Source organism: Narcine bancroftii, chromosome 6, assembly GCF_036971445.1.
Source record: "Narcine bancroftii isolate sNarBan1 chromosome 6, sNarBan1.hap1, whole genome shotgun sequence".
Taxonomy (NCBI): Eukaryota; Metazoa; Chordata; class Chondrichthyes; order Torpediniformes; family Narcinidae; genus Narcine; species Narcine bancroftii.
This window is the reverse complement of record NC_091474.1, coordinates 201923837-201995925: the sequence shown is the minus strand read 5'-3', so window position 1 is coordinate 201995925 and position 72089 is coordinate 201923837. Positions and strand designations below refer to the sequence as shown.

General features: G+C 40.4%; 1 protein-coding gene across 6 annotated transcripts; it reads right to left on the bottom strand.

Moving 5' to 3' along the window:
* Positions 1 to 14315: 14315 nt before the first annotated feature.
* On the bottom strand, positions 14316 to 69493 carry LOC138736953 (interferon gamma receptor 1-like). Of its 6 annotated transcripts, none has more exons than XM_069887213.1 (7): positions 69130 to 69433; positions 33951 to 34080; positions 33666 to 33847; positions 29455 to 29618; positions 22754 to 22910; positions 21449 to 21555; positions 14316 to 16013 (listed from the first exon to the last, which is right to left on the bottom strand). In XM_069887213.1, the coding sequence occupies exons 1-7, from the start codon at positions 69221 to 69223 to the stop codon at positions 15783 to 15785; spliced, it is 1065 nt and encodes a 354-aa protein (XP_069743314.1). In that variant the 5' UTR covers positions 69224 to 69433; the 3' UTR covers positions 14316 to 15782. The 6 variants fall into 6 exon arrangements, with proteins under 6 accessions (XP_069743314.1, XP_069743316.1, XP_069743317.1 ...); XM_069887215.1 differs by having other exon boundaries at positions 69229 to 69433; XM_069887216.1 differs by lacking the exon at positions 69130 to 69433 and adding an exon at positions 50141 to 50617.
* Between the last annotated feature and the right edge of the window lie 2596 nt (positions 69494 to 72089).

The following is a 72089-nucleotide window of genomic DNA, read 5'->3' as shown; positions in this document are numbered from 1 at the left end:
CCATTCTTTCACTGATTCCATATATTCTTTAAAAAAAGATATATCCATTGTCTTGCCTTTCTCTTCTTCCATTTCTTTCTGTTCTTCTTCTTCCTCTGGGTTAACCATCTGTTGTTTCCTTGTTTTCTTTTTACCCTCTTCTTTCTTGTTGTTGTTATTTTCCATGCTCTGCACCTGTTGCTGTGTTGCAGGTGTCTCTCTCAGCTGTGGAGATCGACTCCGCAGCTGTTCCCCCCTCCCGTCAATGTGTTTTTTTTCATGCGCGGTTTCGCACTTTTACTCGGCTCTGCGAGCCATTTTTGTAGTACCGAGCCCAGGACTTCCACTGACCTGAGGGAGCGGGCTTCTCTCTCCGCGGCGGGCCTCCTCGGACAGGTAAGGCCTTCACCTTCTTCTTCCGACGTTCTTTCATCTTCTCTTCTTCCCATTGTTTTCGACTTTTCTCTCTTCGCTGCCATTTTCTTCTCACCTTTATTTTTACTTTGTTTTAATTTTTACTCTTGTACCTTTATGTTTTATGCATTTTTTTTCAACTTTTCCGGAGAGGGCTGGAATTCCCTGACCGGCCACTACTCCATCACGTGACTCCCTCCCAGAGGGTATTATTGATGTTGAATGGCAAAGGTTAGTCCTTTGAGTGAATTTTTTCCAATGTATTTGACTGCTAATCTTTCTGAAAACAAATAAAACAAGAGGTGTTATTTTTCAAGCAGATAACCAACAAGATTGGTCATGATTGAGCCACATAAAACAATTGGCAAGCACCCGTGAAAGCACATGAATTGGTCACTTATACCAATTCTTTTGCTTGAAGACCAGAGATTATTTGATGAATACCCACTAAAAAAGGTGAAGGAAAAGAATGAAAGGACTGAAGTATCTGAAGAAGTTTAACTGAGGAGACAAAAATGAAAATTGCTATGATCTTTGAAAACTAAGTATTCAAGTAATCCCATTTACTGAATGGTTTATTTTTAGAACCTAGAACTTGCATCATAGGAACAGTCCTTGTGGCCCACATGTCTGTGCCAAACACGAAGCCCAAGTTAAAATAAAACTCTGCAGCTTACATATGCAGCACTGTTTGTGTAGCAGTTAGTGTAATGCTATTGGCCGCACCAATGACCTGGGTTTGAATCTGGCACTATCTAAGGAGAAGTTTGTATGTACTTTCCATCACCTGTGTGGGTTTTCCCTGAGTCTTCTGTTTTCCACCCACCCTCAAAACCTACAGGGTTTGTAGGATAATTGAGTGTAATTTGGGAGGCACGGGTTTCATTGGTGAGAATCTGCTTCTATAGTGTGGTAAGTTGATTTAATTTTGTCCCTCTGTTCCCTGCACATTCAAGTATCTGTTATCTGCTTCCACAAATACTCCTGGCAGCCTTTTCCATGTATCTACCAATTTTTTTTAAAAATAAAATGCCACACTTCTCCCTTAAAATCTTTATTTCCCAACCCCAACCACACCTTCACCTTAAATGCATGTCCAATAAAATGTGATTTATTTTTAAACACTAGGAAGGATCCTGATTGTCTATCCTATCAACGCTTCTAATTTTCTAAACCTCTATCAGGATATTCCTCAGCTGCTGACACTCCAGAGAAAGCAATCCAAAATTTTTCAGTACTCAATTGGTGGAGAAACTTAAAAGGTGCAGTCCAAATTTATCCAACATTTCCTTAAAACCACCTCTAATCCAGATAACCTCTTGTAAATTTCTTCTGTGTGCTTTCCAAAGCTTTCGCATCCTCCCTACAATTGGGTGATTAGAATTGCATACAGTGTTCTGAGTGGCCTAATGAAATAGCCATTTCACACTGCCAATCCTCCTAGGAAGTGGGTAAACTTAACAAGTATGCTGCACCCGGGGAGCCTTTCCCACTGCATCATTGGGAACCCGGGATTTTTGGCGGGGGACCTCTAGCAGTGACGTCATGAGTGACGTATTGTGTAAAGTGCTCTGACAGCCCAGGTGACTACACGGTTATATTTTACAAATGGCCAGCCATAGTCTGACAGACCTGTCAATTGACGGCCGTGCTGTGAAATATAACTGTGCAGTCGGCAGGGTTGTCAGAGTGCGGCTGGTTGCGCTGTGAATATAATTGCCAGACTGATGCAAGCACACAGGCACTAATGTTGTTAATGGTACCCAGTAAGTTGAGTAGACCATTCACAATGCCACGGAGTGATTAACAAGTCAACTCAACTGGGCTCTGACACTTGCTCCCAGTTTAATTTTACTTTCCCTGCCCAGTTGGGACTTTTCACACTGCCAGATTACCTACTATGAACCCACTAAATAAGACAGTTCAACCCACATGTCCTTGGTGATGTGAAGATGCTAAAGTTTAAGAGTTACAATGTGACTTCATTACTCCTATGCTCGATGCCCTGGCCAATAAAGTCAGGTATACCATACACCTTTACCACCCTATCTACTTGCATAGCCAATATCAAGGAGTGATGAACTCCCAAATCCCTCTACACATCAATGTTTTTAAGATTCCTGCCATTGATTGCATACGTTGGACATCCTAAAGTACAATTCTGTGAAACGGAAATTTAAGAGGTTGTTTGGAGGACTAATAATTTGAGGTTCATAATGAAAACATGAATGGTTATCAAGGATGCTTAAAAAAAAAGTGGTTGAATAGCTTTGTTATAATGTTCCTTCTGGACAGGAGTTTGGTGGCGATTTAGTAGCCACTCCTGCTTTCTCTTGTCTTCAATTAAGAGGTGTACTCTCTCCTTTGCTTCTCTTTTGGTGAGACGTGCGGGGTTTTTTCTCCTCCCTTAAATTGAAGGATGTTGCCCTACCCACTCATGGTCAATGGCTGAGGGGCATCATGTCCTGTCTGAATATGGAAAATATATGATATTCAATTAATAATTCAGGTAAAAAAAATTCAGATACTTTCCCACTTTATAATTTTTCAACACAATTTGACTGACCTATATCTTTAATTCCTTTTTTCTCCTTTTGCTTTTTTATCTTCTTTTATCTTTGGCTTGGCTTCGCGGACGAAGATTTATGGAGGGGGTAAAAAAGTCCACGTCAGCTGCAGGCTCGTTTGTGGCTGACCAGTCCGATGCGGGACAGGCAGACACGATTGCAGCGGTTGCAAGGGAAAATTGGTTGGTTGGGGTTGGGTGTTGGGTTTTTCCTCCTTTGCCTTTTGTCAGTGAGGTGGGCTCTGCGGTCTTCTTCAAAGGAGGCTGCTGCCCGCCAAACTGTGAGGCGCCAAGATGCACGGTTTGAGGCGTTATCAGCCCACTGGCGGTGGTCAATGTGGCAGGCACCAAGAGATTTCTTTAGGCAGTCCTTGTACCTTTTCTTTGGTGCACCTCTGTCACGGTGGCCAGTGGAGAGCTCGCCATATAATACGATCTTGGGAAGGCGATGGTCCTCCATTCTGGAGACGTGACCCATCCAGCGCAGCTGGATCTTCAGCAGCGTGGACTCGATGCTGTCGACCTCTGCCATCTCGAGTACCTCGACGTTAGGGGTGTGAGCGCTCCAATGGATGTTGAGGATGGAGCGGAGACAACGCTGGTGGAAGCGTTCTAGGAGCCGTAGGTGGTGCCGGTAGAGGACCCATGATTCGGAGCCGAACAGGAGTGTGGGTATGACAACTGCTCTGTATACGCTTATCTTTGTGAGGTTTTTCAGTTGGTTGTTTTTCCAGACTCTATTGTGTAGTCTTCCAAAGGCGCTATTTGCCTTGGCGAGTCTGTTGTCTATCTCATTGTCGATCCTTGCATCTGATGAAATGGTGCAGCCGAGATAGGTAAACTGGTTGACCGTTTTGAGTTACACAAGAGAAACTTGTCCGTGAACTACTCTTTGCAGATGATGCCGCTTTAGTTGCCCATTCAGAGCCAGCTCTTCAGCGCTTGACGTCCTGCTTTGCGGAAACTGCCAAAATGTTTGGCCTGGAAGTCAGCCTGAAGAAAACTGAGGTCCTCCATCAGCCAGCTCCCCACCATGACTACCAGCCCCCCCACATCTCCTTTTGCTTTTATTTCAATACTAAATTATATGTTCTATAACATCATACAATGATGGTAAGGGTTGTGATTTGTTTTTCTCTTTCCCTTTTTTTTTTTGTTTGAATATAATGAACTACCTGGACTATGATTTATGGATGTTTTTCAATTTATATACTTGATGTACTGATTGTTTAATAGCCATGTATTAAACACTTGATGGATTTTTTTGAAAAGTTTATTTAAAATTTTACAACATATAAGCATAAAATACACAAAAGAAAACCCTTCTAAATTACTCCCCATAACCCCCACCCACCAACCCCCAATTCCACCCCTTACTATCCCTCCCTACCCCCGCCCCCCTGCGGAGCTTAATATACACACACAAAAAAAAATTGAAACAAACAAATAAAGTAGGTTATATTGCAGTACATCATTTCAACAGTTCAAACAAAAATATTAAAAGAAAAATTTACACATCCAAATTCATACATTTCAAATATGGATCCACATTTTTTCAAAAAAGAAATAATTATTTCTCAAATTGTATGTAATTTTCTCTTAAGCATAAGCATGATTGAATTTCATTTATGCCACCTCTGTATACTCAACTCTACATCATTTTTACAAGTTACCGCTATATACTTCCAAGCTACTGCCAAACTCAATTGAATAAATGCAATCCCAGAATTATCCAAACCTACTGTTAATAGATTCATATATCCTAAATAAACACAAACACAGATCCACATATATATCTATTTGAAATAAATCTCGCAAAAATTTAATCTTTTTCCAAAATGGTTTAACCTTTGGACAATTCCACACAATGTAGAAAAGTACCTATCTGATCTCCACACCTAAAACACAAGTCAGAATCTCTCAAACCATACCTCTTTAATTTTTCAGGGGTTAAATATAACTGATGTAAAAAATTATAATTAACTAAACTATAATGCACTTTAACTAATTTTGTAACTTTGCAAGCATAATTCAGACCATACTAACATAGCAAATTCCTGTTCCCATTTATCTCTTATTCGCAACACACCTACCTTCTTCATTTTTGATTGTAACATCGAATACATTCCGGAAACAAACCCTTTCTTTCCCTTATCCATAAGCAATATTTCGAACTTTGATTGTGTTGGTAGTATCATTTCTCGACCTAATTTATTCATTAAAAAATCACGTACTTGATAATATGCAAACAATGTATTTTGTAATATCCCAAACTTCTCCCTAAGCCTATCAAATGAAAGAAATAAACCTGCCTCAAAACAATCTTCAATTAATCCCCACCCTTGAAGTCCCATTCTTTCAAATGAGAATTATGCATTGAAAAAGGAATCAAGCAATTTTGATATCACGGAATTTTAATTGAACATACTTCTTTCGAACCTATAAGTTGGTTCCATTTATTCCATACTTTAAATAAATGAGTTAAAACATACAAATTCTTAAATTCCTTATCAATAATTGCACCTAAATACTTAATCTTCTCTGACCATTTAAATTTAGTAATTTGCAGACAATCTGAATTATCCTCATCAGATATAGGTAATATCTCACTTTTATCCCAGTATACTTTATACCCTGACATTGACCCATAATATTTTAACAATTCTTGTAAAGGTTATAATGAGTTCTTGGGTTTAGATAAATGTATCAACACATCTGCAAATAGATTAATTTTATACTCTCGTTGCCCAATCATAATGCCTTTGATTGGGGTAAAGCTAGATTTGAGGAGATGCGAAAGGACTTGCAGGGTGTGCATTGGGACAATTTGTTTTATGGGCAGGATGTAGTAGAGAGATGGAAGTCTTTTAAAGATCAGATTTTGAGAGTGCAAAAGCTTTATGTTCCTGTTAGGTTAAAAGGAGGGGCAAAAGGTTTGAGAGAGCCGTGGTTTTCAAGGAATATTGGAAACTTGGTTCGAAGAAAAAGGGAGGCGTACATTAGATATAAGAAGCATGGAGTTAAGGAGATGTTTGAAAGATACATTGAATGTAAGAGGAATCTTAAGAGAGGAATTAGGAAAGCTAAAAGAAGGTACGAGGAAACTATGGTAAGCAGGGTGAAAACTAATCCAAAAGAGTTCTACAAATATGTTAATGGTAAGAGGAAAGCTAGAGACAAAATTGGTCCCTTAGAAAATCAGAGCGGAAAACTGTGTGGAGCCTAGAGAAATGGGGGAGATATTGAACAGTTTCTTTTCTTCGGTATTCACTAAGGAGAAGGATATTGGGAGATGTGAGATAAAAAAAATTTCCAAATGTCATTAGATATGGGGATAGTGCCGGAGGATTGGCGCATTGGGCATGTGGTTCCATTATTTAAAAAGGGTTCAAGGAGGAAGCCTGGCAACTATTGGCCTGTAAGTTTGACGTCTGTAGTACTTATAAACATCTGGATAGACAGGGTCTGATCAGGAGCACTCAACATGGATTTGTGGGAGGAAGGTCATGTTTGACCAATCTGATTGAATTTTTTGAAGAGGTGACTAGGAATGTGGATGAGGGTAGCGCAGTGGATGTTGTCTATATGGACTTCAGTAAGGCCTTCGATAAGGTACCACATGGAAGGTTAGTTAGGAAGGTGCAGTCTTTAGGTATAAATTTTGAGATAGTCAAATGGATTGAACATTGGCTGAAAGGGAGAGGCCAGAGAGTGGTAGTGGATAATTGTCTGTCAGGTTGGAGGCCGGTGACCAGTAGTGTGCCTCAAGGATCTGTATTGGGCCCATTGTTGTTCCTATATACATTAATGATCTAGATGATGGGGTGGTGAATTGGATTAGTAAATATGCAGACGATACTAAGATAGGTGGAATAGTGGATAATGAAGAAGGTTTTCAAGGATTGCAGAGGGATTTGGGCTGCTTAGAAAAGTGGGCTGAAAAATGGCAGATGGAATTTAATGCTGATAAGTGTGAGGTGCTTCATTTTGGTAAGAAGAATCAGGACAGGACATACGTAGTAAATGGGAGAGCATTGATGAATACAAAAGACAGAAGGATTTAGGAGTAACGGTACATCGTTCCCTGAAGGTAGAAACTCATGTGAATAGGGTGGTGAAGAAGGTTTTTAGTATGCTGGCCTTTATCAATCATTGCATGGAATATAGGAGTTGGGAGGTGATGTTGAGATTGTATAAGACGTTGGTGCGGCCTAATTTGGAGTTCTGTGTGCAGTTCTGGTCGCCTAATTATAGGAAGGATATAAACAGAGTAGAGAGAGTGCAGAGAAGGTTTACCAGAATGTTACCTGGGTTTAAGCATCTAGAGTATGGGGAGAGATTGGACAGATTAGGTCTTTATTCTTTGGAGCGTAGAAGGTTGAGAGGGGATTTGATAGAAGTATTTAAGATTATGAAAGGGATAGACAGAGTGGATGTGGATAGACTATTGCGTTAAGAGGAGGAAAGATTAAAACAAGAGGACATGAGTTAAGAATTAAGGGGCAGAGGTTTAGAGGTAACATGAGGGGGAACTTCTTTACTCAGAGAGTGGTAGCCGTGTGGAATGAGCTTCCGGGAGAAATAGTGGCGGCGGAGTCAATTGTATTATTTAAGAAAAGGTTGGACAGGTATATGGATGAGAAGAAGATGGAGGGTTATGGGCATTGTGCAGGGAGGTGGGACTAGAAAGGGGTGTTTGGTTCGGTGCGGACTAGAAGGGCCTAATGGCCTGTTTCCGTGCTGTAATTGTTATGTTATGTTATGTTCTGAATATATATATATATATATATATATATATATATATATATGCCAGTGGAGACCCAACCCCCCTTATTCTGGCCAAGGCTTGCAGAGTCAAGACCTCAAGACCTAGCTGTATAGTCTATTAAAATGAGTGTTATACCTGCACTCTGCTTTGTGTCATTTGATGCTAGTCACCATCACCCTGCACCAATGCTGTGTATGTGTGTGTGTGGGGGGGGGGGGGGGGGAGGTGGGTGGTGACCTCATGATAAATACTGCTAAACGATACTACAGTGCTGCTCTAAGTGTAGTGCAGACCTTACCAATGATTCCTCCAGTGATGTCCACAGTCCACAACGTAGCGCAGTCAGGACCAAGGAGCAGAGCAGGGTTGGCATCAGAACAAATCTAATTGAGGGGCATTAGGGTAACCTCAGTAGGGGGAGCATAAATTGACATTTGCATTCTCAAAGTTTGGCGCCAAAGGCTTGGCCTGTGGGTGGGTTGGTGCATATGCCCCTCCTCCATGATGCCGACCCTGGAGCAGAGAGAGAGAGAGAGAGAAATGTGGCATGTATTGATATTTATACTGTTGCTGAGCTGGGTGTCTGCCCAATTAAGACGCTGAATCACTTAAATGAGCCAACAGTACAAAGTGCATTAATTAGTGGCTGAATGGCAGGTGAAGCGACTTCTGAATGGGTTTCAGACAGCGAGGTCACAAGTTTCTCTTTCATCAACATTTAACATTCCACCCCTCAGAGGTTACATCATTCACCAATTGCTACAAGCATAATGGGTTTCTAAAATGCAAAATCTAAGAAAAATGTTATAACTGTAAAAAAGTGTCTAAAATGACACAAATCAAGAAGATCGATATATACTTCCATATAATGAGCAAGGCGCATTATCAAACTCAATGACAATGCCTCACCAGCACCCCTCCACCTAACAGGGTTGTTGTGTTCCCAATGGAGCAGGATGCTGTGAGAACTGCTCCCCACTGTAAGAGGGGAGGGAAGAGTCTGTTCTCTGACTCACATGCCTTTGTTTCTCCATCTTAGCTGGCATATTTTACTTCAAGACCCCTTAGATCAGCTAACTTGGCTGTTCCATGCTCAAATCGTAAACTAAGAGCAGATTGCGTCTTCACTATTGCAGCCCCCAGACTGTGGAACACATTCCTCCTATCAAATCGATCCCTTCCATTAACTCTTTTATATCCAGATTGAAGATGCACTTTTATTAAATAGCATTTTGAGTCCTCCTCATGCACCTGATTGTTACCTTGTGTTCTAACCTCTCATATTTGTTTTATTCTGTATTTCAAATAGTTGCCCAGTTGTGATGTGTTTTTGATCTGTACAGCACTTTGGTCAACATTTGTTTTAAAAGTACTATATAAATAAATAAACCAAATGAACTAAACTATTTATGGGTGCACCTTTACGACCATTGCAGACTGTGCAATATCATCCATAAGGTGCCAAAGCCCTCTCTTGGCTAGCGCATGCCGCACCTTGGCTTCACATTTTGCTCTCCCTCAGCACAGATCCCAGATGCCCGTCACAATGCTATCCTGTGGTTAGGCAAGTGACAATCCGGTAGGCATACATCCAGGGCATACCCTTAATCATGTGGGAGCACCCCATTTTTTTGGGCTGTCATCTGACACCAGGATGCTAATCTTGTGTTCCCTTTAAATGGGTGCTACATATGCCTTTGTTAGTTCTGTGTTAACAATAGCCAGGAGGAGTCAGGACTGAATTGGCCAAATTAGTGGGTTTTGAATAAAGGCTCCTGAAGCACCCACCCCATGGGTAGGATTGGAGCTACACTGTCATTACCAACTGGTTACAAAATACATATACAAGCATTTCAGGCTAGTGGATCATCTGCAACATTGTAATTAAAAATTGATGCTAAGGAAAACAAGCAGTGAGGTCATGGAACCTATACTGATTAAAGAAAAGGAAGTGCTTGCTGTCTTACATCAAATAAAGATGGATAAATCCCCAGGGCCTGGCGGCTACACTGCTAACTGAAGGATTGCACAACCAGATGGGTTGAGTTCAATGAGCAAAAACTGATTTATTGCAGGCTGCCTGGCTGGTCTTATATTCCCAGCCCAGACCTGGCTGAGAACCGCGCTGGGGGGGCCCCTACGTCACCAGGGCGTCACGTGGGTCTCCAAGCGCGGGCTTCTGAGCCTGATGCCGAGGTTGGGAGGAAACCCCCGACGACGCCATTTTGGCCAGCTGCCCCACCGCGTGCATGACAAGCAGGGCCGATTCGACTGCCTCATGGCGTACCGCCACAATACAAGCATTTCAGGCTAGTGGATGATCTGCAACATTGTAATTAAAAACTGATGCTAAGGAAAACAAGCAGTGAGGTCATGGAACCTATACTGATTAAAGAAAAGGAAGTGCTTGCTGTCTTACATCAAATAAAGATGGATAAATACCCAGGGCCTGACAAGATATTCCCTTGGACCTTGAGGGAGTCTAATGTAGAAATTGCAGGGGTCCTGGCAGAAATACTTAAAATGTTCTTAGTAATGGGTGTGATGCCAGAGGATTGAGGGTAGCTCATGTTTTTTTTTCTGTTCTTTAAAAAAAAATCTCAAAAAGTAACCCTGGAAATTATAGGCTGGTGAGGCTGACTTTGGAAGATTTTCTAAGAGATCAGATATACCATTATTTGGATAGCATTAGACTGCTTAGAGATAGATGACATGGCTTTGTTTGTGGTAGGTTGTGTTTAATTAATCTTACAGTTTTTCGAGGAGGTTACCAGGAAGGTTGATGAAGGAAAGGTTGTGAATGTTGTCTACATGGACTTTAGTAAGGCCCTTGACAAGGTCCTGCATGTAAGGTTAATCAGGAAGGTTTAGACACTAGGTTATTCATGGTGAAATAGTGGTTCAATGCAGCAGAAATGGAATCATAAATTCAAGCAGAGCAGCAGGGGAATTTACAATTAGATTTCTCAATGGGATTCAACAATATGTGCTGGGTTCAGATATCAAAATAAATCATATTTTCAGGTGTTCAGATCACTCATGTTCAGTTCTCATATGGGTTATGGATCAATTTTTTTTAAAAATTACTCGTATGTATTCTTTTTGACTCATGTCCGGAAGGGAAGGAAATCTGTCATACTTTGCTGTGGTTTTACATTATATCCAGGTCAATTTTCAAACACTCAGAAATGTTCCAGAAGCCAAAAGAAATTAACTAATACCTAACGTAAGGATAGGGATAGTCCTTTTAAATGTTCCTTGAGGTACATCCTTGCTATTGAACATCTGTTCAAATATATGCAGTTTAAAAAAGGAGAGTAAATGAAGCATTGTGTGCCTACAGAAATAATGTCAAATCAGCATCGCCTGCAGACTGACATTATAATCTGAATGCACTGTTTACTTTTTGTCAATGTGCATCGCACATACACCCGTGCCCTTAAATATATGGGTTCCAATATAATTCACCCCAAAATGTTGCAAGTCAACATTCTCAAATTTTATAATTTTACTGCATATTTTCTGGGGTTTTTTTTTCTCTGAAGAAACATTTTTTAAATAAATCAGAATATTTTGGAAGTTATATTTAAAGCCATACCTGTGTGAGAGAGAAAAAAACATTTTAAATATTTCAGATCTATGGCCTTGCAGAAGAAATGGAGGAAGTTACACAATATCTGTAGCACAGAAACACACATACACTCAGCTGGTCAATATTATGTAAAAACAAGCACAAAAGCAGAACAGAAGACCGTTTTCATCTCGATGCGGGTGGGGGGGGGGGGGGGGGGCGGGAATCCTTAGTGCTGTTGAGGGTCAGATATTAGCCAATTCTGAGGAGGTGTCAATTGACAGAAATCTAAACACTACATTGTTACTCTGAGGTGGGGGTGGGTAAATTGAATTAGGTCACAGATCAGCATTTTTCATTCAATGTAGGATAGACTTGTAGTACAGTAGGGGCAGCTTGGCCAAGACGAAGATGCTGATATTGGGTTGCTTAATCATTCTAGCACAGGGGTGTCAAACTCAAATTCACAGAGGGCCAAAATTAAAAACTTGGACTAAGTCATGGGCCAAACTAAATATTTATTGAAAATTTTCAACAACATCTGCATGTTTTCTCTTCTTTCAACATATGTAATGTTAAACTTTTTCTTATTAAAAATTGGATTGTAACATGAGTTTAACCTGCCATTTTGGCAGGTAATCTATCAATGTACAGGCCAATTGGTGGATAAAATTTTTTTTAAAACTTCATGGGTAGGCAAACCACCTCGGAAGTGGGTTTTCTACCCATGTACACGCACCGTGCAGCTGCTGCTGGTAAATTTGGAAGTGATTGATGGCTGCTTGGGTAAAGAATGACATCAGCAGTTGCTTGTAATGGCTGTTTTCCTTACCCATAATCCCGCATGCCATTGAAACGCCAGAGCAGATTGAGCAATGTAGGGTATTATGGGTAGGAAGGGTGGCAATTGCTCCTGCCCCATCTCCACTCCCTGTCAGCCCACTCTACTTCTTCAATGGCCCACTCCATTCCCCTGACAGCCCACTCCACTCAGCCGCTGGCCCGACAGCATTCCATTACAGCCCTGACAGCATTCCGACTCCACACTCGCCCCAGCCCCAACAGCACCTTCTGCCCCCCCCCCCCACCCTGCTCTGGCCGCTTACCTTTTGGAGGCCAACACAGGGAACAGAGGATTCCCCATCCCCACTCCGCTTCTACTATAATCTCTTCATTCCCTGTCTCCTTTCGCAGACATGATATATTCTACCTAGTCCCTTGTCACATCCAAATTAAACCTTTTTTTTGGTCTGGATTCCTCCCCCACTAGTTGAATATTGAGACTTTCTGATCCTGCTTCTGCTTTTTCTTCTTTTTTTTTCTTGAAGAAGGATTCAGGCCCAAAACGTCAGAGATATATCCTTTTCTCTTATAGATGCTGGAAAGACTGGCTGAGTTCCTCCAGCATCTCGGTGTTTTTACTACAGCAATTTGCATGCTAATGGTCGGAAACTGTTGAAATTTAGAAGTGAAATGTTTCTGCAATTGCACAAGGGCTTGATAAGATTGTTGATAATTGTGCCCAATTTTGATCTCCATCTGAGGAAGGATGATCATTCTATAGCCAAAGTACCATGAAAGTTCACCTGTCTTCTCTCCTTATTCTTACAGATTGGCCAGGAAGGATTTGAAGTATCTAGTTGAACTGAAGAGAGCACTTATAATCTTCATGACATATTGTTAATGTCACTTGCTTTGAGAACATTTATTCCTCCCTCTATAACAGATTCTATGCTAATGAAGTATAACAAGCTTAATTCTTTGGATAGAAATTTGATGGCTTAAGTTTGAAACTATCTAAAATATAGCATTACAAAGGCTTTCATCAACAGGGTGGAACATGTAGTGAGGCAATTAGTGCCAGCAACTCAGTTTTGACTCCATTATGAACTGTAAGGAATTGTTCTCTTTGTCTGTGTGAGTTTTCTCATGTGCTCTAGTTTCATCCCACCCTCCAAAAACATGTCGCTTGCAGGTTAATTGGTGTATTTGGGAGCAAGTGCTTATGGGCCAGAATGGCCTATAGTAAAATTATAGGGAAGCTTTGCTTCTTTTGTTTGGTTCAATTGGAACTATTCTTGTGGCCCCAAATGGTGTGAAGGAGGAGGTGTGGGTGCAAGTGGAGTATCTCCTGTGTTCACAGGGGTAGGTGCTGAGGTGGTGATTGGTGGGAAGAAAGGATGGGCGAGGGAGTCATGGAGGGAGCAGTTCCTGTGGTGAGGGAAGGAGAGAGGAATGTGTCTGGTGGTGGGATCATGTAGTAGATGGCAGGAATGGCAGAGGATAATGTTGGATGTGGAGGCTGGTGGGGTGGTAGGTGAGGACAAGGGGAATCCTGTCCTTGTTGCATATGAGGGCGGAGAGGGCCAGGGCAGATGTGCGGGTAATGGATGTTATGCAGGTGAGGGCTGAGTTGATGGTGGTAGAGGGGAAGCCACGTTGTTTGAAGGAGGACATCTCTGATGATCTGGCATGGAAGACTTCATCCTAGGAGCAGATGCAATGAAGACAGAGGAATTGAAAGAAAGGAATGGTATCCTTACAGGGGAAGGTGTGAAGAGGTGTTGTCAAAGGTAGCGGGGGAGTTGGTGGGTTTGTAGATGTCAATCGAGAGTTTGTCTCCCAAGATAGACAAAGAGAGTTCAGAAAAAGGGAGAATTTTGCTAGATATAATATAGATCAAGTGAATTTGAGGTCAGAATGGAAGTTGGCAGCAAAATGGATAAAGTCAACGAGCTTATCATGGGTGCACGAGGCAACACCAAAGCAGTTGTCGATGTAGTGGAGGGAGAGTTGAGGGGCCTTGCCTATGTAGGCTTGTAGCATGGATTGCTCCACATACTGAACAAATAGATAGGCATAGCTGGGCACATGTGGGTACTCCATGGCTATCTCTTTGACTTGGATACAGTGGGATGAATCAAAGGAGGTAACGACAGGTTTTGCCAGCTGGAGGAGGGTGATGGTGGAGAGGGACTGGTAGAGTCTGTTGTTGAGAAAAGTGAGTTAACTCTGCGTTTCTTCTCCTCGGATAGAATTAGAATTTATTGTCATGAACATATTACAAAATTCATTGTTTTATAGTAGTATCACCATGTAAAGATTGATATAAACCACCTTGCAAAATAAATAAAAATAGTGCAAGAAAAAGTCAAGGTAAGGCAGTGTCTGTGGTTCATTTTCTATTCAGGAATCTGATGGCAGATGGAAAGAAGCTGTCCTTGTGCCACTAAGTCCTTGTCTTCAGGCTCCTGTACCTTTTTCCTGATGGTAGCAGCATGAAGAGGGTATGGCCTGGGTAGTGGGAGTCCTTGAAGCTAGAGGCTGGTTTCTTAAGATGCTGCTTCTTGTAGATGTCCTCGATGGTGTGAAGACTGATGATGGTGATGTCTCAGGTCGAGTTGACAACCTTCTGGAGTTTTATCTTGTCCTGATCTTTGGCACCTCCATACTAGACAGTGATGCAACCAGCCAGTATGCTATCCATGGTACACCTGTAGAAGTTTGAGAATCTTTGGTGACATACTGAATCTCCTCAAATCTTCACAGAGTATAGCCACTGGTGAGCCTTATTCATGAATGCATTGACATGGATGCTACAGGACAGATCCTCAGGGATGTTGACACAGAGGAAGTTGGTGGCTGACCCTCTTCAAAGCTGGGCCCTTGATGAGGAATGGTTCGTGTTCTCCTGACTTTCTCCTGAAGTTCATAATCATCTCCTTGGTTTTGCTAACACTGAGTGCAAGGTTGTTGGTGTAACACCATTCAACTAGATGATCTATCTCCCTCTTGTGCGCTTTCTCATTGCCGTTCGTGATTCCGCCAACATGGTTTCCAAGATTTTTTTTCTTTTTATTGCCTTCTGCTCAATTTTTGTTGAAGGCCTGTATAGCATTTGAATGGAAGGGCTTGTAATAGTATTCCAATGAGTCCTTACTATGAAAATAGATTCTGTGAGCATCAGCAAAGAATGGTGAAAATTGAAATCTGTATACGTGGATGCATGATACATTAGTTAATGTTTATCTTTCATCAAGGTTACCAAAATTGATTAATTGGTCATTCATATAATTTGTTGTCTGAAAACTTTTGACTATCTTCAAAACAACAGTGACCATTAAAGAATGGACTGCAAAATTACTTTGGACACAAATAAACATTTGTTTACTTAACTCTATTAAAATGTATATTTTGAACAAACATACTTCACACTCTTCCCTTAATGCCAGGAAGTTTCTTGCTTCCAACCTAATCCTAAAAAGCTAACATTGTTTGAATCCAAAACCTTATATACTACCTGGTTGATATCAGGTATTCCTTTTTAAGATGATTGAACTACTTAATTACAAAGGGCACACAAATTTATTTTGTGTTTTTATGTTCACTCAAATCAATGTTAGGGCATTGTAATAGTAATTCACAATATCTACCTGGGACAAGGGATTGCAATGAAAGCATATGGCATCTTTGGAAATAAAGAATTAATGAAGATTCTCCAAATTTTGCGGCCTATCATATTCATGAGCCTTCCCAGCGTACTTCAGGTCACTGGTATGTGATTCAGTGTTTTCTGGACATGTGCTGGGTTTTGCAACTTCCTCAAAAGTTAGATCATGATCAGAAGAAATCATTTTCTCATATTTAATCACAACGGATACAGCATCCTCTTCAATCTTCTCAACATGTGGGTTGATGGCCTTTACAATAAAAATCTGGTAAAAAGGATAAATATTAATTTAAAATCAGAGTACTGATATATTTAATGCTAATATACATGTTAAGTTTGATTAAATACTCTGCTGTGCATCATCTTTGGAGTTATTTAATGTCATATTTTCATTACATTTCTGTGGAAGTTCCAGTGCTTTGGAAGATGGCAGGTTAATCAGGCATGGGAGAGATTTCATAATATAGGAGAAACTCTGTTATCTCAAAATTCCATGCTTACAGCTCATTTGAAACCATATCAACTTGGAGCAGTCATGAATGCCAAACTCACCCAGCATAAGAAAATGCTTGGTGCATCATAAGCCTCCAAGTCAGTTCATGTGCAATGTCAAGGAGCACAAACTTTGCAAACAGATTGGTTTGGAGCATATCCTTTCTCATTCCTTTAGAACAGTGATTTTCAAACTGCCTCCCCCCCCCCCCACCCAAACTCACATTCCACCTTAAGCAATCCCTATGCCATAGGTTCTCTGTGATTAGTAAGGGATTGCTTAAAGTGGAATGTGAGTGGAATGGGAAGGTTAAGAATCACTGCTCTAGACCTAATTGTTACTGAAATATTTTGCTTGAGAAAAATTGTCAATGGCCCATTTCCTTTGGAGTTAATAAACCATGCACATAATGAGTCAATTAGGCAAGATTAAAAAAGAGCTTTTCAAACTTTTTCTTTCCACCCACATACCACCTTCAGCAATCCCTTACTAATCACATGGCACCTATGGCATAGGGATTGCTGAAGGTGGAATGTGAATTTAGGGGGCAGTTTGAAAACCACTACTTTAGAATGATTCTGGATCCAACTCTAATGCAGTATTTGATACATGATATCTCAGCATTATTGCATGGTAAGCAGAAATAAAGCAATATCTCTACACTGCAGTAAAAGGTCAAGATGCGTTCATCATGGCTCTGGATGTTAGTGTGCCAGAAGGTCATTCAGAATATTGGCTTGAATGATCCTTCACTGCACTCCACCAGTGCCATTGACGATGTTCTTGCTGTTGGCATTTAACTAAACAGATCCAACTGCTCTTTCTAATGATTGTTCATGACAGCATAGACAAGTTCAGCTCCAAATCAGTTTACAAATTTGCTGGGGAAACTACTGTTGCTTGCCAAATAACTGGAAATAAGTTAAAATACAGAATGGAGATTGAATACCTGGTTGGGTGGTGCCAGAACAGTCTTGTTCTCAATATCATCAAGACCATGTGGAGCCTATTGTTAATTTTAGGATGGAGAGGCCAAGGGACCTTGCACCTGTCCACTTTGATTGGACAGCGGTGGAGAGGATGAGAACATTCAGGTTCCTGGGAGTCCACATTTCAGAAGACATTTGCTGGAGCCAACTGTGAAGAAGGCACACCATTGTCTCTACATTCTAAGGTGTCTGAGGAGACTTGGCATGTTGTTGAATACTCTGTCAAACTTGTGCAGGTGCACTGTGTGATAGTACAGATTCTATCACCAATGTGTATATGTACAGATTGTAGTGTAGAATGACTGTGATTGGCTGAGAGCGTAGCCACACCTACTGGCAGGTCTTAAAGGATTGCTTCTAGCCAAACCAGGTCATTCTGGACTGGTTGACCTACTTGTGATATGCTCCAATTTTTTAGTTAATAAAAGCCTTGGTTTGGATCAACAAGTCTTTGGTTCTTTTGATGCGCTTTACACATTGTGGTAAGTATATTGACTAGTTGTATCACAGCCTGGTTTGGGAATTTGAATGCCTAAGTACGCAAAAGATTCTGGAAGGTAACAAACATAGCCAGATACATCACATCTCCCAACCATCGAATAAATTTATGTGAGGCACTGCTTCAAGAAGGCAGCCAATATCATAAAGGATCAGATCACCTTGGTCACAACATCTTCTCACTGCTACCTTTGGGTAGAAGATCAGCACCTCTAGGTTCAAGAACAATGTATTGTCACCAACTCTTAGCTCTTACACTAATCACTGCTCTCATAACATAAAAGCACTTTATTTACACTATAATAACTGAATATCCTTCTGCCAATAGCCGACAGGTTACTCTTGAGTAAAGTGTAGTACCTGCTTAGCCTCCCAATTAGGGTCAAATGAAGCCATGGATTGTAGATGGTGGATGGGTTTTACAAGTAGATTCTACAAAATGGAATTTATGGTTATAAAACTAAAAATGTTGGGCAGATAAACTGGCTGATCAATGGCCAATGTTATCCATCTAGTTTGGACACTGCAACTGAAGAATGCAAAGGGAAACCACTTCAGTATTTTTCCCTTGTATAATCATGAACTCAGCATCGACTATGGTCTCAGCTCAAAGAAGGAGCCTTCACTGAAGGAGAAGAGGAGAGGCAACAACTACAATTCAGAGGGTTAGAGAATGTGATGGATGGAGAGAGATGATTGCCCATGCTGAACGGCAAGGCACCTAACGATGATGAACTGAATATTAATTATCTATTTTTATGTACTTCCTTTTTTTTAAATTCAGTCAAGTATACCATTGTAGTTGTTTTTGTAGATTTTTTAAATAATGTACTTGTTTGGCTACAGAATAATTTTGATGCATATGTACAATATGTATGACAATAAACTCATTGTCATTATCAAGATGCTTTTGTCAGAATTTGGACCTGATAAACTCTGCACTCATTTTCTTTATCCAACAAAGTAGTTTTCATGGTAATTCATTGAAATTCAGACACCTTTCATCAGCTCATTAATAGATACAAGAGTGCATAAATCTGAATACTTGATAGTTCTATGCAATATTGCATCTGTTAATTTCTTAATTTAATTCAGCATGCTGAACATTCCAGGTTGCAATTGATTTTGGTGAGGATGTTATTTTTAAAGCACAGATGTCAAGCCTTTAAAAAATATTTATAAAAGGAATTGTTCTCTGTGAACGTCTCTTTATTTATGGTCCTTGTTAAATTGCTATTTGCTTATTCTTCCAGTGACAAATTTCCACCAAGGTGAACGCTTATCAATCCACTGATATTTGAGAGTCACTAGTGTGTGAAAATTCTTTAAGAAAGGTCAAAATCCACTTGCACAATCCCCAGCAGTCTTCTAAAATTTTAAACAAGAAGAAAAAGCTCCATCAACCTCAAATTGAATTGGTCCACCTCTAGTAACACTCTCCCTTTCCTCAATCTCTCTGTCTCCATCTCAGGAGACAAACTCTCAACAGACACCTTCTACAAGCCCACCAACTTCCTCAGCTGCCGCTTCAAACTCTGTCCGTGTAAGGACTCAATTCCCTTCTCTCAATGCTTCTGTCTTTGTCTTATCCTCTCCATGGATGAGGTCTTCCATGCTAGATCTTTAGAGATGTCCTCCTTCTTCAAACAATGTGGCTTTCCCTTTACCACCATCAACTTGGCCCTCACCCACATATCCTCCATTACCCACATATCTGCCATTATCTATAACTAGATATATATTCCCCTCTCCTCCCCCTCTCCACTTTCTGCAGGGATCACTCCCTTTGTGATTTCCTTGTCCACTCCTCTCTCCCCACCAATCATCCCCTTGGCACCTGTGACCACAGGAGATGCTCCACTTACGCCCAAATATTGTGTGCCCCAATCAGCCTTTCTAAGTGAAGCAACAATTCACTTGTCATTTACTGTATCTGGTGCTCCCATTGTGGACTTCTCTACATGAGATTGAATTGCTGAGCACCTTAGCTCTGTCCACTATAATAGTGTGGCTCTCCCAGTGGCTACCCATTTCAATTCCCCATCCATTGCCTTGCTGACAAGTCTGTCCATGGTCTTATCCATGCCAGACTGAGACCACCCACAAATTGGAGGAAGAACACCTCATCTTTCGTCTGGGCTCCCTCCAACTAGATGGCATTAACATCAACCTCTCTGGTTTCCGTTAAACCACTCACCCCCTTCTTCTTACCCTTGTTGCTTTTCTCCCACCTGTCTCTTTCCTTTCACAGAATCTCCTTGTATAATTTCCAATTAACACCTTTTGTTGGTCTAGACTCCTCCCCTGGCCAGCCTTCAGACTCTTTACTTTTATGCCTATCTGTTCTTTAGTTCAGTCCTGAAATGTTGGTAATTTATCTTTACCTCCCACGGATCCTATGAGTCCAGCTGAGTTCCTCCAGCATTTCTAAGCATTTTTACTACAATCACAGCGTCAGCAGACTTGTTTCACTTCAGAGTGAAACACATGTTGAAACAGGAATCAACAGAGATGAATCACTATTTAACCTCTAATCTGACATAGCTAGTTCTTTCCTGTGTGATGAAATATTTGGAGATGTTTTTGGGAGATAAAATGGTAAAATTAGAGTAGGTTACATACATACACACATTTAAAATAGATCTTATTTGAAATACTGAAGAATTCATATTCAGTGACTTTACACAATGTATGGAGAATGCTATGCACATTCCACAAGTAGGTGCAGGTGCTAATTGAAATTATGTGTTTGTTTACCTAAAACAACAGATGGGAGCAGAAGACTGACTCCCTCCTATTGTTTGCTGGAGAAGGAGGGGGTTTTGCAAGTGGGAGAGAGAAGGACATGTGGCTGGCAGTTTGAATCTGAGATGGAGAGAGAGAGACACTCAACTGTAACAGTGTCAGCCAGGAGAAGCTTGTTGGAACTGAAACAGAAGCTCCAGAGTGGCAGATGGCTGGAAGTGCTATCTGTCTGATGTTTTTCTTGGAATAAGGGAAACAGAAAGGAACTCTGTGCTAGCCTGAAAGAAAGAGGTTATCATCTGGAGAACCCTGATGGGGGAAGTTTCATCAGCAAGACATTGAGGTGACTAATGGTTATACCTCAGTTGTGGAAATCCTGGAACAACACATATATCTCTCTCTGCAAACCTACGAGAACCTTCCTGAGCGGTAAACATTTACCTTTCGAGCACTAAACCCTGGTGAAGTTTATACATGTTAAATTCTGTGCACAGTATAAGAAGTATCTACAACCAGAGAACTTGGAAGAAAGAGAAGTAAGATTGATCTGTGAGCCAAATAACTTTTCTTAAATTTACACACACGTTACATACATGTGCACTTAGAATTAGAAGGGGGTTAAGTTAGGTTAGTTAAGTTAATAGAGATAAGTTAAAGTTTGATTCTGTTTTCATATTTAAAGATAATTAAAAACAACTTTGTTTAAGTAATTACTTGTCGTGGTGAATATCTATTGCTGCTGGGTTTTGGGGTCCTTTGGCCTTGTAACACCTGCAACTCAACATTATAGAATCTCAACTGGTTGCACATGTTTTTCTCACTGCTCTTTGTCACATTATCACTGCTTTACACTGTTTTCAAAACTTGGATATAGAGTGGGAACAGGTCATGTTACAAAGATGCAACACCATTGTAAACAATGATTGTATTAACAAACTAAAAATTAAAGATTACAGGGACAGTTAAAGCACTTACCAAAGATTTTGGCAAGACTAATTCCTTCTGAAAGAGCTTCCAGAGAAGGTTAATAGTTGAAAATCCCAAGATAATTGTAATCACAGCGAAAAGGATAATTAATATATCTAGAGGGGGAAAAAACCCAGAATCACTCTTTTAAACTGCTGTAAGAAACTTTCTGAAAAAAAAAATTGGAATAGGATTATTGTCTAAGTAAAATGTGATGTAAAGTGCTGAATACAACTGTTACCTTGGGGAATTTGTAAGCATGGCATTAAATTAAAATGTTAAATTACATATATGTTGTATACCATGTTTAAATGAAAAGATAAATAAATTCTAACACTTTACAACAGTTTATCACCATAAATGCAAATACATGTGGAACAATATTTGGATGTCTCAGATTTTAGCTGGTAAATTTGTTGGTCAGTTGAGCTACTGTGTCAAACAGCTGAACTCAAATTTACGATGGATTTTGAGAACTTGATTGATTTCTTCGTATTTATACCTGCAAATGTATCCTAAGCCAGGTTTGCTAATCTAATAATTTCAGTTGAAATTTTACAGCTGAACCTGAATTAAAATATATAATAGGGTGAACGGCCAGCATCTTTTATTCAGGGTGACAGTAGAAAATATCAAAGGACATCTTATAAAGTGAGAGGAGGAAAATTTAAGGCAGAAGTCAAGGGTATTTTTTTCCATGTAGAGAATAGTGGATGCACAGAATGAATGGCCAGGGGTGGTGGTACAATAGGGATTTTAAAAAACTCTTAGACAGGCACATGGGTGTAAGAAAATAGAGGGTTATGAGCGTGAAGTAGCAAAGGTTTTGATTGTTGAGTAGGTTTATATCAGTTGGTACAACAGCAAGGACCGAAGGACTTGTACTGTGGTGTTCTATGTTCTAAAATTAACTGCATGATAATTAGCATAGTGAAATGCAACAGGTCAGATGTTGTTTAGAGACTAAAAGATAATGGATAAGTAACTGACATGTACTAACATCATAATAAAAAAAAATATTGAGAAACTAATGCAGTCTGTTTTCTTGTTTTATATTTGTCATGCTATCTGTACTTTGTTCAGGCTATAATTAATGTAAAGACATCATATGCAAAAGGTCAAAAAGATGAGGCCTTAGTAAGAATTATTTTGACTGTTTGAAACTATCTCTGATGAGAATGGCAGTAATTTATTGAACTGGATCTATAGGTAAAATGGACAGGGATTCCCATATTTCAATGGCTGTTGAATAGCACCAATTAGCAGTCAATAAAAAATTCAATTCAAACAATGTTGTATTCTTGGCCTCATTACCTTGTAGGTTTAAGAAATGAATTTTGAAGCATTTTTGCTTTGACCATTCTGCTTTCATTTTCCATTGTTCTGAATTCACTTGAGCAGACACACATAAAGTAACATTTGACCGTGTTACATTAAATTTCCATCTTGATCTTTTTATTGAACAATTTGCCTTAAATTTAAAATAAGAGAATAAGATTACAAGGTCATTCACTTTAATATTTAATCTAAATATTAATTTGTATGGTGTTTGTATGTTCCAGTTACTCTATTTATAAGAAAGAATTCAATTAAAAAATACATTAGTAGTTTTGGTAGAAAAACCAAAGATTGGAATGTGGAATATGGAAATTCAGGAAATTTGAAATTAAACTGAAAATGCTGGAAAGACTCAGTAGAGCAGTGGTTCTCAACCTTTTTCTTTCCACTCACATACCACTTTAAGTAATCCTGCGCCATTGGTGCTGTGATTAGTAAGGGATTGCTTAAGGTGGTATGTGAGTGGAAAGAAAAAAGTTGAGAATCACTGGAGTAGAGTCTGAGGAGAGGGAGAAAGAGGGGAGGGAGGAAGAGAGTGAGAGAATTAATAGGCACTTTCAAGCAGGGAAAACACCAGTTTGTAAAGGCGGAGGTTCTTCGCTCTTATGCCTAAAGATGTACCTTTCTGAATGCGCCGTGGGCCAGTTCTGCGGTGCCGAGTCTGACCCTTCTTGGGGAAGGACCTGAATTTACAGCCGCTGCAAGCAGATTGTTAGGGTTGGGCTGATGATGCCATCAGCCCACAACCCATCTCCCCACTCATCCTCCCTGGCACCCGCAGGGGAGGCGGGTGGGAATCTTTGGGACAGCTGGTGCAGGCTGTGACAGCCTCACCAGGTGACTCTCTGTGGCTCAAAAGTGGCAGATCAATGGCTGTCTTCCCTACCCAGAATCCCCCATGCAGCTGGAACTATTCTGGGAACTACAGAGCAGTTCCACCTGCGTGGGGGATTATGGGTAGGGAAGACAGCCATTGCTCTGCTGTGTATTTATGATGGTGGTGCTATGGCACCAGTCGCCCCACCTCCATTGGCTCCGGAGGGTGCTATCAGGTGCCTCTCAATATGAATGGAATGCTGGAACAGCCTTTTAGGGCTGCTGTCTGAAAGGCAAGCTTTAAGTTTTCAATCCACTCTTGTAGCCGGCCTCCAGGAGGAGGCCTGACCTGAAATGGGCTTGTTGCAGTATGCTTGGAGTGAGTGGGCAGAACCAGTGCTAACAGCTCCTGTCTTGTGACAGCTAGATTAAACAGCCTCCTATCTACTGGCAACTAGCCACTAGGCATAGTGACTCAGCAGTGCTTCGTTGGCTGACAACTTCAGGTGTGGTCTCGCTAATTCAACATGATGGGCTATGAGCAGATCTGCCACATCCTACTAAATCAAGTCAATGACATTTCATGAACAGTGACAACACCAACAATAGCATTTTGCACAGAGTGAATTGTTTCATTGTACAGTACCTTACAGCAGTCATTATCGTGCCAAAATTAACACAGACATACGTCACACATCAGAACAGATGACCAAATCTTGATCATAAAAGTTGGAGAAGACAATAGAAAGGTAGATAGGTATAGCAACAGAACTCTGAGCATTAGGCACTGCACTAGTGAAGTGAGGCCAGAGACAGAACTCTAGACTTTTAAGCCATATTAACTTATAGAGCTAACAAGAGATTTGGAAATTAGAATGTGAATTTTAAAGCCTCTGCTGGACTGAGATCAATTTACATTTGTGAATACAGGCGATGAATGAAAGGAACTTGGTGAGAGTTAGCAAACGGAAAGAAGATGTTTGAATGAATTCAAATTTAAAGAGGTTGCAAGGTGAGCTGCCATATGCCTTTGTATTATAAGCAAATTTGGCTGCAGAACACTTCATCCAATTCATCAGTACAAGTTAAAAGTGGCTGAGGCCCCAGTTGACTGACTCCAGTGACATCCTGCTAGTTACGGATTCCGATATGAAAATGAGCCATTTATCTTGGTTCCCTCTTTTCTGTTAGATTGTCAAGTTCCATATCCATTCCAATATATATTGTCTATAGCCCTATAGATAACTTTATATTTGCTGGAAATCCAAGTATATAACTATTGGTTTCACTCAATTTCCCTCAACATAATTTCTCTTTCATAAAACCATGTTGGCTTTGCTTATGGTCTTATAAATTTCTAGGTGTCCTGTTCTTAATGCCTTAATATTCAAGTACTTTCTCAAGGATAGATGTTATGCTAACTGAACTATAATTTCCTGTTTTCTATCTTTTTCTGGGAAATGTTGATAAACTACCACTATCACATCCATTTTCTTTGCCATCACTTTTTTTAAAAGACCATCAGATGTAAGCCATCAGATTCATGGGACATATTAGCCTTAAGACAATTGGGGGAAGCAGCATGGTAATTTTCAGTAAAAGAGCTAGGTGTCAACCATCTAACCTTACTTCCAGAGTTAAATACAGATGATGAATAAGGTAAGACAACTAAAGAATTCCTGCAGACATTCCACCCTTGACCAATTTTAGGCGTGTTTTTTTTTTGGAATACAAAATCCATGGGAAAGACTCAGGAGAAATTCACAGTGGTAAGTGGGTCAAAGATTTGAGTCTAGAGTCTCTATTAATTTTATTTTTAATAATGAAGTAATGAGTATCAAGTGTACTTTACACACTTAAATAATTTCTAAGAGAATTTAAAAATGAGGATTTTGGTATTTCATGTTCTGAAGGGCTTCAATAAATGGGGAAAACTGTTGCCACTTCTGGCAAGCCTGAAACTATAATGCAGATGTTTACAATAGAAACAAGACAGGAATTGCTTAGCAGGACAAACAGCATCTTTGGAAGTAAAACAAAATTAATATATTAGGCCAATCCTTTGACAAAAGAGGAAAAAAAAATTAGGGATATTAGAAAAATTAAACTAAATCAGGGGAAAGAAAATGAAGAGGGGAGAAAAAAAAACTATGGGTCTGCAAAAGTGTGATGTACTGGGAGAAATAAGGAAACTTAAGGTAGATCTGTGGCAATTTTAAATGAGCATAGCAGAAATATTATTTGAAATTGTGTCTGGAAGTCTAGTCTATAATAGACTGGATTGAAGAATGAAGAGCTGATTCTGGAACTATCATTGTATTAGGCAGAGAAAAATAATAAGCGCAGAGAATTAACGTGATAGATAATTGGAAGCTGTAGGTTATGTATGGAGGTGTATTGCCCAAAGATTAAGACAATGGCTACTTAAAAATGGTTTTTATTTTCTTAATACATAATAATATCAATAATTAACTTATTACTATTAATTTAACCCCTTCTAATTCTAAGCGCCTGTGTATGAAATGTTTATGTTTCAGGAAAGTTCTTTGTTTCACTGTTGAATCGTTCACTTGTCACTTCTCCGTGTTCACTGGTATCAGGCAATCTTCCATACAGTGCACAGAATTTAACATTGATGTTCTTCACCAGGGCCTGGCGCTTTAACTTAAATTGTTACTGCTCAGGAAGGTGGTTGTTGGTTTCAGAGAGATATTCGTTGTTCATTGGACACACACAAACTGATCTCCTTCTATCACATAGAGAAACTTGGCCCCTTGTGGGTCTTTCTAAGAGAACCTCTTCTTCCAGGTTACCACTAAGAGTTCTTATTTTACCCCTATTTCAGGAGAAACACATTAACCAGACACAACTTCTGTAATTGACTACAAAGATTTACCGTAAATATTCGAGTATAATGCAAAAAGTTTTGTACCGAAATTCGAGCTCAAAGTAAGGGGTATAATACACGGGAGTAAAATTTATTTTTTTTTCTGCCAGTTTTAACGAGAAGTAAGATTACCAGCAGCCGCCTACGTTGACAGCAGGCCGACTGGGGGGAGGGGGGCAGGGGGAGAGATGGCAGCACGATTCAGGTGAGTGGGCGGAGAGACGGCAGTGCGACTTGGGAGGGCAGAGAGACACCAGCGCGAATCGGGCGGGCGAGGGGGGGGTCGTATTATACATGCGAGTAAATTTTTCCCCCTTTTTCCCTTCAAAAGGGGGGGATCACATTTTATATGAAATGCATTATACACAAATATTTGCGGCATTATAGAGGCTGAACTCAGAACTCTAAACCCATCTTGAAATGGGGTCTTGAAGCAGGTCTGCAAACTTGCAGTCTTCAACACCAACTGCTGCTGAATCTCTCAGTCTCTCTCCCCCAAAGAATAAATAGGCTTTTTCAGGTGCATTGTGCGCTAAGAATGCACCTGAAGAAGCAGAAGCGGCCCTTTAAATTGCCGTTCAGTTGGCACCATTTAAAACCCAGTGCTGGACACCTGAAAGGACAGCTGCGCTGGGATGCGCATCTGAGCGCATTCCGGCTCCTGTCCCTTGGGCTGTCAATTCAGGATGGCTGGGCTGTCAGCGCGAGATGTCCATACGCTGATCCTGCTGCCCCGCCCTCTCCCCACTCACGGGGCTGGCGGGAGAGAAGGAGGCTGGAGTGGCCGGCGAGTACAGTGCTCGAGTCAGGTACCGGCATTGTTCCGGCCAGCCCCATTTTACCCCGCCGGCCGTTCTAGCCCGGGGACGGCCCTGGCATTATTCTCCCTCCCGGCCGCTCCAGTCCCCTTCTCCCCCGCCAGCCACTCCAGCCCCCATTCTCCCCTGCTGGCCGCTCCAGTCCCCGTCCTCCCCCACCAGCCACTCTAGCCCTGATGGCCCAGTCCCCTTCTCCCCCGCCGGCCGCTCTAGCCCCACAGTTCCCGCACTGACAGCCCAGCCAGCTGCCCCTGCCTCGACGTACTGCGCCGGGGGAAGGGGCAGCAGGGAGAGGAGCTGTCAGGCGCTCGCCAGCTGACTGTCATCCCAATTGCAGCCGCTTTTAGGCAGCTGCATTCAGATGGCTGGGGAGGCCACTGTGCTGCGGCGATTATCCCTCTCGGAGGGAGAGTAACAAAGTTCACCTTGCAAGCGCCTCCTGCACATTCAGGTGGCCTCCCAACAGCTGCATATTGTCAAAATATGTGGCTTTACAAGCAGGGCAATTGGCCACCTGACAGTGCCTAATGTTTTCTCTCTGTTTGCAAAACCACATGACTCATCTTGGAATACCAACCTTCAACCAGCAATTTAAATTTCTGGCACCATTCTCAACAGCAAAAGATTTTCAATGAGGACTGGGTTGTGTCCCTGACTTCTTCCTGAAGACCACAATCGTCTCCTTGGTTTTGCTATCATTGAGCGCAAGGTTGTTGGTGTGACACCACCAACGAGCTGATCTATCTTCCTCCTGTACGCTTCCTCCTTGCTATTTGTGATCCTGCCGACAACTGTGGTGTCATCAGCAAACTTGTAGATGGAATTGGAATTGCGTCTGGCTACACAGTCATGAGTAGAGCGGTGGGCCAAGCACACATCCTTGGCACCTGTGTTGATAATCAGTGAGGAGATATTGTTTCCAATTCATACTGACCGTGCTCTTCCGATGAGAAAGACCAGGATCTTGTTGCAGAGGAGGTTACAGAGGCCCAGAGTTTGTACTTCTTGACCAGCACTGAGGAAATAATGGTATTGAAGGCCGAGTGGTAGTCGATGAAGAGCAGCCACTTGTATGAATTGTTGTTTGAGGTGATCCAGAGGCAAGTGGAGAGCCAGTGATATTGCATCTGCTGTGGAGCGATTGTGATGATAGGCAAATTGTGAATACAGGTACACAATCCTTTATCTGGACATCTAAAACCCGGAAAGCTCCAAAATCCAGCAAGTGGGGAGAGAGACGGCAAGGAGAGTCGGGTGGGTGAGGGGGAGAGACCGGCAGCGCGAGGCAGGCAGGTGGGGGGGGGGGGGTGAGACCAGCAGCACGAGCCGGGTGGGGGGGGGGGGGGGAGGTGGGGCGGGAGACAGGAGCGCGACTGGAAGGGTGGATACGGCAGCACAATCGGATGGGTTTAAATCTGGCTTTCCGAAATCCAGAAAAATCCGAAAAATGGAACAAACTGTCCCCCAAGGGTTCTGGATAAAGATTGTGTACCTGTATTTTGTAATCCCCACTTACATTGAATGAGGGGACCTCTTAAAATTTCAGATAAAGTGAAGGGGCACTTGCAGCCCAGGATAGGGAGAAGGGGGTAATATCTGGTCAATACTGCATGTCCTGCACTTCAATGGGAAACTGCCAGAGAAAGTGGAGGAGATGTTGTTTTAGCTGAGGAGAGGACCAAGGTTTTGCTGAAGGATTCAGACCGCTGAAAAATGAGGGAAGATTTTGTTTTTTGTGATACCACACAGTTGGAGATGGCACAAGACAAGTAATTAAATGTGGAGATGCTGAAGTTGGTGACCTAATGCAAAACTTCTGGGAGTTCAAGAAATCAAATGGACAGGTCCATGGATAGGATGGGTTTAAAGGGATTTCGGCAAAGCATAGGCAGAAGTTGAAAGTTTAAGTCAGTTAAAGGTCATGGAATACTCAAGAGAAATAGGCACCAAATCCATAGTAATTTTTACAAATATTGTGGATAAAAGTGAAAATAAAAATATATGGGACAGATCTAGCCAGATTTTCATAAATCTGGCTACTAGCACTGGTTCTTAAAACATAAGAAAAAGCAGAAAACAATTATAACATCGCTGAAAAACTGCAGTACATTTGGACTTGCTAATTGATGTTTGATTAAGGAGATAATAGTACATACCAATTTATTGTGTCCTTTCTGCCCAACACAAATTTTACATTTAAAGTCATTGTTTACGTTCAAGCCAGTCTCGGTATTCAGTTTCTCAACACGAGGAAAAATACATTTTAAAGTAACTTGTTGTCCATGGACCATGACATCAACAGTTGGAGGACCTAATGTGGCTGTGTCAGATTAGAAAATAATACAGGTAAATAATAGTCTGAAACTTATTCAAATCTACATTTAGAAATTACAATTCACAATAAGTAGCAGAGATCCTCTGCTCATTGGGAAACTGCCCAAGCACTCCATGTATTGTTCAACTTAAAGAGGAATAATTTGTGCAAAGGAATGGCATCATTAATAGGTGCGATAATCATCTTCCCAGTACCAAGTGAATTGGAGCAATAATGTGCAATCCTCTTTCACGTTACCTATCAAAATAAGATGCAAACAAGTCAGCCAGTCACCTAGCAGACATGAATTAAAGGGCATCATATAGGACAATGATATATTGCTGTCCACAGATATTAATACTGCACATAGTTATTTTATTAGTAATCTCACCAGGTCTGAATTTGTAATTAGGGCAGGTACGTGTTTTCTGTTGCAACATGCATAATCGACATCCCCAGCGCCACAAAATTACCCTTCAAAAATATTCTGTAACCCTCAGTAATACGTAATGAAGGGGCCTCTGAAGATCCTAAAGCTGAGAATATATGTCAAAAATTGATATGATGATTTTATTCCTAGCAAAAGTGAATGTCTCTGTATTATGAAACAAATATTTGAGTTCTAGAATCTGCCCAAACGGTTCAGAAACAGGCCTTTTGGCCCAACATGTCCATGCTGCCTGTTACATAACCATTTCCAGCACTTGCCATTTAGCTTTCTCTGCCTTGATAATTCAATCACTTGTTCAAATCTCATCTTGGGTTGTTTAAGAAGTGAAATCTAAATGATTGCAAATTGGACAAGAAGATTCATTTTTGATTCTTAACCCTACAATTGGATGATGCAGATCTAATGCAACTATGCTTAAGGCATAACATAATTAATTTGTCATTAATTTGTAATCATCCTAGAACTTTGTTTTGAACGATAGGAATGAATCAACCTGGGTCTTAATGTGGTCAGGTCAAAGGAGATGATGGTGGACTTCAGGAAAACCAGGGATGACCACCCTCCAGTGCACATTTATAGCTCAGTAGTGGAGAGAGCAGGGAGAATCAAGTTCTCTGGAGTCAACTTAAGAAGTGACCTATCCTGGACATGCATCTTTTCCCTTGTCAGGAAGGCACAACTGCAACTGCACTTCCATAGAAGGCTGAGGCGGGCAAAGTTACAGACCACCATTCTATCACCTTTTCACAGGAGTTCTATCGAGAGCATTCTGGTTGGCTGGTTCAGTGTGGTATGGATTGTTGTAGAGTATTGGATCGGAGGACAATCCACAGGACCATAAAAACAGCAGAGGAACACTGAGGACTCCCTCTCCCTTATCAATGTGATTTACTGGGACTGTTGTTAAAAAAGTGGTCATAAAATCAGTAAGGTCCTTTCACAGCATCTTCCAGCTACTCCCATCAGGAAATAGATACAGAAGTATTAGAGCCACCACTAGCCCGAGGAACAGCTTCTTCCCAGGGGGAGTGAGAATGCCAAATGACTAATAAACTGCCAAAACAACTCTCTGAGCTTTCACTAGTTATTAAGAATATTTATTTTAAATGTACTTAGTTTAGTTTATTTATATAGCACATTTAAAACAATTCATGTTGACAAAAGTGCTGTACAGATCATAAATTCCATCTCAACTTAAGCAGCTATTTAAAGCGCAGTATAAAACGGGAACCCAAGGTTTAGAATTTACATAGAACATTGTAACAATCAACAATCACCTCAAAACACTTACGAGTAAAAATACAATTTCAGCCTGGATTTAAAAGAGTTAAAGGAAAGGGGTGATTTGATGGAGGGAGGCTGCAATAGCTAAGGCGTGATCTCCCCTGAGTATGCGATTTGAGTGCAGAACAATCAAGTGTTCTAAACTGGCCAATCTGAAGAGTCTTGAAACGGAGTAGGTCATAAGGAGATTGGTGATGTAGGAGGGAGCTAGTCCATTGATGGCTTTGTAATCAAACTGGAGAACTTCAAAATGTATCCTGAGCCATTTTGACAACTAGAGAAGGGAGCCGAGAATAGGGGTGATATGGTCCCTCTTCTTGGCTCCTGTCAGGGGCCTTGCTGCATCATTCAGCACGTGTTGTAGACGGGATAATGACGACTGACTAATTCCCATATATAGAGTTAGAGTAATCGAAACGGAGAAAATTAGGGCATGGATGATTCTTGAGGTCTTTCAGTGACAGGAATGATTTTATTTTGGTAGTAATGCAGAGCTGGAAAAAGCTAACTTTTACTACCGCATTACATCAAGAGATTTGACGTGTGGTTTGATGAAGGTGGATTAGTTACCAAGAGTATTGCAGATAATTTTGGAGGAGTAGGGAGGGCCAAATAAGATGAATTCAGAATTGCTTTCATAAGATATGGCTGAGGGGAATCATGTCTATACTTGTCTATATGCAATATAATATAATAACTTCAATTTCCACTCTCCTTTCAGACAATACATTTTGTAATAATAACAAAAATTCTGCTTAGGACTTTTTGCCAATAATCTTAAATTGAAACAATAACTGAGACAATGCTGCCATTAAAGGAAGATGTGTCAGTGTTTGAGGAAAAGTGGCTAACACTCACCATAGTTCGGACGAATATGATGTCTTGTTGGAACAAACAAATTTCTGCAGGGATGAGGGGGTGAGATGCTTTGATTTGAATACATCTGGCCATAAATATTGGGAGCTTAGTTTCAGGATAAGAATTAAACAAGAAAAATTGTAGATGTTGGGGTCAAGTGCAATATACAAATGTTCTGGAGAAACTCAGCAAGTCACGCAGGATCTGTAGGAAGTAAAATGCAGTTGATGTTTTGGGCCTTAACCCTTCGTCAGGCATCTGGAAAAGCAGGTAGATGCCTGAATAAAAAGGTATAAGGGGAAATGAGGAAAGGAAGGGGAGAAGCGGAGGCTAACAGGTAAGAAATAGTAGGTGGATAGAGGTGGCAGGGTAGAAGGGAAAAAAGTTGGCATGTGATAGAGGAGAGGGCAGAGGGTAACTAAGAAGGAAGATGAGGGATTGGGAACTTGAAGAAGGAAGCAGAGGGGCAAGGAAAGAGAGACAAGGGGAGGGGTTAACAGAAATTGGAGAAGTTGATATTGATGCTGTCTGGTTGGAAACTGCCAAGAAGGAATACAAGATGTTGCTCCTCCAATTTGCAGGTAGCCTTAATTTGGCAGTACATGAGGCCATGGATGGTTTGCCAGTGTAGCAATGGCGTGTATATTACCACACTGACACGTTTATCTATGCTGCTACCTCTCCACCACCAGACTCCTCAACAACAAACTCAATCAGGGACTCATTTAAGGACTCTTACTTGTGCACTTTATTGATTTTTTTAAAAATTCTCTCTGTATTCCATAGTCAGTTTGTTTACATATGTTATCTGTTTAAAGTTGATTATTTGATTTCATGTGTACATTGTGTACATTTGTTTTGCACTACCAATAAGTGGTAATTCTGCCTTGCTTACAGGAAAAGGAATTTCAGGGTGGTATGTGATATCATGCATGAAAATAAATCACATCTGCCCGGATTTCCAACTTATCCATATCCTGCTATATCATTTGTGAACCTCTCAACTATCCACAACTTTGTCAATTTTTGTGTTGTTTGCAAACTTACTAATTAAACTTACATTTACATCCAAAACACTATATTACAAACAAAAGAGGTCCCAACAGTGATCCCCATGGAACACCACTGATAACTGACCTCTACTAAGAATAACACCCTTCCATTACTACCCTGTCTCTTCTACAGCCAAGCCAATTTTGAATCTAATCTACCTGCTAACTATATTTTAACAATAATCTTAAACTGGGGTTCTTAATCTTAAAATAATCTCCTGTGACAGTTTTCTGGATAATCCCAGCAAGAGGGACCTTGTTGAATGGTAATCTAAAGATGATGGCGATGTGAGATAAATAGTAAGAATGGTGTAGATAGATACTTTATAGTTGACGTGGATACAGTGGGACAAAGTTTCTGTTTCTATGCTCTATGACTAACTCTGCTAATTGAAAATATCAGCTTACCATTTTCTTTAAAAGAGAATCTGTCAGTTATAGCATAGAGTGACTCTTGAAAATATGTGGTTGCCTTGACTTTAGCATAATACGAGCTTAATGGACTCAGGTTCACGCTGAAGGCTTTAGTGACATCACAGGAATGTGATGAAATGTTTGAGCAGGGTGAAAACAGCTGCCATTGTGCAGACCTGTACAGTAAATACAAAAGTAGCAGTCATTCCTCTTTGACTTGACAAATGATAGGATGCTTGAAACAAATGCAACAAATAAAAAATACAGAACAATACGCACTGGTAATTCCTGGTTTCGACAGTAAAAAATGTTGTATCAGTTGTCTTGTCTACATAAGACCATGTTAAAATAGTCTTAAAGTTGTAAGATGTTACAGAGAGGTTCATTGGAGGAAGAAGCTCATGATCACCTGCAAAATAAATAGCATTAAAAATAAGAATAACAATGTTTGCATACCACCAACTGAAAACCTACTTAAAGGACAAATTGGGAAGCAGGCTGAGGTTACCAGAAGGAAGCAGCTTTGAATATGTGATTACAGACACAATGATAATTAAAAAATTTATAACAAACATGTACATCAAACTGCAAGAGAAAGAGAACGAGGAAACAAGCTGTCGGAACTATGAGAAATACAATAAACACGAGGTTACGCATGATACAATATAATTGGTTACACAGGCCCCAAAAGTTAAATAAATGGGACCCAACAGTATCAGATAGATGTTTTCGCTGTAAGAAGGAACAACAGTACATGCAATTTGGGCATGTGAGAAAGTGGAAAAGTTTTGGGAAGATCTAAATCAGGCATTAAATAAAATCACAAAAAGCAACATACCAAAAAATCCAGAGATCTTTCTTCTAAGTAATATAAGAACCTTTGTTGACCTCACCAAAGCCTTCGACACCGTGAGCAGGAAAGGGCTTTGGCAAATACTAGAGTGCATCGGATGTCCCCCAAAGTTCCTCAACATGATTATCCAACTGCACGAAAACCAACAAGGTCGGGTCAGATACAGCAATGAGCTCTCTGAACCCTTCTCCATTAACAATGGCGTGAAGCAAGGCTGTGTTCTCGCACCAACCCTCTTTTCAATCTTCTTCAGCATGATGCTGAACCAAGCCATGAAAGACCCCAACAATGAAGACGCTGTTTACATCCGGTACCGCACGGATGGCAGTCTCTTCAATCTGAGGCGCCTGCAAGCTCACATCAAGACACAAGAGAAACTTGTCCGTGAACTACTCTTTGCAGACGATGCCGCTTTAGTTGCCCATTCAGAGCCAGCTCTTCAGCGCTTGACGTCCTGCTTTGCGGAAACTGCCAAAATGTTTGGCCTGGAAGTCAGCCTGAAGAAAACTGAGGTCCTCCATCAGCCAGCTCCCCACCATGACTACCAGCCCCCCCACATCTCCATCGGGCACACAAAACTCAAAACGGTCAACCAGTTTACCTATCTCGGCTGCACCATTTCATCAGATGCAAGGATCGACAATGAGATAGACAACAGACTCGCCAAGGCAAATAGCGCCTTTGGAAGACTACACAAAAGAGTCTGGAAAAACAACCAACTGAAAAACCTCACAAAGATAAGCGCATACAGAGCCGTTGTCATACCCACACTCCTGTTCGGCTCCGAATCATGGGTCCTCTACCGGCACCACCTACGGCTCCTAGAACGCTTCCACCAGCATTGTCTCCGCTCCATCCTCAACATCCATTGGAGCGCTTTCATCCCTAACGTCGAAGTACTCGAGATGGCAGAGGTCGACAGCATCGAGTCCACGCTGCTGAAGATCCAGCTGCGCTGGATGGGTCACGTCTCCAGAATGGAGGACCATCGCCTTCCCAAGATCGTGTTATATGGCGAGCTCTCCACTGGCCACCGTGACAGAGGTGCACCAAAGAAAAGGTACAAGGACTGCCTAAAGAAATCTTTTGGTGCCTGTCACATTGACCACCGCCAGTGGGCTGATAACGCCTCAAACCGTGCATCTTGGCGCCTCACAGTTTGGCGGGCAGCAACCTCCTTTGAAGAAGACCGCAGAGCCCACCTCACTGACAAAAGACAAAGGAGGAAAAACCCAACACCCAACCCCAACCAACCAATTTTCCCCTGCAACCGCTGCAACCCTGTCTGCCTGTCCCGCATCGGACTTGTCAGCCACAAACGAGCCTGCAGCTGACGTGGACTTTTTACCCCCTCCATAAATCTTCGTCCGCGAAGCCAAGCCAAAGAAAAAATAAGAAGTAAAGAACTAGGCCTCGATTTGGATGAAGCACAAAAAAGATTTATTATGATAGCCTTAGCTGTAGCAAAAAAATATATAATGTCAACCTGGAAATCAGAAGAGAGTCTGAGAGTACAGCAATGGTACATAGAAATGAATAAATGTATTCCATTGGAAAAAATAACATATAATTTAAAAAATAAAGTCACATTATTCAAACAAATTTTGGAACCATACATGGAACACAACAGAGAGGGCCTACCGCAGACCTCCACCCCCTAAAATGATAGAATGAGAAGATGACGAAATGAACTGACCCAGTGTATAAAAGTAGATGACACAATTTTCTTGTTTATTTTCATTGTGTGATGACATTGTTTAATGGGTTTAATATATTGTATATGTTGAACGTTTAGTGGGTGGGGATGGGGGTGGTAAGGAGGGAGGGAAGGGAGGGGAAAAAAAGGGAAGAAAATGACACTGTGTATATTCAAGAGGGAAATGTTTGTATGTATTTTTGGTTAATATGGTTCATAATGTGAAAAATAAAAAATTATAAAAAAAATAAGAACAAGAATCCAGATTCCTGCATTTACAAGAAAAAACCTAATTTCTTTTACAATTTCATTGGTACCTACTGTAATTCCTAACAAAGGACTAATTGCATCAAAATTTTGTATTCTTGTAAAGTTTACTTAGACTGTATACAGAATTTAAATTGCTATTGAGCCCAAAGGAAAAAAAAGTGAGTTGTCTGATTTCACCCCTATATGTAATCAGGGATCACGTTAGAATGCCAAGGATAATGGGCATCACAAAGTCAGAAGTCAAATGGCAAAGTTCAAAGTTCAGGTTTGTTGTCAGAGTACATAAGAGTACATACATGACTTCACATACAACCCTGAGATTCTTTTTCTTAGGTTCAATCTCAGTTGAAGATGGGAGGAACTACTGAAATTCTAAGCCTATGTATAACATAGCCAGAACATGTATTTAGATAGTGTTTTACAAAATCTTTGAAAAATCAGCTCACCTTCATCTGGACTGAATGTCATTGTTGCCATTAACATTAAATGGGGAAAATAGATGGCTGCTTAGTGGAATGAATAAAGGATAACTGTAAATGATGCAATCTACTGGCATGTTGAATTCTTCCACTAATCCAGATCTAAAAGCATTTAAAGCAAAAAGAAATTGCAGATTCTGGAAATTAATAGAAATATTTTGAGTTATAACAAGATAAGAAATAGGAACAGAAGAAGACTGATCTGACCATTGAGCCTGCTCCGCCATCCAATGAAGGTCATTGCAGATCTAGTCTTGGGCTAACACCATTTTACAGCTCCCACCCGATACGCCTGGATTTCATTGTATGTCTATTCATAAAACAATCACCTATGGGGACAACACAGTTAGCCAGTGCTCTTACAGCATCAGGGATCAGGTCCGCCGTTTGAATCCCACACTTTCTATAAGGAGTTTGCACATTTTCCCCATGTCTACATGGGTTTCCTAAGGGTGCTCCAGTTTCCTTCCACCATTGAAAAATGCACTGGGGGTGTAGGTCAATTGGATGTGTGGGCCGAAAGTGCCGGTTACCGTGCTGTATGTCTAAATTTAAATGTTAAAAAAAATTGCTTTTCTCTGAGTTAGAGAATTCCAAAGACTCTCAAGCCTGTAAGTGACATTAATCATCTCCATCTTGAAAGGATGATCATCTGAAATGATATGTCCTTCTAGATACCCTCACAAAATAGAAACATCCTGTATCAAATATATTTCAACCAGATCATCTCTTGTTTTTAAAGCTTCAATGAGTACACACTCAAACTGTCTGGCCATTCTTAGGATGTCATCCTCTCAATCCACTTGTGAACTTTCTTTTCTGTGCCTCCAATACCAACACATCTTCCCCAAATATGGAGACCAAAACTGCTGGCAGTATTCTGGCTACAATCTCATCAACATCCTATAAAGCTAAAACAAAACTTCATTACTTTTACAGAATATTCCATAATCTGTGCAATAACTGCCAATATTCCATTAGCCTCCTTAAGTACAGTATTTTGCATTAGAGCCCACATATTCTGAAACCCCCCCCCCCCACCCTCCCCACAATGTGAAGTAACACAACATTTGTAGTCTCGCTCCAGGTAGCAAATGTCTGCTGCCTTTTCAGTATTTATTTTTTCTCCTAGCACGATCATAGATTTTACCAGAGTATTTTGGGGCATTTGTTCAGCAGGAGTGCATTAGAAGGCACATGTTGATCCTGCTCAGTGTTTCTTTCTTCCTCAGCCTTTCGACCCAGCATCTCCTGCCCTAAATCTTACAGTCATAAAATGAATGAGGCTGGTGTCTCTTGGCCTTCAACTCACCTTTTATCTCAAGGTCCTGGGCATCTGTACACACAGAAGTGCTCGAGAAATTCAGCAAGTTATGTAGCATCTAAGGAAAGCTATGGAAAAATCGCTGTTTTGGACTTGAGCCCTCTTCAGATGTGATTTTTAACATACCTGAAGAATGGCCTAAAACATTGACTGCCTATTGGTTTCCATGGAAGTTGTGTGATCTGCTGAGTTCTTCCACCACTTTTGTGTACTGCACCAGACCTGGACATCTCCAGACTTCTTGTTTGCCTTCTTGGGCTTCTGTAGTCTGAAACACAATTTGGCTCCTGAAATGTGGTGAATAGCAGCTCGCAGGATACAAGTTACCATAGAGGACTGAAAATGCCAAAGAGAAAGATTTGTTTTCATTGCTTCTGCTGCAAAGCAATGAAAGCAGCAAAGTGAGAGCCTGCTCATCCTTGAGGAACCCACTTCCATCACTCTGACATCGATTTTTATCCAGGTCACTTAGCTTGAATGACTTCTGAGTGTTGAGGATCTGATCCACATACTGCTAATTCTATCACTAAGCAGCTATCATGCATTGATATAATGGATAGAACCTCCACCCTTTGCTGACTCACTCAGTAAATCCCATACCATAATGATACTTTTATGTTGAGAACTGGAATTTCATGCATTCATAATGCTTGAACCCTTCAATGTGAAGACTGTGAACGAGCATAATTATAGTTTAACAAGAATGGTGACCACAGGATTGTCCAAAGAAAAATAATACCTTTCAATTTTATGATATTTTTCACACCACATTGAAGATTAACTTGTTAAAAATTCTCACCAGAAATTTAGTTAAAGACTCTTTTGAGCATCGACCATGATGCATGAGTAACATTGGTAGAAACCCCATTTTAGTGTTTACCTGGAATTGCTGCTAATTTCTGCCAAGGATACAATATCTCAGTAGGCATTGCAACTCACGAAAAGTAATGGCATGAAAACTTCACTGAACTTCTAAAAACATATCAGATATAAAACAATTCAGGTCTCATAGATTTCTATAGCACAGAAACAGGCTCTTTTCTGACCAAACTAGTCCCATTTGCCTGTGTTATGCCCAATATTCCTTTAAACCAGCCATTTAAGTAAATGTCTTATTTTCTTTTCACCTCGCATAACACAAATATTTTTTAAAAAATCGTAAGCAGTTGGGAGAAGTACGGAAAAAACCAAAAGTTGGCTGCTTCACAGAAAAGGGGGCCCATAAACTTTGAGCAGAGTCTTAGTGGGAGGGGGGGCATAACCAGAAAAAAAAAAGTTGAGAATGGCTATTCTAAATCTTAACCACTCATGTAGCTGTCTGAATGTCTTTTGAATGTTACATTTGTTGCTGCATCTGGCAGTACATGCCATACGTATATGTTGTCTTAGCAAATGTAGTACTTTGAAGATCGATGGCTTGAAAGTATTATTGCTGCCTTGGGTACTATTGGTCTATTTAATTTCCTGTAGTATTGTGGTTCTTGTTATATACCGCTTGTGAAAGTTTTGTGCCATGTGCCATGTCACTGTGGCTAACACCAATTTTTAAGTAGCCACAGTGACAAGATTTGAAGAGATGGTTGAAATAAAGCTGACATAGACCACAGACACATTACAAATAATGTGATTCCTCCCAGAAAACAGGTATTTATTTAATAATAATGTGGTCATGACTGGATGTTGAGAGTGAAACCCTTTCAGGTTAGATTATGTGGTGGTGTCATTATGAGGCCAACACTGATAATCAAAAGTAGCCTGCACCATAAGAGACTGTAATAAAAACGACAACATTCTGATCAGTCATAATTCTGTATGTCATAATTTGCTACATTCCCTATCAAATAAAGATGTGCAAGTAATGCAGTACTTGGATTCCTGATGAACTAATCTATGCAGTACCAATATCCTCCCGCTAAGCAAATAATCTCATGTTAACTAACATCAGGGTTTCAGCCCTTAAAGGGAACCTTTTCCACTTTAAGAACATGAACTAGGAGTAATTTGACGATCTCCTGTCATGATGGCTGAAAGATAAAGTTCTGTAGGGAAGCAAGTGAATCCTACTTTAGCAAATAACAATGCTCAACGCACATAATGTTAGTAATCTGCTAACTCTTGCTTATGGCAAAACATCAGAAGCCACAAACTTACAGCAACTGTGAGCTTCATTGTTCCTGCTACATATTCAAAACAGGAAGTGGACTTAAAATATCAAAAGCATCCTTCTACCTAAATATAGCAACCGATAAATAAGACAAATTCTTGATGGGTAGTAGCTGAATATCCCTTTCACTGACGCATTTCTCTCAATTTCACCACAATAAAAGAGGAATTAGGAAATGGGGTTGATAAAGGGCATGGAACAACCAAGTAATAGTGTGAGTTGGGTCGACACAGTGCTCAAGGCAACTTACTGCCTGCCACACACAGATGTTAAAATATCTGCCTCTGCTGTTTTAGTAACACAATTTGGCTGGAAATTATAGGCTGGTGTGCTATGTCAGTGGTAGGTAAATTATTGGAAGGTGCTCTAAGAGTTTGGACATACAATTATTTGGATAGCCATCGGGATAATCAACATGGCTCTGTGTGTGGTAGGTCGAGGAGGTTACCAGGAAAGTTGATGAAGGAAAGGTTGTGAATGTTGTCTACATGGACTTTTACTAGTGAGGCCCTTAACAAGGTCCTGCATCTAAAGTTTAGACGCTAGGTATTCATGGTGAAATAGTGAAATGGATTCAACAATGCCTTGATGGATGAAGCCAGCAAGTAGAAAATGATAATGTAATCTATATCTTACATTAATAGTATTTGTCACAACTTCTTCACACTAATTTTGCCAATCTTGTTGATCTATAATCATATCTAAATCTTGTTCCCATCTTTCCTTCAAGTTAAACAAAACCTTCTTTAGGTGCCTGCTCTTGTAATAATATATATATACAATTGAAATAAACTTTTTAGTCATTCCATCAACCATAATTTGTTCCAAATGTGAAAGATCTTTTAAAATCATTCTGATGCTAAATAAGCCCTCAATTGAAAATAACAAAATAATGTATGAGGTATATAATATTTAATCATTAAATGATGAAAAGACATCAATCTATTATTAACATAATCTCCCAATTGAGAAATTCCTTTATTGTACCATATATTTAAAAAAGGATTATTTTTTTAAAAAATCAATAAGGGATTAATTAATGATATTTTTGGTGAAAGAATATTTCCATTCTTTTCTAATTTAACTTTATTCCAAATATTCAACAAATGTTTTAATATTGAAAATTCCTTATCTATTACACTAGATTTAGGTTCTCATTTATAAATAAACTTGTCTGGTCTAACTTATCCTATCTTATTTAATTCAATATCCACCCATGATTGCTTAATTTTAGCCAACATGGAAACTAAAAACTTTAATTGTGCTGCTCCATAATAATTCTTAAAATTAGGAAGTTGTAGTCTTCCTTATTCATATTTCCATGTTAATTTTTCTAGTGACTTTCTTACCATTTCCCCTTTCCAAAGAAACTTCCCAACTTGCTTATTTAAATCTTGAAAAAATTTGAGGTAAAGGTCGAAGTGAAGTTTGAAATAAAGATTGTATTCGTGAAAAAAACATTAATCTTAATACAATTAACTCTCCCAATTAATGTTATTGGCAAGTTTATCCATCTCTTTAAATCTTCAACTTTTCTAAAATATTAGGATATACTTTAATTTATATCAAATTTTCAAATTGGTATTAATGTGTATACCTAGGTATTTAATCTTATCTGTCCATTTAAAATGAACCATTTGTCTACATTGTGAATAATCTCCTTTTACCAATTCCACCTTGCTTTTATCCCAATTTACCTTATATCCTGACATTTTCCCATAATCTAATAATTGACGATAAAGTCTTGGTAATGATGTTTGTGGTTGAGATAAATAAACTAATACAACATCAGCAAATAAACTAATTTCATGTTGAATTTGGTTTATCTCAAATCCCTTTAATTGTTGATCATCTCTAATCTTTTGTGCAAGTGGTTCTACAGCTAGAGCAAACAAAGTTGCTGATAAAGGACACCCCTGCTTACTAGATATATTTAAATTAAAAGATTGAGATACCTGTCCATTTGTTATCACTTTAGCTTTAAGACTTCTATATAATTTATAAAATATTCTAATTTATAAAATATGCACCTGAACCAAATTTAATTCACACCTTAAATTAAAAAGTCCTATTCTAACCTATCAAAAGCTTTTTTTACGCATCTAAAGCTACAATAAGGCTCAAATCTTTTTTTGAGCTAAATGAATTATACTTAATAACCTTACTATATTTTCCAAAGTTTGTCTATTTTTAACAAAACCCATCTGGTCCAGGAAGATATTCATTAATCCTATTCGCTAATATTTTTTCTCCAATCTTATAATCTACATTCAACAAATATGTAGGTCTATATGAAGTTAGTTTTAATGGATCTCATCTTTTTTTTAGGAATAACAGTGATTATTGCCAAGGAGAAAGTTTCTGGAAGACAGTTTGTTTAAAAGTTTATTTTATTAGTGTCATAAATATCACATAAATTCAGTAAACCCATCTTTACCTGGGGATTTATTATTTTGTAAACTATTAAGCACATTGTGAACCTTCTGCTCAGTAAAGGGACTCTCTAATTTCATCTTTGCCTTCTTGAGTTAAATGTAGTAATGACAATTGTGACAAATAATGTAATGATTCAGATGTATATAACTTCTCAAAATTCTTTAAATACATCATTCATTCTTTGTGGTTTATATGTCACTTCATTATCCTGCTGTATTGCTTTAATTGTTCTAGAAGATTGTTTCACTTTTAATTGCAAGCCAAAACTTTATGTGATCCCTAATTCATATTTCTGCTTATAACACAATATAATTTTCTCTGTTCTATATGCTAACATTCTAATATATTGTAATTTTTTATTAATTAAAGTTCTGTATTTATTGTCAGAAGTCAATTTTTGAATTTCCTTTTCCGATAATGTTATTTTTTTCCAGTTTCTATATATCCTTCGTGTATTCCTTTTTATCTTATAATTTGTCCTTGTAGATAAGCTTTCAACATGTCCCAGATAACAAACATTCTATTGAATGTAAATTAGTATCACAAAAGAACTGAATATGTTGTCTTATAAATAAACAAAAATCTAGTCTTTTCAATAATAAAGAATTCAATCATCCATAGAGTGAATGCTGTCTTTCTGAAAATTCCAACTCAATCAGAAGAGGAGAATAGTCAGATATTAATCTGGGCTTATAATTCACATCTATCACTCTTGATTGATTTTGAGCAGAAAGCAAGAAAAAACAAATCTAGAATTTGCATCAAACCTATTAGAATAAAAAGAATAACCCCTATCCTTAGGATGCATTCTCCATATATCAATTAAATTAAAATCTTTAATTAAAGATAACAATGTTTTAGCTGCCTTGAAATTTAACTATATTTCTCGAAGACTTATCCAATATGGGTTCTAAGCAAAAGTTGAAATCACTAACCACCAGAATATTTTCATGTACATGGACTAAATTTAAAAAAGTATCCTGAACAAATTTCTGATCATCTAAATTAGGTGCATAACTATTCAATAAATTCCATTCTTCAGTAAATATTTGTTAAGATAACTTCCCACCGGATCTGTAGTTACATTTTGAATTTTAACTGGTAATTTTTTTAAATTAAAATCACCATTCCCCTAGGTTTAGAGTTAAATGTACCTGGCCTACCCAATCTCTTTTCAATTTTAAATGCTCACTTCCAGTTAAATGGGTCTCTTGTAAAAAGGTAATATCTACTCCTAATTTCTTAATACATGATAAAACCTTCTTTCTTTTTATGGGTCCATTGATATCATTAATATTAAAACTCAGTATCTTAACTGTTTTACCCATTATTTTCATCTATTGATTTTAGCAAATTACTAGCATACATTCCTGTCCAGGAAGAATTCCCATAAATTAAATTGGCCCCAGGTGTCATAATCCTCAATCCAATAACATTGAAGTTATTCAAAATACAGACATTATAGAAAGGTATTAAAATAACAAAAAAAAGAAATAATAATAATAAACCCCCTCTCCCCAAAATTTCAGAAGAATGAGCATTACCACCGTCCTTTATACGGATCATAGTTAAACCACGAAAACACATGCAGTTGTCAGAAACTGACAAACACAACCCCCGACTCCTGGGGGAAAGAAAAATTAATTAAAACAACAAAGCTGACAGAAGAGAAAGGAAAGAGGAGATCACACTGCCCATTCATCAATAAGTAATTTCAACAAGTACTCTTGCACTAATGGTTGAACCTTGGGTAAGTCTTTAACAAAATCTTCAGCCTTAAGATATAGAAAACATTCTGTATTTGCAAGTTCATCAATTTCAATCTCAATTTTATCCATCTTTGTCTTGCTTTTAACTTCTTCTTCTGTGCAGAATTATTAAAATCATCTATATCAGGAAAGTCTTCAACAACTGGAGCACTGGACAGTTAAGAGCAGGGAAGATTTTTTTCCTTATTTTTTTCTCATCCACAGCATGCATGCGTGACTCCTCGCACGTGAAGTGCAGACTTGTTCTTCCTGACGGCATCAACTTTGCAGAGAGCTGCAGGGATGCTCTGTGAGATAGTCTCTTTCCAGGACTGTCTCTGGCAGCTCCAGGAAAAACTTCAATGGCCGGCTTCACAGATAAGGTAGGCCCAGGTTCTTTTTCTTTTGTTCCTTCACATTTTTCTTTCAGAGTAGTTGTTTTGTTTAAAAAAAAAATTCTTGGAGGTATTTTGTTCTTGTTTGTAGACACTTAGATTAACTTTAAAGTAATTTTAATAGTGCAAACTTCAAATTTATCAGATCAATGTTTTAAATGTGGAACAGAAATTGGAACTTTTTTTCATTCTACGTGATCTTGTATAAAGGTTAATTCTTTTTTGGTTTATATTCAGAAACTTTTACAATGGTTTTCCTCTAAATCCTGAATTATTCTCATTATGTAACTTTGAAAGTATCGCGGCTGAATTGTTATTGTTAGATTCTGAATTGAAATTTAGCTTTAGTAATAGCAAAGAAATGTATTGCTGTAACATGGAAATCTGATGTCTCACTAACTTTAGACAGGTGGCATGCTGAAGTTCAAAGTTGTATTTTATTAGAGAAAATAATGTATAATTTGAGGAACAAATATTCTTTATATTTCCAAATTTGCGGTCCATATGTGATATTTATGAAATTAAAATTATAAAATTTATTTTTATATTTTTCCTGTTCCATGAAGTTTTCCCTGATTTTGTGATGTCTTTGAGGTCTCTGAGTATCAACTGATGCAATCTGAATTAATTAACTGTGATTGTTTTTTTAATGAAACATTTTGTATTTTAGTTCTGGGATTATAATAGTTTTTTTTGGTGGGGGGAGGGTGGGAGGAGTTTTATTTTTAGTCTTAGTTCTAGTTTTTAGTTTTAATTTTTTAAATATATAGTTTCAACATATATTTGTTAACACTCTGTTGTGTAATTTGGTATATAATTCTCAATTATTTGATCTTATATATGTTGATTAAATAAAATATTCCAAAAAAGTGCAAACTTTAATAAGAACTCTTTTTAATAAAATCTCCGGGATTTATAAGGGATCACTGTGTTCCCTAAGGAATCACATGACATCCCCATGATTCCTTTTCTCGATGAACATTGCCTTTTTTGGTATTTTTCTTAAAGTCTCTTCTTTCTTCCTCCAATCCCTTACCAACTTCTCATATACATCAAATTTTCTGGCAGCTGCACATGTGTTTGTTTTCTTGGCCATTTCTATCACTTTCAACTTAAAGCTCGCCTCATACTTTTGTTGCGTTGTGTCGATGGATCCTTCAGGATCGCTATCACCTCTGGACACTGCCCAACAGATCAATCTGTATGATTTTGGGTGGGGTTGACGTATATGCTGGTCAATGGCCATCTCAGGCATCATGATCTTTGGGGGTTGACGTGTACACCATATATACCATAAAACTCTTAAAATGAGGATGAAAAATGATGGGTGGGGGGGGTTTGTCAACTTATACGCTACATTTTTTTCTTAGGAAAGAAAACAAAAACTGTATACACTATTCCACAATTTGCTATGTTGCTGTAAGGTCTCAGATAGCTGTAATAAGATTTTGTTACTGCTGTGTTCAAAATACTCCTGTGATGAAGGCTGATAGGCTATTTGTCTTTCTGATCATTTGTGGAACCTACATCTTGACTCCTTTGAATATTAATCTTACATACTCTCTTGTAATTCAACACTTTTTTTTTAGTTTGTCATATGCATCAAAGTGACCTCACATTTTACCACAAATGTTACCAAAGAGCCTTTAGACTAGGAAGCAATTGGGAGTAGGTACAATTAAGTGATTGGGATTGTAATGACTATTGTCTGCACCTTAAGAGTGACAAGTATTCGATTCCTTTTATTGTCATGTACAGAATATGTAATCTTACACGATATTGTATGGCAGGCAAAAAAAAAAGTCATCACTGGTGTTGCCCAGCACCTTACAGTAAGAGAGAAAGAGAAGCAAAAAAAAAGTCCCTTCATTCTTGTCCAAAGCCTCTGGTCTTGATCACTCATTGTTGAGGAAGTGACACCATTTATCACATGAAGCAACACACAAATTGCTGGAGGAAATCAATGGTTCATGCAGCATCCATGAGATGGAAAGCCCTAAACATCAACTATCTTTTGATGACCATGAATGGCAAAAGATTGTCGATGTTTAGGGCTTTTCATCTCATGGATGCTGCATTGAACCATTGATTTCCTCCAGCAATGTGTGTGTTGCTCCAATTTTCCATCATTTGCAGTCTCTTGTTTTTTTTTCTCCATTTATCATATTGAGTGCACCTGGAATTGTGCTGTCTAACCCATGATTACACACTCCAATTTTTTCATAAATTTCAGATTCAATGTGTTATAATGAACATGGCAATGAATCTGAAACAGCCAATATCCATTAAGTCAGTGAACAGAGACCAGAGATTTAAGGGCAGGGTAAAATAACCTGGAGATGACTTCAGCAGATATATTTATTAAGGTCCATAATAAACTAGATGAAAGGACAATTGATGTCCTTTGAAATGCACAGTTAGTGTCAAGGTTAGCACAATGCTACTATAGCACCAGTGACCCAGGTTCAAATCCACTGTTGTCTGCAAGGCATTTGTACATTCTTCCCAAGTGGACACAGTTAGCCGAGTGATCATCCTTTACAGTGGCCTTCACAGTGTCAGCAACCAGGATTTGAATCCCATGCTGTCTGCAAGGAGTATGCATGTTCTCCCTGCGTCTGTGTGGGTTTTCCCCGGGGGCTCTGGTTTACTCCCACAATTCAAAAGGTACCGGGGTGTAGGTTAATTGAGTGGCACAGACTCATGGGCTGAAATGGTCTATTATGTCTAAGTTTAAATTTAAACCCATGCTCGGGTTTCCTCCCACCTTCCAAAGATGTATGAGGTTAGTAGGTTAATTGGGCATGTGGGTGTACTTGGACAGCATTGTTACCACACTATCTTTAAATTTTAGAAATTTGAATTGGAAATTTTTTAAAGATGATAAAGGTTAGGTAATGTATAGAATGATGAAACACAACAATGTCATTTGCTGTTCCTTTCTCTTGAGTAATCATCTCTGGATCTACTCCAGGAACTGTAGGCACATGACACAGTGACAGGAGCAGACACGACACATGATGAAAGCATTCCTGCGGCTGACCTCCAAGCTGAAAGCACAGGCTGCCATTCATTTCTGTGGGCCCACACATCCTCAACTCTTGACCCAGAGTTTGAAAACCACTGCTGTACGTGGATATGGACCAAATACAGGCGAGTGGAACTAGCTCAGGATTGCAACTGAGTCGGCAGCAACAATTTGGGCCAAAAGGCCTAATTCAATGCATGTAATACTACGATTTTGTAAATGGTTTTGAAATGGAAGCAACCAAGATTCCACTGAATATTATGTGAACTGTAATGGGGTCAAAACCATTGCCAAAACCGATTAAACTGTTTTTGACCATAAGATGATAAAGAAAAAAATTTAACCAAACAGAAAATGGTCTCACGTGTTTCATTGCCAGATTTTTTCTGTTGTGAATATCTCAATAAGGGTTAGAGATGTGGTGAAACAGATGCAATGTTCAAATCTTAGAAGAATAATAGAAGCTATATTGGTCTCCCCATGCCAGGTTTTGGGATTTGGATAAGAATTTCACTTGGAGTTCTGCTGCTTCTATGTGAAATAAGAATGCTGTTTTGTACCAGTCCTAGCCATTGCTCATTCATAAAATTGTTGCAATTCAGGCCAAGGTCTTACATTTGCGTGAAATTCTGTATGTCCCTAATGTCCCAAAAGCTTTTACAAAATTTGTTCCAGGTATTTTTCAAACCCAGGGCCTTTACACTATCTATAAGGAGCTCAGGATTTACCTCAATGAGTGTAATTCCAGCAACATTCAAGGAATTCAACGCATCCATTCTCTACATCACTGTGACTACAGTTTGTAATCTGCAGTGAAATTATTAATCTCAGCTCCTCCAACAATAACCTCCTAAACTCATGGTTTGAAAATATATTCTTTTATTATTGCTGCGTCTAAATATGGGATCCAATAACTGTGGGAACACCTTTATCAGAAGGCGGCGGCTCACCACTGCCATTATCTTGAGGTTCATTATCGATGGCTGCCTCTATTAATGATGCCCACATTTTGAAAAACAAATGAATAAAATCTAGAGGTCAATGAAGTGTAGAAATTTAGGTGTTATGTCAGTAAATCTGTACTCCTTGGCAGTGTGAACAACTTATGGATTTTTTCAGACAAAATTTGCCCCAATGTACTAATTTCAAAGATTATGTAAGAAACAAATATTCTTGGTTTTAAATATGCTTGTATACCTTGTGCTTTGCTACGTGAAGTGAGTGAATTTTATAGATATGAAGTCATAATTATTGCTTAATAACCCTTCATGTCCCAATTCTTTTTGTAGAATATATTTTTCAGATAAATATTACAAAATTGTTTTAATTTCAAATATTAAAAAATTATGTTATTTTCTTTTTCCAAGACTTAATGTTGCTACTTCCACTTCGGAATTTATCCCATGGAACATTGTACAGAACAGGCCTTTGGCCTACAATGTTGTGATGATGACCTATGTAAACCTGCTTTACAACAATCTAATCCTTCCCTACCTCACAACTGTAACCCTCTATTTAAAAAAAAATCCGTGTCCCTATCTAAGAGTCTTTTGGATGGCCCTGTTGTACCAACCTTCACTACTGCTCCGGACAAGGCATTTCAGACAGCTACTACTCTCTGTAATAAACTGACCTCTTATGTCTCCCCTAAACCATCTTCACTCACTTAAACAAATGTCCTATGGTATTTGCTATTCTCACCCAGGGAAACAGGTGCTGACTGTCCACCATATCTATTCCCCTGTTAATTTTATATATCCCCATTAAGTCACCACTCATCCATCATCACGTTAGAGAAAAGCCCCAAGTTGGTCAACCTTCTTTCTCCAATTCTGTCAACATCCTGGAAAATCTCCTTGGAACCCTCTCTAATGCTCACACATCCTTCCTGTAATGAGGTGACCAGAACTGATCTCCAAGTGTGATCTAACCAGCTGCAACATTACATCACCGCTCTTGAACTCAATCCCCCGACTTAACCACAATATTAATTTGAGTAGTAACCTTGAGAAATTGTGAAATATAAAGTGTTCACCATCATTACTCTGGAGACAAAGTCTTGGAGAACAGGTTCACCTTTATTTCGGGTCTGCAGAGCCAGGTGTCTCTTAGTCCCAAGACACACCGGAGGTCCAAAATCATCACTCTTTTGTACAGTCCCACGCTCAACATCACCACACCTCCTTATGGTTCCTTCCAATCGGGTCTTCAATATGGACTACAAGGGTTTTTCCACAGGTTGAACTCAGAACTCACAATCCTTCTTCAAAATGGAGTTTTCAAACATGCTTTCAAAAGCCACCGCAGAAGTCAGTTTCTCTCTCTCTCTCTTTTTTTCTCTCACTAGTTATGACAAAGAAGATTTCAGACGTGGCATTGATGTAAAAACGTGGCTGTACATTCAGGTCAGGCGGCAGAGTGCAGTGCTCCGCTGATTATCCTTCCCCGAGAAGGGTTAGAATTGATGCCTCGGAATCAGCCACAGCACATTCTGGAAGGTATGTCTTTAGCTGTAAGGGCAAAGAACCTCCATTTTTACAGAATGATGTTTTCTTTGCTTGAAAGTGTCTACAGAAGAAAGAATTATAAATCAGGGGAAATATATACCCTGTGAAAACTACAAGAAATGTTGTTAATAGCCCACCATGCTCCTGACAGAAGTAAAAATCCAATGGGCTTTATTAACTATATCAGATCAACTTAAAACACGAATGGAACTTAACCCTAGTTTTTTCCCCTGTACCATTAAATTTGAATCCTATTGTGTGAAGAGCTGCGTAAGCGATGAGTTGTCTGGAATGTAAGCCCCTCCCAGAAAGCACACCAGACTTCTACTGCAGATCATACCAGTCTCAGCTTAATTTAATGCAATCTTTACTCAGTGCTTGCCAAAAAAAAAATCAACATTGGTGTTACACCATTTTCAATTAGTCTTAAACAAAGAACAATCTTTGACTGTTGGACCGAGTAGTAAAGGGAGAGAGAGCAGAGGTACCTTTGAAACCCAAAATGAAATACATCTAACATTCAGTGGCAGCTCTCCTGACATCTAACCAACAGGTGACTCAATGCAGACCTGTTCCTGTTGTCAGCCCACATCCAAGGGAGAGTTAGGAAAACGGAATATAAAGCTAGATTGTTATCGGATCACTCACCCCTGTTATTAGCAATAGAGCAGGAGGACATCCCACCAAGAACGTATAGATGGAGATTAAACTCCATGCTACTTAAAAGACAGGAATTTAGAGAATTCATTGAGTGCCAAATTAAAAAGGTACTTTGAAATAAATAGAATCAGTGAAAGATTAATTTATATTATGGGATGCAATGAAAGCTTTCATCAGAGGGCAGATAAGTTAAGTAACTAAGATGAAGAAGGACTACAATCGGGAAATAGAACAGCTGGAAAGGGAAATGGTAAGTACAGAAAAAGAATTAGCAACAAGGGAAGATACAACAAAAAGAAGAGAATTGGCGGACAAAAAAATAAAATACAAAACACTACAAACGTACAAAGTGAAGAACATAATGAAGACAAAGCAGAAGTATTATGAGCTAGGAGAAAAAACGCACAAAATACAAGGTTGGCAACTTAAAGCAGAACAAACTAAAAGAACAGTATTGGCATCAAGGAAAAAGGACAAACAAATTACATACAACTCAACAGAGATCAATGAAAACCAAGGAATTCTACGAGCAATTATAATCGAACTGAGAACGAAGGGAAAGAAGACAAAATAGATCAGTTTCTAGCTAAAATTGAACTACTGAAATTGCAAGAAGAGGAGCAAAACAAATTGATAAAACCATTTGAAATAGAGGAAATACAGGATATATTAAAAAAGCTACCGAACAATAAAACACCGGGAGAGGACAGACTCCCAATGGAATTCTATAAAACATTTAAAGACTTATTAATTCCTCCTCTCCTGGAAGTAATGAACTAGATTGAAGAAACACAAAACATGCCAGATTCATGTAAAATAGCAATGATTACAGTAATACCAAAGACGGGGAAAGATCCACTAACACCAGCATCGTATAGACCAATATCTCTACTTAACTCAGATTATAAGATAATAGCTAAACTATTAGCAAACAGATTGGCCGACTGTGTAACAAAAATAGTAAAACTAGATCAAACTGGATTTATTAAGAAAAGATGAACAATGGACAATATCTGTAAGTTCATTAACTTAATCCATGCAGTACAAGGAAATAAGATGCCAACAGTGGTGGTTGCTTTAGACGCAGAGAAAACCTTTGATAGAGTAGAATGGAATTATTTATTCAAAGTACTACAAAGGTTCAACCTACCAGATAAATATATTAATTGGATAAAAGAATTATATAAGGGACCATTAGCGAAGGCTATATATATGGATATCCGATGCGCTCTAGTATTTGCCAAAGCCCTTTCCTGTTCACGGTGTCGAAGGCTTTGGTGAGGTCAACAAAGGTGATGTAGAGTCCTTTGTTTTGTTCTCTGCACTTTTCTTGGAGCTGTCTGAGGGCAAAGACCATGTCAGTAGTTCCTCTGTTTGCGCGAAAGCCGCACTGTGATTCTGGGAGAATATTCTCGGCGACACTAGGTATTATTCTATTTAGGAGAATCCTAGCGAAGATTTTGCCTGCAATGGAGAGCAGCGTGATTCCCCTGTAGTTTGAGCAGTCTGATTTCTCGCCTTTGTTTTTGTACAGGGTGATGATGGTGGCATCACGAAGGTCCTGAGGCAGTTTTCCTTGGTCCCAACAAAGCTTGAAAAACTCATGCAGTTTGACATGCAGAGTTTTGCCGCCAGCCTTCCAGACCTCTGGGGGGATTCCATCCATACCTGCTGCTTTGCCACTTTTCAGTTGTTCGATTGCCTTATATGTCTCATCCTGGGTGAGGACCTCATCCAGCTCTAGCCTTAGGGGCTGTTGAGGATTATCCAACTGCACGAAAACCAACAGGGTCGGGTCAGATACAGCAATGAGCTCTCTGAACCCTTCTCCATTAACAATGGCGTGAAGCAAGGCTGTGTTCTCGCACCAACCCTCTTTTCAATCTTCTTCAGCATGATGCTGAACCAAGCCATGAAAGACCTCAACAATGAAGACGCTGTTTACATCCGGTACCGCACGGATGGCAGTCTCTTCAATCTGAGGCACCTGCAAGCTCACACCAAGACACAAGAGAAACTTGTCTGTGAACTACTCTTTGCAGACGATGCCACTTTAGTTGCCGATTCAGAGCCAGCTTTTCAGCGCTTGATGTCCTGTTTTGCGGAAACTGCCAAAATATTTGGCCTGGAAGTCAGCCTGAAGAAAACTGAGGTCCTCCATCAGCCAGCTCCCCACCATGACTACCAGCCCCCCCACATCTCCATCGGGCACACAAAACTCAAAACGGTCAACCAGTTTACCTATCTCGGCTGCACCATTTCATCAGATGCAAGGATCGACAACGAGATAGACAACAGACTCGCCAAGGCAAATAGCACCTTTGGAAGACTACACAAAAGAGTCTGGAAAAACAACCAACTGAATAACCTCACAAAGATAAGTGTATACAGAGCCGTTGTCATACCCACATTCCTGTTCGGCTCCGAATCATGGGTCCTCTACCGGCATCACCTACGGCTCCTAGAACGCTTCCACCAGCGTTGTCTCTGCTCCATCCTCAACATTCATTGGAGCGCTTTCATCCCTAACGTCGAAGTACTCGAGATGGCAGAGGTTGACAGCATCGAGTCCACGCTGCTGAAGATCCAGCTGCGCTGGGTGGGTCACGTCTCCAGAATGGAGGACCATCGCCTTCCAAAGCTCATGTTATATGGCGAGCTCTCCACTGGCCACCGTGACAGAGGTGCACCAAAGAAAAGGTACAAGGACTGCCTAAAGAAATCTCTTGGTGCCTGCCACATTGACCACCGCCAGTGGGCTGATAACGCCTCAAACCGTGCATCTTGGCGCCTCACAGTTTGGCGGGCAGCAACCTCCTTTGAAGAAGACCGCAGAGCCCACCTCACTGACAAAAGACAAAGGAGGAAAAACCCAACACCCAACCCCAACCAACCAATTTTCCCCTGCAACCGCTGCAACCCTGTCTGCCTGTCCCGCATCGGACTTGTCAGCCACAAACGAGCCTGCAGCTGACGTGGACTTTTTACCCCCTCCATAAATCTTCGTCCGCGAAGCCAAGCCAAAGAAAAAATAAGAAGTAAAGAACTAGGCCTCGATTTGGATGAAGCACAAAAAAGATTTATTATGATAGCCTTAGCTGTAGCAAAAAAATATATAATGTCAACCTGGAAATCAGAAGAGAGTCTGAGAGTACAGCAATGGTACATAGAAATGAATAAATGTATTCCATTGGAAAAAATAACATATAATTTAAAAAATAAAGTCACATTATTCAAACAAATTTTGGAACCATACATGGAACACAACAGAGAGGGCCTACCGCGGACCTCCACCCCCTAAAATGATAGAATGAGAAGATGACGAAATGAACTGACCCAGTGTATAAAAGTAGATGACACAATTTTCTTGTTTATTTTCATTGTGTGATGACATTGTTTAATGGGTTTAATATATTGTATATGTTGAACGTTTAGTGGGTGGGGATGGGGGTGGTAAGGAGGGAGGGAAGGGAGGGGAAAAAAAGGGAAGAAAATGACACTGTGTATATTCAAGAGGGAAATGTTTGTATGTATTTTTGGTTAATATGGTTCATAATGTGAAAAATAAAAAATTATAAAAAAAATAAGAACAAGAATCCAGATTCCTGCATTTACAAGAAAAAACCTAATTTCTTTTACAATTTCATTGGTACCTACTGTAATTCCTAACAAAGGACTAATTGCATCAAAATTTTGTATTCTTGTAAAGTTTACTTAGACTGTATACAGAATTTAAATTGCTATTGAGCCCAAAGGAAAAAAAAGTGAGTTGTCTGATTTCACCCCTATATGTAATCAGGGATCACGTTAGAATGCCAAGGATAATGGGCATCACAAAGTCAGAAGTCAAATGGCAAAGTTCAAAGTTCAGGTTTGTTGTCAGAGTACATAAGAGTACATACATGACTTCACATACAACCCTGAGATTCTTTTTCTTAGGTTCAATCTCAGTTGAAGATGGGAGGAACTACTGAAATTCTAAGCCTATGTATAACATAGCCAGAACATGTATTTAGATAGTGTTTTACAAAATCTTTGAAAAATCAGCTCACCTTCATCTGGACTGAATGTCATTGTTGCCATTAACATTAAATGGGGAAAATAGATGGCTGCTTAGTGGAATGAATAAAGGATAACTGTAAATGATGCAATCTACTGGCATGTTGAATTCTTCCACTAATCCAGATCTAAAAGCATTTAAAGCAAAAAGAAATTGCAGATTCTGGAAATTAATAGAAATATTTTGAGTTATAACAAGATAAGAAATAGGAACAGAAGAAGACTGATCTGACCATTGAGCCTGCTCCGCCATCCAATGAAGGTCATTGCAGATCTAGTCTTGGGCTAACACCATTTTACAGCTCCCACCCGATACGCCTGGATTTCATTGTATGTCTATTCATAAAACAATCACCTATGGGGACAACACAGTTAGCCAGTGCTCTTACAGCATCAGGGATCAGGTCCGCCGTTTGAATCCCACACTTTCTATAAGGAGTTTGCACATTTTCCCCATGTCTACATGGGTTTCCTAAGGGTGCTCCAGTTTCCTTCCACCATTGAAAAATGCACTGGGGGTGTAGGTCAATTGGATGTGTGGGCCGAAAGTGCCGGTTACCGTGCTGTATGTCTAAATTTAAATGTTAAAAAAAATTGCTTTTCTCTGAGTTAGAGAATTCCAAAGACTCTCAAGCCTGTAAGTGACATTAATCATCTCCATCTTGAAAGGATGATCATCTGAAATGATATGTCCTTCTAGATACCCTCACAAAATAGAAACATCCTGTATCAAATATATTTCAACCAGATCATCTCTTGTTTTTAAAGCTTCAATGAGTACACACTCAAACTGTCTGGCCATTCTTAGGATGTCATCCTCTCAATCCACTTGTGAACTTTCTTTTCTGTGCCTCCAATACCAACACATCTTCCCCAAATATGGAGACCAAAACTGCTGGCAGTATTCTGGCTACAATCTCATCAACATCCTATAAAGCTAAAACAAAACTTCATTACTTTTACAGAATATTCCATAATCTGTGCAATAACTGCCAATATTCCATTAGCCTCCTTAAGTACAGTATTTTGCATTAGAGCCCACATATTCTGAAACCCCCCCCCCCCACCCTCCCCACAATGTGAAGTAACACAACATTTGTAGTCTCGCTCCAGGTAGCAAATGTCTGCTGCCTTTTCAGTATTTATTTTTTCTCCTAGCACGATCATAGATTTTACCAGAGTATTTTGGGGCATTTGTTCAGCAGGAGTGCATTAGAAGGCACATGTTGATCCTGCTCAGTGTTTCTTTCTTCCTCAGCCTTTCGACCCAGCATCTCCTGCCCTAAATCTTACAGTCATAAAATGAATGAGGCTGGTGTCTCTTGGCCTTCAACTCACCTTTTATCTCAAGGTCCTGGGCATCTGTACACACAGAAGTGCTCGAGAAATTCAGCAAGTTATGTAGCATCTAAGGAAAGCTATGGAAAAATCGCTGTTTTGGACTTGAGCCCTCTTCAGATGTGATTTTTAACATACCTGAAGAATGGCCTAAAACATTGACTGCCTATTGGTTTCCATGGAAGTTGTGTGATCTGCTGAGTTCTTCCACCACTTTTGTGTACTGCACCAGACCTGGACATCTCCAGACTTCTTGTTTGCCTTCTTGGGCTTCTGTAGTCTGAAACACAATTTGGCTCCTGAAATGTGGTGAATAGCAGCTCGCAGGATACAAGTTACCATAGAGGACTGAAAATGCCAAAGAGAAAGATTTGTTTTCATTGCTTCTGCTGCAAAGCAATGAAAGCAGCAAAGTGAGAGCCTGCTCATCCTTGAGGAACCCACTTCCATCACTCTGACATCGATTTTTATCCAGGTCACTTAGCTTGAATGACTTCTGAGTGTTGAGGATCTGATCCACATACTGCTAATTCTATCACTAAGCAGCTATCATGCATTGATATAATGGATAGAACCTCCACCCTTTGCTGACTCACTCAGTAAATCCCATACCATAATGATACTTTTATGTTGAGAACTGGAATTTCATGCATTCATAATGCTTGAACCCTTCAATGTGAAGACTGTGAACGAGCATAATTATAGTTTAACAAGAATGGTGACCACAGGATTGTCCAAAGAAAAATAATACCTTTCAATTTTATGATATTTTTCACACCACATTGAAGATTAACTTGTTAAAAATTCTCACCAGAAATTTAGTTAAAGACTCTTTTGAGCATCGACCATGATGCATGAGTAACATTGGTAGAAACCCCATTTTAGTGTTTACCTGGAATTGCTGCTAATTTCTGCCAAGGATACAATATCTCAGTAGGCATTGCAACTCACGAAAAGTAATGGCATGAAAACTTCACTGAACTTCTAAAAACATATCAGATATAAAACAATTCAGGTCTCATAGATTTCTATAGCACAGAAACAGGCTCTTTTCTGACCAAACTAGTCCCATTTGCCTGTGTTATGCCCAATATTCCTTTAAACCAGCCATTTAAGTAAATGTCTTATTTTCTTTTCACCTCGCATAACACAAATATTTTTTAAAAAATCGTAAGCAGTTGGGAGAAGTACGGAAAAAACCAAAAGTTGGCTGCTTCACAGAAAAGGGGGCCCATAAACTTTGAGCAGAGTCTTAGTGGGAGGGGGGGCATAACCAGAAAAAAAAAAGTTGAGAATGGCTATTCTAAATCTTAACCACTCATGTAGCTGTCTGAATGTCTTTTGAATGTTACATTTGTTGCTGCATCTGGCAGTACATGCCATACGTATATGTTGTCTTAGCAAATGTAGTACTTTGAAGATCGATGGCTTGAAAGTATTATTGCTGCCTTGGGTACTATTGGTCTATTTAATTTCCTGTAGTATTGTGGTTCTTGTTATATACCGCTTGTGAAAGTTTTGTGCCATGTGCCATGTCACTGTGGCTAACACCAATTTTTAAGTAGCCACAGTGACAAGATTTGAAGAGATGGTTGAAATAAAGCTGACATAGACCACAGACACATTACAAATAATGTGATTCCTCCCAGAAAACAGGTATTTATTTAATAATAATGTGGTCATGACTGGATGTTGAGAGTGAAACCCTTTCAGGTTAGATTATGTGGTGGTGTCATTATGAGGCCAACACTGATAATCAAAAGTAGCCTGCACCATAAGAGACTGTAATAAAAACGACAACATTCTGATCAGTCATAATTCTGTATGTCATAATTTGCTACATTCCCTATCAAATAAAGATGTGCAAGTAATGCAGTACTTGGATTCCTGATGAACTAATCTATGCAGTACCAATATCCTCCCGCTAAGCAAATAATCTCATGTTAACTAACATCAGGGTTTCAGCCCTTAAAGGGAACCTTTTCCACTTTAAGAACATGAACTAGGAGTAATTTGACGATCTCCTGTCATGATGGCTGAAAGATAAAGTTCTGTAGGGAAGCAAGTGAATCCTACTTTAGCAAATAACAATGCTCAACGCACATAATGTTAGTAATCTGCTAACTCTTGCTTATGGCAAAACATCAGAAGCCACAAACTTACAGCAACTGTGAGCTTCATTGTTCCTGCTACATATTCAAAACAGGAAGTGGACTTAAAATATCAAAAGCATCCTTCTACCTAAATATAGCAACCGATAAATAAGACAAATTCTTGATGGGTAGTAGCTGAATATCCCTTTCACTGACGCATTTCTCTCAATTTCACCACAATAAAAGAGGAATTAGGAAATGGGGTTGATAAAGGGCATGGAACAACCAAGTAATAGTGTGAGTTGGGTCGACACAGTGCTCAAGGCAACTTACTGCCTGCCACACACAGATGTTAAAATATCTGCCTCTGCTGTTTTAGTAACATAATTTGGCTGGAAATTATAGGCTGGTGTGCTATGTCAGTGGTAGGTAAATTATTGGAAGGTGCTCTAAGAGTTTGGACATACAATTATTTGGATAGCCATCGGGATAATCAACATGGCTCTGTGTGTGGTAGGTCGAGGAGGTTACCAGGAAAGTTGATGAAGGAAAGGTTGTGAATGTTGTCTACATGGACTTTTACTAGTGAGGCCCTTAACAAGGAGCGCTTTCATCCCTAACGTCGAAGTACTCGAGATGGCAGAGGTCGACAGCATCGAGTCCACGCTGCTGAAGATCCAGCTGCGCTGGATGGGTCACGTCTCCAGAATGGAGGACCATCGCCTTCCCAAGATCGTGTTATATGGCGAGCTCTCCACTGGCCACCGTGACAGAGGTGCACCAAAGAAAAGGTACAAGGACTGCCTAAAGAAATCTCTTGGTGCCTGTCACATTGACCACCGCCAGTGGGCTGATAACGCCTCAAACCGTGCATCTTGGCGCCTCACAGTTTGGCGGGCAGCAACCTCCTTTGAAGAAGACCGCAGAGCCCACCTCACTGACAAAAGACAAAGGAGGAAAAACCCAACACCCAACCCCAACCAACCAATTTTCCCCTGCAACCGCTGCAACCCTGTCTGCCTGTCCCGCATCGGACTTGTCAGCCACAAACGAGCCTGCAGCTGACGTGGACATTTACCCCCTCCATAAATCTTCGTCCGCGAAGCCAAGCCAAAGATATATGGATATATATATATCAAACCAATTTAAATTAAGCAGGGTCAACTAGACAGGGATGTCCAATATCCCCCTCATTGTTCACGTTAGCTATAGAACCCTTGGCAGAACTGATAAGAACAGAAAATAAAATAAAAGGGATAAAAATAAAAGAGAAGGAATATAAAATCAGTCTATTTGCAGATGACATCATAGTATACTTAACAGAACCAGAATTATCAATAAAAGAATTACATCAGAAATTGAAGGAATATGGAGAAGTATCGGGGTACAAGATCAGCACAAATAAAAGTGAAGCGATGCCAATGAATAATGCGGATTTCACAAAGTTTAAAAAGAATCACCATTTAAATGGCAAACACAAGCCATCTGATACCTAGGTATTCGACTAGATAACAATCTAGTCCATCTATACAAATTAAATTATCAGCCATTAATGAAGAAATTACAAGACGACTTAGAACATTGGAAAGATTTACCACTAAAGCTACAAAACTAAGAATTATTATAGAGCAGCACAATTAAGATACCTATCAGATTTTTATCAAAAAAGGGAAAAACCAGATTGGACCAGATTAGAGCTAGATAAAATAGGGGAGAAGGTATCAGAACATATACTATATAAGTGGGATGAAAAGCTGGGGCAACATGGGAATTCACCAGTACTGCACCATCTGCTCAACATTTGGAAGAAGATTCACATAGAAAGGAAAAAAACAAATGACCAACTACCAAAATTATTATTGACACAATATCAACTAATTCCTTTCACAATAGATAACCTTTCCTTTAGAGAATGGGAGAGAAAAGGGATCAAAAGAATAGAAAATTGCTTTTTGGGAAATAATTTATTATCTTTTGAACAAATGAAGTACAAATATGGTATAACCACCAACTGAAAACCTACTTGAAGGACAAATTGGGAAGCAGGCTGAGGTTACCAGAAGGAAGCAGCTTTGAATATATGATTACAGATACAATGATACTTAAAAGATTTATAACAAACATGTACATCCAACTGCAAGAGAAAGAGAATGATGAAATAAGCTGTAAACCCAAACAAAAGTGGGAACAAGATTTAAACATAAAGATAAAAAATGAAAAATGGGAAAAGTTATGCTCCAGAACTGAGAAATACAATAAACACGAGGTTATGCATGATACAATATAATTGGTTACACAGGCTATATACCACGCCCCAAAAGTTAAATAAATGGGACCCAACAGTATCAGATAGATGTTTTCGTTGTAAGAAGGAAACGGGAACAACTGTACATTTAATTTATTTTATTAAATAAAATCACGAAAAGCAACATACCAAAAAATCCAGAGATCTTTCTTCTAAGTAATATAAGAAGAACTAAGCCTCGATTTGGATGAAGCACAAAAAAGATTTATTATGATAGCCTTAGCTGTAGGAAAAAAATATATGTCAACCTGGAAATCAGAAGAGAGCCTGAGAGTACAGCAATGTACATAGAAATGAATAAATGTATTCCATTGGAAAAGATAACATATAATTTAAGAAATAACATCACAGTATTCGAAATAATTTGGGAACTGTACATGGAACACAACAGAGGGCCTTCCGCGGACCCCCATCGCCTAAAATGACAGAATGAGAAGACGACGAAATGAACTGACATAATGTGTAAAAGTAGATGACACAATTTTCTTGTTTATATTCATTGTGTGATGACATTGTTTAATGGGTTTAATGTATTGTATATGTTGAACGTTTAGTGGGTTTGGAGGGGGGTGGGAAGGATGGAGGGATGAAAATGCCACTGTGTATATTCAAGAGGGAAATGTTTGTGTGTATTTTGGTTCATATGGTTCATAGTGTGAAAAATAAAATATTTAATAAAAAAGAAGAATCTTCTGTGTCTCCTGGTCTTTTTTTGCAGTCAACAAACCACATCAGTATCAGCGGTTAAACAACAACAAGGAAGATTTTTCAACATAAAATTATGTTTAATATGTACCAAAAAAACTTGATCTTTGCTTGCAAAATAAGATAAATGCAGCACCAAACACTAGAAATTCTCACACTTACACCACTGCCCAGTTTCGCCAACAGCTTGTTTATCTACAGAAAAGAAAGTCAAATGCTTCCCTTTTCTTTTCACTGACCTTTTATTCATTTGCAACTATATATCTTTGTACAGTAGTTATTAAAATGGCACCAGAGCCCCACATGGGAAAGTCAGGCGATAATTCTTTTCCCCAACTTGTGACACCATGTCAGCACCTCAAAAAAGTTTGGTTTTTGGATATTTTTGGTATTTAAAACTTTGAATACAGGGAAACGTACTGGTATAAATTTTATTAGTGAAATACATACACTTGTTTGTAGTGTTACATTAGTTGTTCTTTTAAATTTGCAGTAGATCTAATACTAAGAAAGAGGGATGCAAGTGTGAGTGTCTGTGTGTGGGGCACAAGGGATGTGGCCTGGGAACCAAGGAGGTGGCAGCCAAAGAAAGTTTGCGAACCATTTAGGGCCTAAATTTTACCCTAAAATTGGTCTACAAAATTAGACTATTACATTAGACTATTCTAATACTATTGCAACTGTATAAATCCTGCTTCAAAGCCAGTAAAAGTCATACAAATCATGAATGTAACATTCTGATAGCTACTACCAACACAGCCAGTGTGGCAGTAAATGCAACATTCTCCTGTTACACCGATGCTAGTTTCTATCTGCAGTCCAATGTCAATGAAACGTGTATGAGAAGTCAGATTATGAGAAAAATCCTTTCAGTTGTTTCACTCCCACATGCAGCTGATTTGCACAAAGCTGTGCCCTTTTGAGAGTAAATGACTACCTTTTCACAATGTGAATAAGTTATAGCGTTTGTGGACAGAAAGGAAACTGAACCCAAACAGCAAGTGACGGTTGATGGTGGTGTAACAGAGCTATCTGGTAACTCAACTAAAGCAGTGGTAAAACACAGGATTCTGTGGACACCGGTGGTTAAGTGAGAAAACACACAAATGCTGGAGAAACTCAGCAGGTCAAACAGTGCCTTTATGTTGCAAAGGTAAAGATACATCAACATTTTTGGCTAGACCCCTTCATCAAGTTTTGGGGAACAGAGAGGAGTCACGTGATGGAGTAGTGGCCGGACGGTGAACTCCAGCCCTCTCCAGAAAAGTCGGGAAAAACAAGAGAAAATACAAAGGCACAGAAATAAAAGTTAAAGAAAAGTGAGTACAAAGGTGGAAAGAAGATGGCGACAAAAAAAGAAAAATCAAAATCAATGGTAAGAAGAGAGGAAGAGAAGACAACGGAGGAAGAAAGAGAAGGCCTTACCTGTCCGAAGAGGCCCGATGTGGAGAGAGAAGCCCGCTTCCTCAGGTAGGTAGAAATAGGACTACAAAAATGGCTCGCAGAGCCGAGTAAAAGTGCGCAACTGCGCATGAAAAAAAACACACCGACGGGAGGGGGGACCAGCTGGGGAGTCGATCTCCACAGCCGGCAACAACAGCTGCAGAACACCTGCAGCAAGAAGAGACCACAGAAGACAATGGAAACAAGAAAGAAGAGAAGGAAAGGGCACCAAAGAAACAACAGATGGCCAACCCAGAGGAAGAAGAAGAGGAAGAGGAAGAGTACAGTGAAATAGAAGAAGAAAAGAAAGGCAAGATAAAGGATATACTTTCTCTTATTAAAGGATACATGGAGTCATTTAAAGAATGGCAAACACAGGAATTTAAGGATTTAAGAAAAAGACAACACAGAAGAGAAAATGAATAAAATAGAGATGACCTTAACAGAAATGGGAAAGAAAATGGACAAGATGGAAGAGCGGGCAGTAGCAGCAGAAATGGAGGTAGAAGACTTAAAAAAGAAATTGGAGGAATCTAATAAAAAAACTAAAGAGACACAAGAACTACTAGCTCAAAAAATAGATACAATGGAAAATTATAACAGAAGAAATAACATAAAGATAGTGGGCCTTAAGGAAGATGAAGAAGGCAAGAATATGAGGGAGTTTATAAAAGAGTGGATCCCTAAGACCCTAGGATGTCCAGAACTACAGCAAGAAATGGAAATAGAAAGGGCACATAGAGTATTGGCCTTTAAACCACAACCACAACAAAAACCAAGATCTATTGTAGTAAAATTCCTAAGATATACTACAAGAGAAAATGTACTGGAGAAGACAATGGAAAAAGTAAGAGAGGGCAACAAACCACTGGAGTATAAAGGGCAAAAAATCTTCATTTATCCAGATATAAGTTTTGAACTCCTAAAGAAGAGAAAAGAGTTCAATACAGCAAAGGCGATTTTATGGAAGAAAGGGTATAAATTTATACTAAAGCATCCAGCGGTATTGAAAATATTTATTCCAGGACAACAAAACAGACTATTCTCGGATCCAGAAGAAGCACGAAAATTTGCAGAACAATTACAAAAATAGACTGAGGGAGGAAGACGGGTAATGAGAGTTAAAATGATCACGATTGATATGTATGTGGGTAAAGACAAAAATAGACTGAGGGATGAAGACGGGTAATGAGAGTAAAAATGATCACGATTGATATGTATGCGGGTAAAGAGGTATAAGAGTGAATAGAGACAATGAGCATACATGAATGTATCTGTACTTAGAGGAAAATATAGATAGTATAGACAAGAATTAATAAGGGAAGGTAATGGAATAGAGAGAAAAAAGAGGGAATTAAAAGAGTGACCTTTGTGACATATGAAAAGTGAAATCTTTTCTGGGGGGGCGGGGTGAGGGGAAATAGCGGTCACTGCAAATAGTGGATTCGCAAATCCAAATGGAGAGGGGAGATGTGGATAAAGGACAACTCAGGAGGGGAAGGGAGATTGGGGATAAATAAAATAGAAATAGGAGAATAAGGAAAGTGTTGGATGTTGTAGGAATGTTGTCTTATAAAGAGTTGAAAATAAGAAAACAGAAATGGAAAAGGAGGAAAGGTAATGATGGAAAAACGGAAAGAGAAGATAAACAAAATATAAAAGGGCTACGCTGAACTATATGACTTTAAATATTAATGGAATACATAACCAAATTAAAAGGAAGAAACTATTAAATTTAAATGAATAAATGTATTCCATTAGAAAAAATAACATATAGGTTAAGAAATAATATTGAAATATTCGAACAAGTATAGGAGCCTTACATTAAATACAATAGCGAAAACCTACCGGGGACAAACATTACCTAAGTTGATGGAAGGAGAAGGAAAGAAAAGAATGGACTCAGTAGAATTTCTGGTGTATTTTTGTTGAATGACAACATTGTCTGACTGGCTTAATGCAGCCTAGATTGTATACCTAAAATGGATGAGGGGGGGGGGGTGGCTTGGGAGGAGGGGGGGGGGAGAAAAAGTCACTGTATATGTGTGAAAAAGAAATAGTGTATATCATGGCTAATGTGATTTATGGTGTGAAAAATAAAAAATTAAAAAAAAATATATAACACTCCACCAGTTAATCCCAGTTCACTGCATTCACCCTTTCCTGCAGAATTTAGGGTCTATAGATGAAGACAGAGAACATTGATTCAGAAAAATATATATACAATTGTTTACAAATTTAAGCAGTGTGGGGTTCTGGAGATCCTGGTGGAGAGTCTAAGCACAGGAGGGATTTGGGCTCCTTGAGTCTCCTGGTCCTCTTATGGGGGAGGAGTGGAGGGCTTAGTCTCCAGCTCTACGGTGAAGGGGGATACACTTTCCTCCTGGACTGGATTCCCTGAGACCCTGACTGGGGGTGGTGGGAATGAGCTCCATGGCTTGCAGGGCACTTGAGGCAACAGACCCTCTGTTCCGGCAGGTGTCAGGTCCCTGATGGAGACAGCTTCCTCTCTGCCATCCGGGTACTCCACATAGACATATGTGGGATTGGCGTGGGATTGGGTTTCACACTTTCCACTAGTCTTGCTTCTCCTCAGGTGCTTCCTGAGAAGGACTGGACCAGGAGTTGTAAGCCAGTTTTGGAGTGTGGTTCCCGATGTGGACCTTCTTTTGAAATTGAATAGGAGCTCGTGAGGAGTAGCATTGGTCGCAGTACATAGTAGCAACCAGATGGAATGGAGCGTCATAGGAAGAACCTCCTGCCAGTGTGAATCTGAAAAACCTTTTGACTTCAGGGCCTGTTTGACAGCCTTCCAGACCATGGCGTTCTCCTTTACAACCTGTCCATTCCCCCGGGGGCCATAGGTTGTAGTCCTGATTGATGCAATGCCCCTCACTAGCAGGATGAGCCCCAGTCACTAGGAATATAGCCAGGATACCCAAACAGGGCAAAAATAGAATCCAGGGCCTTTATGACTGATGAAGTGGACGTGTCTGGACACGGAATGGCGAATGGGAAGGAGTACTCATCAATGATAGAGAGGAAGAAGGTGTTCCTGTTCGTGGAGGGGAGAAGTCCCTTAAAATCGAAACTGAGCCATTCGAAGGGCCTGGATTACTTGATCAGGTGCGCCTTTGCGGGGTGTTAGAAGTGAGGCTTGCCCACTGCGCAGAACTGGCAAGACCTGGTCATTTCCCTGACATCTTCCATGGAGTCGGTCAGATTGTGCACCTTGACAAAATGAGCCATGCAGGTAATCCCCGGATAGCAGAGCTCATTAAGCATAGAGCACAGTAGGATGGTGTGTGCAGAAGCCCAGCTTCCTCTGGATAAGGCATCTGGAGGGTCATTAAGGGCTCCTGGCCAACAGGCAATGTCATAATTGTAGGTGGAGAGCTCAATCCTCCACCTAAAATTTTTGTCATTTTTGATTTTGCCCTCTTGACATTATTAAACATGAACGCGACAGAGTGCTGGTCAATGAGGAGCGTAAATTTCCTACCAGCCAGGTAGTGTCTCCAGTGCCTATGGCTTCTACAACGGCTTGAGTCTCCTTTTTCACAGAGAAGTTTTGGAGCTTGTGGCCTTGTAATGTCCGATAAAAGAATGCAACCGGCCGGTCCGCCTGGTTGAGGGTAGTGGCCAAGGTACATTCACGTCCACCACATGCATGGAGGCTTTCACAATGTGATTTCGGAGGTAGTTAAAAGCAGTTTGGGTTTCAGCCAAGAGTGGAAAAATAGAGGCTTTTAAGAGAGAGTGAACCTTATCAGTGCATTGAGGGATCCACTGAGTGTAATATGAGAAAAACCCCAGACATTTCCTCAAAGCCTTTGTGGTCCTGGGGATGGGGAGCTCTAACAGGGGGCGCATCCTATCTGGATTGAGGCCAATGATGTCATTCTCCACCAGGCAGCCAAGGATAAACAGACATTTAGTCCTGAACACACACTTGTCAGAGTTATAAGTGGGGTTCAGGGTTTTCACCGCATGGAGAAAGCTCTGGAGGTTGGTGTCATGGTCTTCCAAGGAATTGATAGAGATGGCCGTTAGCCTCAAATACCATATATGGACAGTCCTTGGAACGGATTGGAAGCTGGTGATATGCAGCTTTCAGGTTGATAGTCGAATAGACCTGATACTGCGCGATATAATTCACTCTGTCCGAAATTCGAGGGAGGGTGTATGCATCCAGGAATGTGTTGGGCTATAGTCAATTACTAGCCTGGACTTATTTTCCCCTTTAGGGGCAGACAGCTTGGGGCTGGAATTGGATCTGGGAGCGGTGCAGGCCATGGTCTTCCCCTCATGCAACAAACCCTCGCCCAATGCCCTTCCTTGCCACAGCTGGAACACACTGAGTCTTTCGCGGGGCTACGAGATCGGGGATGCTGGCTCTTGCTGGAGAAAAAGCAGATAAAGCACTCCCTAGCATGGGAAGCGGCAGCCGTTAGGGTAGGTGTAGCGTCTGGTCTTCCTCACAATCGCAGCCCGAAAATCCAGCAGGTAGTCATCGATGGTCTCTCCTGGCCACTGACGACGTAGAGCCAGTCTGTGACTTCAGGTACTAGGTCTTCAAGCCTCGATGGCGGCATCATATGTTGTGCGTACCCTTTCATTCCTACCCTTGGAACGAGCACGGACCTCCCGAGTTCATCGGTTTGGAAGACATCTCTGGTTGCGTTCAGGTAGGCCTGGAAGCAGCCTATCCCATATGTAAACTCCTCAGCTGCGTCAGGGGACAGAGGGTCTCTCAGTAGCATAGCTGGCTTAAGTAGCGCTTCCACGTTAGGGAATGAGCGAATAAAATTGTAACGTGAATAAAAGCTCTCAAGACTGGAGAGAGAACAACCACTTTTATTAGCTTATGACTAAGGTTAGGGTCTCACGGTCGTCTTTAGAAGGGTTCTGGGTTTAGCCAGGAAACCAGGGTTATATGTGAGCAGATAGATTGAGGTGGGGCCGACCATCAACACAGCACACTATCAGTAGCCGCTTTTAGGGGTCCCAATAAAGATTACCCGCCTGCAGGCGCGGCGAGCAGAGTTCAGCTGGCACGTTTTGGTGGCCAGAGATTGAATGGCTTTCTGGCACCTAATCATGTTGCTCGCCGTCAGCAGCGAAAGCCGGCTACTCGGGACAGCAGTCTGTCAGCTCGCCTCCCCGCTGCCTGAAGCCCCCGGCGCGGGACGGGGACTGCGGGGTTGGAGCGCTGTCCCTGGGTCGCTAGTTGAGCTGCTCGGCACCTGGATTTTGGGCTTTGCCCGAGCTGCTTTCAGCTGCGATGGGGAATACTCCACGCAGCATATTCTACCTACTAGAGAAGGCCACTCGCCAGCCGCAAGGGAGTATTATCCCACCGCCGGCCCCCCCCCTTCCCCCCCCCCCGCCGCCGCCGCCGCCGCCGCCCCCCCCCCCGCCGCCGCCGCCGCCGCCGCCCCCCCCCCCCCGCCGCCGCCGCCCCCCCCCCCGCCGCCGCCGCCCCCCCCCCCCGCCGCCGCCGCCCCCCCCCCCCCGCCGCCGCGCCCCCCCCCCGCACGCCGGCGTGCGTTCCCCCCCCCTCCCCGCACGCCGGCGTGCGTTCCCCCCCCCTCCCCGCACGCCGGCGTGCGTTCCCCCCCCTCCCCGCACGCCGGCGTGCCCCCCCCTCCCCACCGCCGGCGTTCCCCCCCCCTCCCCGCACGCCGGCGTGCCCCCCCCTTCCCCACCGCCCGTTCAGACAGCTCAACCCGAAACGTTGGCGAGGCATCTTCACCTTTGACCTGCTGAGTTTCTCCAGCAGTTGTGTGTGCTTCCAGCTAGAGTAGCGTGTTGTTTATGCAATGGGAGGTGAGAATCACTCGACTGTCCTAAAAATAATATGACCTCCGAAATTAAACAGTCCGAGACCGAAAGCCAAGCGCCCGCTCAGTCCCTGAACACCGCCAGGTCAAGAATCGCGCCATTGTCGCTTACCGGAGTCGTCCTGCCCGACAGCCGAACCCGCCAGAGTTTCTCGGACCACACAACACAAGCAGAATGAAAAGCTCAGAATCCCAGTCCCAAACATCCTACCGAGCCGACTTCAGGGCAACATCCTTCTCCTCCTCCTCCTCCAACCAACACAGGCTGCTGCTCCAAACTCTCCGAGTTTCGGTTTCACTGCCCGAGTTCCCAACTCCGTGTGGGCTGGGTAACCGGAATTCCCCTTTCCGTGGAGCAGAGAGAAAATGAGACCTCAACCGCAAATTCGTCGCTTTACTGGCAAATCAGGGTTTTTTTTAAATTAGAAAACCCAAATCCAGGAATTTCTAGGCTTTAGCTATTCAAATATGGTATCGTCCAGAATGGGACGCCAGGTCATTTGAAATCAGCGCCCAAGGATGCAACGCCGTCCCCTCGTCATCAAAGCCTGGCCATTCAATCAGCCAGGATGCAGCCCCCACCTCGAACTGCTGTTGTGATGGAAAATGCCTCTGTGCTGAAGGTATTCTCATTAGGTTTCTGGGAAGTGAGTTCCAGACCCCCCCCCCACACATTGTCACATTATTATCGAGTACAAAGGTCCTTCTGCGTCCAGTCTAGTTGGTTAACACAGGCATATTAAATTGGAGAATAAGCAGTTAGAATTTAAAAAGGGGTGAGGCAGCAGCAAGAAGTTGATTGGAGTTGAAAGAGGCTGAGTATGCCCAGAAAAGTGAGGGACTGTTTAGCTGAGTAGTTATGGTTGGAGAGGTGAGGAATAGTTGGAGTTAAAATCAGGCAGGGCCTTCCGGAATCTAGGAACAAAAAGGGAGTCAGCAGGTCCTGTTGTGGTTTTTTTTAATATCCAAAATGAGTCAGGAAATGCAGTGAATTCTTCAGAAAAGTTTAAGCCTTTATTCACAAACAAAAGCTGAGATAAATCAAAGCCTTGACTCTGTAATGCTTGTTGCTATGAGACATTGCATTTTTTAAATACAGATTTTCAGTTCTTTGACTTTGATTGATATTTTGTACTAATTAGCTCATCCTGGGTTCCTTTCTCTGTCGTGGTACTCTGATCACTTCTCCTTGTGCTACACTTGTAACTGACCTGTTTCAGAATAAATCACTCAGACCTTGTTCTGTCTAACTTCTATCTGATCTCCTGTTATTCCTCTGAATGCTTATTCTGGTGCCTGTAACCACTATTATTTTCTTAGATTTGAATGTAAGACCTTGATGCTTTCTCTCTGGACTTGTGTTTTAAAGTTAGCAGTTTTGTGTAATGTTGGGGATGAAGATATTTTCCCTCTTTGTGTTTTAAAGTTAGCACACTACATACTGTGGCTGTTACTTAATTACATGAATAGTTTCCATAAACAGTGTAGTTAAAATACATAGTAAATTGTTACATAGTAATGGATTAATGAATACATAAAGAATATGAATAGTCCATAATAGGCACAGGTAAGGCCAGGTTTTTTTAGATATAAATTTTTGTTCATCTAGTCGTGGACAGTGGGGATGACAGCCAAGGGAGAGAAATGCTCCTCTTGCAATGTATGTTGTCAAGGAAGCCAGCAGAATCCCTGATGACTTCATCTGTGAGAAATGTATCCAGCTACAGCTCTGACAAGCAGAGTTATGGAATTGGAGTTGGATGATCATTTGGGAGGCAGAGGGGGTGATAGGATGGGAGTTACAGGATCACTGTCACACCCAGGAGGTAGGAGGAAGGTAGATGGGTGACAGTCAAGAAAGGAAAAGGGAACGGGGCAGGCAGTGTAGGGAACCCCTGTGGCCATTCCCCCCCCCCCCAATTAGAAGTATACCATTTTGGATACTGTTGGGGTGATGGACAACTAGGGACAAGCCATGGAGAGCAGAGTCTGATCCTGTAGATAAGGAAAGGTGGAGAAAAGTTGAGTTGCAATGATAGGGAATCCCATTGGGGGACAGATAACAGGTTCTGTGGAAGAGATAGAGTATGCTGGATAGTATGTTGCCTCCATGATGCCAGGGTCTGAGATTTTTCAGATTGAGTTCATGACCTCCTCAGAAGGGAGCAGCCAGATGTTGTGGTGAATGATGTGGGTAGGAAGGGTGAGGAGGTCCTACAAGGAGAGTTCAGGGAGTTAGGTGCTAGATTGAAGGACAGAACCTCTGGGGTAGTGATCTTAGAATGCTGCCCGTGCCATGTGCTAATGAGGTTAGAAATAGGAGGTTAATGCAGCTTAACACATGGCTAAAGACATGGTGTAGGAGGGAGGGCTTCAAATTCTGGATCATTGGGCTCTCTTCCAGGGAAGGTGGGACCTGTTCCAATAGGACAGTTTGCATCTGAACTGGAAGGAGACTAATATCCTTGTGGGAATGTTAGAAATAGAAGTACCTTTAAAGAAGTTGCTCGAGACAAATATTGAGAACAAAGAACATTTATTACAACAACAATGCAAAGTTGGGTGCTTCCCCTTACCCTGGGAATACACACATACACTGGGGCTCACCCAACTTTTATACAGTAAATTTCAGCATCAGAATACCCTCCCCCTTACATTCTTCTGCCCCCTGGATGGGTTTGGCAGAGGCAATCCTTCCTGCCTACGTGCAGTTTCAGTATACTTGGAGGACCAGGGGGTATCCTGTCGGTGTCTTCTTATGCCATTATTCCCATTGTCCTTATTCACATCCTAGCCCTTGTCCCCATTCACACCTTCCCGACTCTCAGGGCTACAGTCCCTTCATCTGCTGGGTTCGTTAATCTTGTCTAGGGTTTACTAGTTAAATATGCATACTTGAAAAATCTGTGTATGGCTTACTAATTATATATGTATAACTTGCTAATACTGTCTAAGGTCTTCTAATTATTTATGCAAGCCTTGCTAATTTTATCTGGGGCTTGGTGACCCTTATCTCGTTCAGACTAACTCTACTTCTATTCTCAATTGTCTGTCCTTCTCTCCTTCATTCAG

Bases quoted from the DNA above. Each gene is read 5' to 3' on its own strand.
- LOC138736953 (XM_069887213.1), bottom strand. From the start codon at position 69,223: ATGTTTGGGACTGGGATTCTGAGCTTTTCATTCTGCTTGTGTTGTGTG. The intron at 33,848-33,950 runs GTGCGTATTGTT...TTTACTGTACAG, and splicing joins GTCGAAACCAGGAATTACCA to GTCTGCACAATGGCAGCTGT. The intron at 21,556-22,753 runs GTAATGAGGCCA...TTCCCCCTCTAG, and splicing joins TCATTTCTTAAACCTACAAG to ATATATTAATTATCCTTTTC.